Here is a 72089-nt window from a genome sequence, read left to right on the forward strand (position 1 = left end):
TAACTACAGCCCTCCAGAGTCCTTAGTGCTGCTCATAGCCATAGATAAACATCATGTGACAGATGGTTCTTTCATTCAGTAAAATAATGCCTTCATAATTTTACCAAATATCAATCTTCTTTAAGAGCACCTAAGCAATTAGGACATCTTTCAAACAATGTTTGAGCACAAACTCCTTTACTGCAAATAAGTAAATGAGGTTAAAAATAAAGAGATGTGTGTGAATCAGAGTTTAAAGGGATATGGGGGGGGGGGGGGGTCAGTAATTTAAGAAAATCTTTCTAAATGAAATAACTTGAAATAAAGGATGACAGAACAGAAGCCGAGAGATAAGAAGGAAGGAAGAAGGGGAAAAAGCAGGAGATAGCTTCAAACACTTAGGGGCCTGAAGGAAGATGTCTATCATTGTGTATACTTGTGTGACCTGAAAAAAGTTGCATTTTCCTCTTTGTGCATCAGTTTCATTAATTGTAAAGTAGACATAAGAATGATCTCCCTGCCTTGACCGGTTTGGCTCAGTGGATGGAGCGTTGGCCTGCGGACTCGGGGGGTCCCAGGTTCGGTTTCGGTCGGGACATGTGCTTTGGTTGCGGGCACATGCCCAGTGGGGGGGGGGGGGGGGCGGCTGTGTGTGCGGGAGGCGGCTGATCAATGTTTCTCTCTCATCAATGTTTCTAACTCTATCCCTCTTCATTCATCTCTGTAAAAAAAAATCAATAAAATATATATATTTTTAAAAAGAATGATCTGCCTTAGAGGATTATTGAAATGTTAAATGAGATTGTGTCTGGAAATGACTTAGACTGCCTGGCACATAAAAGGTGGTGAAGAAACATTATTTGTTTGCTGCTCTTCAAATAAAGCTTTGCAAAATATGATCAGGTGGGAATGATCAAATTAGGCATCAAGCAAGTTTACCAGATAAGTTCAGAATGCAGAATATGGAAAGGACATGGAGTGAAGGGTATTGATGAAATGATAAGAACAATGTCATGGCTGAGACTCCAGCTCTTGGATCCCTACTCTTGTAAACATTCATACCTTCATACCTTTTCTGCTTTCCCTCAATGGCTAGTGGCTATTTTTTAAAAGTATATTTTACTGATTTTTTTTACAGAGAGGAAGGGAGAGTGATAGAGAGAAACATCAACCAGCCACCTCCTGCACACCCCCCACTGGGAATGTGCCCGCAGCCAAGGTATATGCCCTTGACTGGAATCGAACCCGGGACCCTTCAGTCCGCAGGCTGACACTATCCACAGAGCCAAACCAGTCAGGGCAATTTTTGAACCAACAGTTCATTATAGAACTGTGGGACAAAGTTGAGAATTGATCCATATTGCTTCTTCAGAATCCTTCTGCTTTTCTCACAGAACTCATATTCCTAAAGGTGCCTTCTATTTACAAAAGGCCATTTCCTCCTCCTGTACACATAGGTTCATATCATCCTGCATTCTAATCCACTTACCTATGTACCCTGGAATGCTGTGTTTTATCGCTAATGATCTAAGTACAAAAGATCAGAAGCTGAGAGTGCCAGCCCAGGCTAAACAGAACTCTCGATGAGTGACACGGGAGGTGGAGGAGGAGGAGGAATTGTATTGTCAAACAAGAAAGTGTAGAGTAATGAGTGTCTAAGAGAATAGCTTGATGAAAGAAGTGGTGAATTTGAGCAGAAAGGTGAAGTTATAGGTCAGAACAATGGAAATAGACAAATCAAGGAAATAAAGGTGGATAAAAAAATGGGGAACACAAATAGTTTCACAAACTATTTGTGAAAACTTAGTTTGTGAAAATTAAGTAAGAGCCAAAATACACAGCAGAGAGTCAGGCAGCCATGGAGTTGTGCTATTACTAATGCTGTAGATCAATTTTTTAAAATTTTGTTTTATTGCTTAAAGTATTACAAAGGGTATTACATATGTCTCCTTTTTTTTCCCCCCTTGACATTCCCCCGGCCTCCCCTACCCCCCAGTGTTTTGTGTCCATTGGTTATGCTTATATGCATGCATACAAGTCCTTCGGTTGATCTCTTACCCTCCCTGGCCCCAACCCTCCCCAGCCTTCCCACTGTAGTTTGACAAATTTTATAGATGCAAATTTCGATTATCTTAATACCAGCTTAGTGGACTCCCACGTTACTGGTGGTAGAATCTTTTCAAACCAGGCTTCCTCAGACACAAAGATAATAATTTGATGTGCCTACTTATACTGTGTTAATGAATGAGGCAGATTTACTTTAAGAACATTGTTTTTCTAGTTTTGTTAAAGTAAATTGACAAATAAAATTGTAAGATATTTAAAGTGTACCCTGTGATGACTTATCGACAAATACATGGTGAAAAATTCCCCCCATCAAATCAGCTAACACATGCATGAGGTACATTTTGAGTTTAGGGAAAAATTTATTTGCAGCCCTAGCTAACTAATACAGGGCAGAAGGTTTCAATTTGCCTTCTCCTCTATGATATGCTTTTTGCACTGTGTTCATAAGGGGTGCACATGTATATTTTTTCTATTTTAAACAAGATCAACATACAAAGATTAGTTGTATTTCTATATTTTAACAATGAATATTCCAAAAATGAAATTAAGAAAATAATTCCAGCCCAGCCGGTGTGGCTCAATGGTTGAGCATCAACTTATGAACCAGGAGGTCATGGTTCGATTCCCAGTGAGGGCACATGCCTGGGTTTCACCTTTTTCCCCATTAGGAGGCATTCAGGAGGCAGCTTATCAGTTATTCTCTCTCATCATTGATGTTTCTATCCCACTCTCCCTTCCTCTCTCTGAAATTAATAAAAACATATTAACAAAAAAAAAGGAAAAAAACCATTCCATTCACAGTAGCATTTGTTCAGGTCCCAGATATGTTCAGTTCGGTGGATATTAATGTGTTCTTGAAAAATATGTTTATTCAGTTGTTGAGTGGAGTCTTCTATAAAAGTTAATTGGCTTAAGTTGGTGATAATGCTTACCAAGTTTTAATTGTACTAATATTCTTTCTCTCTGTTCTACCATTTAAACAGTAAAATGTGATATATACAATTATAATGTAACTTTGTATATTTATCTTTTCTATCAGATTTTATTTTTGAAATTTAGTTTTCTCCTTATACTTAGGGTTATTATGTTTTTCTTGATGAATTGATTATCATGGAATTATCTTCTTATATCTGTTATAATTATTTATTTGAAGCATACTTACATTAATAATGATACTGCCTTTTAACATTATTAGTGTTTACATCATAATTTTACATACCATATATACATATATTTGGATCTTTTAAATTCTGTTGTATAATTTGAGTCTTTATACCATTTATATTTAATAATTAGTATGATTTGGTTTAAATCTACTATCTTCCTGTTTATTTCCTATTTGTCTCCTTTGTTTTTTGTTACTTTTTCTATTCATTTTTCTTTTTTATTGTTTGGGTATTTATTTTATAATTTCTTTTTTATCTCCACCATAGTTGATATCTTTAATATTTTTATATTATTTTAGTGTTTTCTTAGTGGTTTACAATATTCATTTAAACTTCTCATGGTTTTTATGGCTAACTTTCAAATAACATTACATCACCTATATTACACATAGGAATTTTATATCACTATATTTTTCTCTTTGTGTGTCCACTTTATTATTGTTGCAAATAACTTACTTCTGTATATATTTATTATAATTATCAAAACAAATTATTACTCTTGTGGCTCCAAACAATTATATTTCAATGAGCTTTTTAAAATTAAGAATATATACTTTTATATTTATTAAAAATTTTTAGCCTTTCTTATGCTCTTCCACCCTTTACCCACTTTTTCTTTAACGTTTCCCCCACAGACTGGTCCTACCTTATTTATATATAAATAAGCTGTAATATGTAATAGTAAATAGTCATATAGCAAATTTAAAATGACTGCATTTTATTCCTTTGGTTGCTCATCAAGAACCAAATAGTCTTCAATGCATAGTCTAATAATGCAAACTCAAGTATTTTTTGATAAATTATTCAGAACTTATTTTATATAAGAAATATTGAATGTAAATTGAGGACAGAAATGTTGTGTTTGGCATTTTTTTCTTTGTGTCAGATACATTATTTACACATAAATGGTGCTCATTTAGTGCTTTCAGAAATAAATTTTGATCTGCAGACAGGGAAATGTAGCCAATATATGAAATTTGGTCTGCATGACAAGAAATCGTAGATGGTTCTATTAAAAACAACAACTCTCAAACAAAATGTCAAAAACAAACAGCTTGAGGTGACTGGAACATTTTATTCTTTACAGTAACATTTTCTAATTTTTATATTTCAAAATTATTTTATATGCATTATTCACACTGTCATCACAATAACCCTCTAGGGTAACAAGGGCAGATCTCAATATCCCACTCCAAGGGAAGCAACAAGCCTTGAGGAGACACACACTTGCTCAGTGTTTAATGATTAGTAAGGTACTGACCATGAATTGGAACCGGTGTTCCCTGGTTGTAAATCCAGAGGTTTTCCTCATGTGCACCTGAGGAAATCCTAAATGCTCTTTCAAGCCACAAAGAGCCGGTCAGGAATTGACATAATGACATATCTCAGTGTTTGCTCTAAAGAGGATGAATGTGAACAAGCTCTTTATCTCATGGACGCAGAGTAAGGACAGTGTTAACACTCTGTGGTGCCTTGGAGATCATTGCTCTCTTCTTCGTTGGTACTTGTTTTCTTATAGTTTTTGTGTCTGAAATGAAAGAAACAGGGATGGCAAAATTCATTGTAAGTTTTGGATATAGTGGCAAATAAGTAACATTACAACTTATTTGTATTTCATTGGGCAGTTATAAATCACCCTCATCTTCTCACAGCAATCTGTTGAAGTGGCTTGCTAAATTATTCTCATCACTGATAAGTGCCGAGAAGCTGAAAAAAATATAAGTAAATTTCACAGATGTACGCCCAAGAATAGTGTCATGATTCCTTGCATTGGGGTCCTATTTTTAAAGAAAAAAATAATGCAATTGCCAGAAGAGACTCTGGAACCAAAACCCTTGTGTTAAATTTCCAGGGATTCTTTTTTTAATTCTCACCCAAAAATATTTTCCCATTGATTTTTAGAGTGGAAGAGAGAGGGAAAGACAGAGAAAAATATCAATGTGAGAGAAGCACATCGATTGGTTGCCTCCTGCACAAGACCCAACCAGGGCCTGGGACAGGGAGGAGCCTGCAACTGAGGTATGGACCCTTGACCGGAATCAAACCCAGGATCCTTCGCTTTATCCACTGAGCCAAACCAGCTAGGGCAAATTTCCAGGAATTCTGACTGAAAATCCAGCTCTCAACTTTTTTAAGGCTCAGACCTAGAGCCAGTACAACTTTACTTCTAGTACATTCAAATGGTTACAATGAGTCACAGGACCAACCAGGTTCAACGTCAAATATTTGACTACTAAAATCAGTATCCACCATATCATCACTTATATTGGAATTTTTCAACCATGTAGAAAAATAAGTTATTCTTTTCAAGTTCATCACATGATTAAAAAAATTGATTTATCAAAGAAAAGCTAACAACAACAACAACAAAAAAACAATGCCCTATTTCTTACCTTCTTTCTAAATCCTGTATAGTGTCTGGAAGTGGAAGGTTTAAAGTCTCTGGTAGGAAGTAGACACAGACAGCAGCCACGATGGGGAAAGTTCCATGCAGGATTGTTGGCAAGTGTTCAAAATACTGCCTTGTAATGAATGCTAGACTGCTCAGAGATGAGGCCAGACCAGTCATGAATATAATTCCACCCTCTGCTCTGGACCTTGAAAATAAGAAAACATTGTTTAAATAATTCTTTGTCTTCTCTTGGAGACTTGTTTGTGAAGCCTTTCGTGACAACCTTAATACAAGGTCATCTTTCTCTCATTGAGTTCTGTTGGTTTAAAATATGTGTATGGTATCTTGTAAATAAAGACAAGATATAATAGTTAAAATTTGCAATTGTTCTTGTTTTCTACTTTATATTGCTTCAGGGATTCTCCTTGGGCTGAAAATGAAATCTAAATGCCTTACTGTGGTCATTACTATGTTGCCAACTTTGGTGCTCATGATAGTGTTTCTCCCCTTAAATGTTAAATTTCAATTACACTGGCCTTTTTAGTTTCTAGACAACATGCGGTAGAAGTTTGTTTGTTTGTTTATTTTAGCTAACTACATGCTGGCTCTTGGATCACAATTTGAATGTTTATCCAGAAAGACTGAGGCCTATTCTTGCTGATTCACCCATCCCTCATTCTTGGTCTAATGAAAAACACTATTAATTTCCTTTAGACAATTTATGTAAAGATGGCATTTCTTTGTTATTTATATTTTCTCATTTATTGTCACTGACTACTAATAAAATAGGTCTATGGAGGAAAGCCCTGTTTTTTGTGTTAATGGACTTATTTTCAAGAGCCCATATTTATGTCTAGTTCATGGAAATTTCTTAAATCTTCTTATTCTCTTCTGTTTATTCCTTTCCCTCCTCTTGCTCTCCAGTTCTCTCCATTTCTTCTTTTCCTTTTTTTTCTTCCTTCTCCTCCTCCTTTTGTGATTTATTTAATGAACGATACGCCTTTTGAGAGTATGTGCACTAAATGTTAATTACAGTGGGGCCTTGACTTACAAGTGTCCCGACTAACAAGTTTTTCGAGATACGAGCTGTCTCTTGGCCGATTTTTTGCTTTGAGTTGCGAGCTAAAATTCGGGTACGAGCCAGCTTCAGATACCCCACTGCTAGTTGGCGTAGCGAACATCACAGTGAACACCACCACATCAGCCCAGCATCACGTGTCTCACTCGTTCACTTTAATGATTTGCCATATGAGTAATTTGAGTTACGAGCTCCGTCACGGAACGAATTAAACTCGTAAGTCAAGGCCCCACTGTATATCACATATATAATTATGTGCCTTTTGTTACTACACATATATAATGATGTGCCTTTTATTACTGCAGATAAATTACTTTGGAACCCTGTTTTTCTCAATGATTTTGAAATGCTTCCACTTTGGAATATTTGTTATCTCAAGAGAATATTATTCCTTTATCTATGAATGTACTCAGTTCTGTTAAGAGATATAAATGGAGTCCACTAAATATTTAGTGTATTCACATTCACTTTTATAAAAGATTAGATAGGTCTCTAACAATAAAAAAATGGGTAGAGTCCTGGCCTGTGAACTGTAGTTAGAGTGTCGGCCCATGTAACAAAGGATCACGGGTTCAATTCCTACTTAAGGGCACATACCTGGGTTGCAGGTTGTGTCTCTCATACATCAATGTTTCTCTCTCTCTCTCTGTCTTCCCTCCTGCCCTCCATTCCACTCTCTCTAAAAATCAGTGGAAAAATTATCCTCCAGTGAGGAGTAACAAACAAAGAATGGGTAGAGGTTTTACATGGTGACATTGAGTCTGAAGTCCCATAAAACTTGCATTGCTTTGGTTTATGATATATTGTGAAACCTTTTGAGTGATTAGGATGTTACAATGACCAGATAGAGTTTTCTAGTAATGATTCAATTTAAATCATGTTGTAGTTTAAATTCTGAGCCAAAATTCAAAAATATTTAATTGTGTCTATGGGATTGAGCACTAAGGGAAAAATTTAGCTGTGTAAGACAAAGGCAGGATGGAATTGTAGCAGTGGTCGGCAAACTCATTAGTCAACAGAGCCAAATATCAACAGTACCACGATTGAAATTTTTTTTGAGAGACAAATTTTTTGAACTTAAACTATATAGGTAGGTACATTGTTATTAATTTAATTAGGGTACTCCTAAGGCTTAGGAAGAGCCACACTCAAGGGGCCAAAGAGCCGCATGTGGCTCGTGAGCTGCAGTTTGCCGACCACAGATCTAGTGAATAAAATCATAGCGTGATTTTAGAAAGAAAGCTTAGTAGGTTTTTGATGAATGTGTTTGTGGAGGTGAGAGGGATTCAATGGAAAATCTCTGGGGACAAGTAGTTATGATTACTTTAAAAAATATCAGAATTTTGAGAAAATATTCTAGACTAACTGTGGATAATCATAATTTTTGCCAAGGATGGTGTTTACTTTTTTTTATCCCTCACCCAAGGAAGTTTTTTTTTCCCCCATTGCTTTTTAGAGAGAATGGAAGGAAGGAGAGAGAGAGAGAGAGAGAGAGAGAGAGAGAGAGAGAGAGAGAGAAAAGACACATCAACTTGCTGCCTCCTGCAGGAGCCCCAACTGGCTGGGGATCAAACCTGCAACTCAAGTACGTGCCCTTGACTAGGAATCAAACCCAAGATCCTTCAGTGCTCAGACTAATGCTCTAACCACTGAACACACTGGCCAGGGCCCAAGGGTGGTTTTTAAATTGCCATGGTAATTAGTTGAAGTTTCTTTCAGTACAGACTTCACTTAGACTTATTTAAGTATCTAGCTAATTCCAGGAAACTCTCAGTTTCAGAGAGTTCAGTGGCTTACCTGAGCCCTGTGGGTATGAGTTCATGACTATAGATCATATTCATGCTGAAGTATATTGCCATCAATCCTTTTCCCAACATAGCAAGTCCAAGGCGTATGTAAGGCATGTCTGTGAGGTTAAGGGAATATCATTAGTGTGCCTAAGTCAATATGATGAAACACATAAATTACCTGGCATTTATAACCTCATTTACCGTCAATTATTTGTAATGGTCCCTTTTTAATGAGTATATATAACATTAAGAATATTTTTATTGATTTTTAGTAAGGGTGTAATATTTTATATCATTGTTAAACCAGTATATATAATTATTTTGTTCTGTCCAGGATGATGATGACAAAGTTAATGACGATGATTAGAAAAACAGCTTTATGTAAGGGTAGGAAATGTGTGATATTTTTCATTCTCTACAGTTATGAGATTATAATTTTCCCCTGTTCTGACATTGTTTAGATTACTTCATTTTCCAATATTATGTTCTTGGAGTCAGAATTTGAAGCCCCTTTAAAATTCTCTCTAGAGCTCCAGATAAACTGCTGCTAATGCATTTGCATGTAATTTGAATGTAATTGAAGGGCTTCTAAGGAATGACAATTCTGTTTGACTTTGGATAGACATAAGAGACACAAGAATTTCTCCCAGTTAAGTGTGATGTTTCTGAAAGTACCATATATCCTTTACTGCCATTGGTATTTGCAAAGAGAAGGAATGAAGAGGTGAATGGTTTCTATACTTATTGATAATATATTTGGGTTCTCAAAACATTGAGAAAATTAGGTTAGATTTCAGAAAAGTCCATTGACTGTAGGTTTTCCTGAATATGACAAAAATGTAATAGGGACTTCTATAAAGTCAAAGATATTAACGTTAAGTAAATCCTTGCATTACATGCAAAGTGTTTAAATAGTTCCTCTCAATAGCCTGAAACCTGAGTTCCCATTTATCTCAGTTAAAATTCAAATACTTACCAGACTCTAAACCCCAAAAGACACACAAATTTCCCTTGCACCAGGTATATAATTCACCATGTTGTTATCAGAAAAAAATTGAGGAAATACTTCCTTCCATTATTAACCTTGATCTTCAATACCAGCTCTTCCATGTGTTCTTGATTGTACCCCTTCTTGAATTATTAAAGATTTTGATATCGTTTATAATGTCTCTATCCCAACTGCTAAATTTCTCATCACTTAGAACACATGTAGGAAATTATATATATAATTATTTATTATATATCATATGCCATATATCATATATTGTGTATATTATATATTGTATATATATATTATATATATCCTATCTAATAATAGACAAACATTGTAATTAACCATACCTTCGCTATTATCGCCATTGGCTGATCAGCACGATATGCAAATTAACCGCCAACAAAGATGGCAGCTAATTTGCATACTGCAGGCAGGGCGGGACACCGAGAGCCACCATCCAGGCCCCTGTGTGCGACCCCAGGACCTCCAGAAAGCCAAGCTGCAGGCAAGGCAGCCCCCGGGACCCAGGAGCCACCTTGCCTGTGGCCCGTGATCGTGATTGGAAAGTCGAGCTGCAGGCAAGGCGGCCCCCGGGACCCAGGAGCCACCTTGCCTGCGGCCTGTGATCATGATCAGAAAACCGAGCCGCAGGCAAGACAGCCCCCTGGGACCCAGGAGCCCATCAGCGAGGTCTGCAGGCGAATCAGCGATCAAGCTATGAGGAGGAGGGTTGGGGGCGGAAGGAGCTACAGGAGCAGCTCTGGCCAAAGACTGAAGACTCCTTCTGGAGAGAGGAGCAAAGACTGAAGGCTCCAGCCGCAGCGAAGACTTTGTCCAGAGCAAAGATGGAAGGTTGTGGCCAGAGTGAAGGTCTGGGTCCTGGGTGCCAGAGGAAAACTGGTGCTGGCAGCCAGGGGAAAGAAGGCCTATTGCACGAATCTTCATGCAACGGGCCTCTAGTATATATATAATTTTCTAGTCTTAAAGACAAAGCTTCTATACATACACATGCACATGCATCTTGAACATGGATTCTGATCTTAATTTTAAAATAATTTTCATTGATATTTTCTAGGAAACTCAAATATATACTCTAAACTCTTTATTAACTTAAATTACCTATTTCACTGCTGCTTATTTTACTAGAATCCTTTCTCATCCTTTACACATTTCAATTTGACCAGGACCATTTCAATTTACTCCTTTTGAACTTGCATAATTAATAATAATGGCATTTCCTTTTCACACTTAAGTGTGCTTCAATTGAAATGATAAATTATATAGCCACCCTAAGCCAAAGGCATCCATTCCCCAAGCCTGCTTCTCTTGTCTTTCCATTTCAGTGAATGGAGTCAAAATTCTACCAACTACCAAGTGGGAAAACTAGGGCTCCTGCTTGACTGGACCTCACATTCTCTCATATGCTGACTATTCCACATGCTGTGCTGATTTTGTCTTCTCTTTTCCACGTGGGATCTCTACTATGTCACTGGTGGGACATAGTAGAGATCCCAGTGTATATATTTCCGAATAACCCAGAAAAAGAACTTCTTTTATCATTGACCAATATATTTAATGATGCTTTTAAACAGTTCCACAAAGTAAGTTTCTCCATAGTAGAAAACATATTTTATTGATTATTTTTTATCAGTAGTCCAGTCCTATAAAAAAATCTGTGATGTTGAGAATAATGTTTCTTGAAGAGAAATAAATGTAAGATTTATGTTTGAATATATAATAGACATATTAATTAAATGTTAATTATGTAATGTATAAATTCAGATAAATAATTCAATTACAGTTTATAATACATCAACTTATATAAAGAAATCAATTTACTCAAGATGATTTGGCTCAGTGAATAGAGCATTGGCCTATGGACTGAAGGATCCCAGGTTTGATTCCAGTCAAGGGCATGTATCTAGGGCAGGCTCCTCCCCAGCCTGGGCCCTGATCAGGGTTCATGCAGGAGGCAAACTACCCATGTGTTTATCTCTCTTCTACTCTAAAACTCAATGAAAAAATATCTCATTCTCAGGTGAGGATTAAAAAAAATCAATTGTACTTTATATCAACTATATTTATAATCTACATCTATATTTATGATCTAATTCTGTATTGTAGTCTATAATACATAATATAGTTTATATAGTGTCAAATAATATTTATATATAGCTATTGCTAAATACAAATATATGTTAAACTCTGATGTTTTATTATTATTAACTTGATGTTAACATACCTTGATCATGCCACCATGCTACAATGAAGTTATGTCCACACATGAATTGGATCAGTACATTAAACATTAACAATTTTTTTAGATAACACTATCAACATCCTCAAACATTTTTCTGAAAACTGCCATTCTCACCTTTGGGCACGAATATATTGATTAAGATACAAAATCCACCTAAGAAAAGGGCAGAAGCGATTGAAGGCCGCCGTTTAAGGAACTTCATTATAAGGAAAGAAAGACATTTTACTGGGAAGTCCACAGCTCCAAGGAGAGCCTGAGACAAGAAAGCATTGCTCCCTAAATTTTGTAAATCAGTCAACACTCCATAAACAAAGAAAATTGCAGAAAATCTGTAAAAGAGAATAGAAAGTGAATGGACACTTTAAAAACACATTTTGAATATTTATTAAATTTTTTTCATTGTAGATACACCATGCTTATGAAAATTATAGATACTATAAAAGTCAAAGATGCAGTGCTATTATACCCCAATTCCACAAAAAGCACAAAGATCAAATGAAGTGAGAAAGACAGAGGTATTTGTGCTAAACCAACTATTTATTATTGAGGGTAAAAGTTATCACTGGGATTTTCACTTCCAAGAGGTGGACTGTTACTCACTAAGGCTGGATAAATGAGGCATAAGACTTATTTTACTTGGTGACTACTGACTTGCTCAACATGATTATCTATCTTTAATTTATACATGTTGTAAATTTTCTCTAAAGATATACAATTTACTTATTAGAAGACTAGAGGCCCAGGGCACAGATTTGTGCACCAGTGGGACCCTCGGCCTGGCCTGCCCGGAACCAGCTCTCTGACATCCTCTGAGGGAGTCCTGGATTGCGAGAGGATGCAGGCCAGGCCGAGGGACCCCACTGGGGCTGGGGAGGGACCGTGGGAGGTTGGCCAGCTGGAGAGGGATGGAGAGAGGGCTCCAGTGCACATCCAGCCCATCTCGCCCAGTCCCTATTGGAAGACCCCATCAACAAGCTAACCTATCAGTCAGAGCATCTACCCCCTGGTGGTCAGTGCGTGTCATAGCGATTGGTCGAATGGTCACATGAACAGTCGGGCACTTAGCATATTAGACTTTTATTATATAGGATTAGTAGCTTGTACTGCATCTCTGTTCATCAGTTTCTGCATTTTTCAAATAACTGTCTTAGTATGTTTTTAGGGCTAAGTGATTTATGTCACAAAACCTGTAAGTAATGTAAGTGCTAAATAAAAATTAGCAAGTTTATAATTAAAACTATTAAACTAAGAAAAAATAGTATCTCTTTATATAGATTGTTTTAAAAATGTTTTTACAGTTGGCAAAGTATTATGTGATGGAAAAATTTTAACAGTATAGATGTACAAATGTTGCTATATTATAAAATATGGAAAACAATAATTATAGGACACATTATTTTAAGGTATCATAGGGGCATCTAAAAATAAGGCCATACAAATGTCTTGTTCATGTTTTCTGATGGCAAAGCAATTAAGACAGGTCAATTTTAAAAGTATAACAAAAAATCTCTATTTTTAAAAATTCAAAGCATAGTTTTCAATAATCTAGTCAGTGAAGAAATCTTAATATAATTTAGTAATTATTTTGAACTAAGAAATACAACACCACATAACATATTTGACATAGATAATGAAGTGTTTAGATCAGTGGTTCCCAGCATGGGGCACATGCCCCACTGGGAGGCAATTTGATTTTTAAGGGGGGCAATTTGAGAATGAATTTTTTATATTTCTTATGGTTCTAGGGGCCTCATATACAGTATATAAATATATATTTTGACAAATAATGCATTTTTTCTCTATTATATTTGAAACTTTATTGCAATTTTTTCATATCCCTTCATATTATTGTCATTATTTTAACAATTTCTTCCTCACTACTTCAACTGTCATTTCATTATGTTTCTTTTACATGGATACCATGTTCTTTGGAAGCTTGGTTAGGGCAAGTTAATTGCCTCTTAGGCTTCCTCCACATGAATAGGAGTTCATTTTTTGAATAATAAGGATTATATGTCACAGGAGGATCCTCAGGATTTTAGCAATGCTTAGGTGGGGCATGGCCAAAAGAAGGTTGGAAGCCACTGATTTAGACACAAGTTTCCAATTAGAATAAAAGGCACAAAACTAATTGATTTCAGTATCTTTTTATGGGAAGTAAGAAGGAACACAAAGGAAGAAGGAAAAAATGCAATGAAGAGTAGTAATAATTAAATCAGAAATATATCAAAATAGAAGAGTGATATTTGTGTATTTTGGTCTTTGCTCAGATACTAAAAGTTCTCTCTCGGAATTAAGGGACTTACTTTAAATAAAATAAATTTTATATTGGAGAACTTGTATCAATTTTAAATTAACATATTAAAATACCTGGTAATATCAATTAAAGTATATTCATTTTGATTGCATAATATAAAAGCCATAATGATAATTAACTGTTCAACATGTTGATATCATGTTAAGACCACAGAGGTCTTTAGACATAATTTATTTGGAAGGACTTTAGACATAATTTGTTTATATTTTTTGTACAGAATATTTTTATTTTTTTCCACATATACATTTATCCAGTCATTTATTTATATCAATATGGACACAGATATTTATTTATGGGGGGGGGTTAATATAATACTCCTTTTTTTATTTTGTTGCTCAAATTATTTTACCTTTGGCTATTAGGCACAGTAAATTGGCTCCTGCTCCATTTGATATGATATATGATAGTCATTGTGTGTCTGCATTTTTTCCCCAGTACTTCCTTTTTCTGATAGTACAAGTTTGTCTAGGCTCATGTATTTTCTGTGCTCCAGCCCTAGTATTAGCCATTTTTCCAAGTGACCCTTATATGTGTGTGTGTGTGTGTGTGTGTGTGTGTGTGTGTGTTTATAAGAGAATGATGTTACAAATTAAGAACTGGGCAGTAGATACTCATGGTTATCGGAATGTCATTGTGGGTAGGTCCTCTTCTGATGGAGCAAGGAAATACATGCGTGTATACAAACCCAAGTCTATACACCTACTTCTAACTATTTCTATATCTGTTTGTATTTATATTAGTGTAAACATGAGTTCATTTGGGTATCTCCAACTCTAATCTAATACGAGGTGGTTCATTCTCGGCATCCTCTCTTGCTTATCTGTAACGTCCTTCTCTAACAATGAGAAACCTGGCTCTCATTCTCCACAAGTCATTGACTTACTTGTTCAATCCTAGTAAGTTCAGAAGTTTCAGACTTGTTAACCTGTCCGCCTATGAGAAACAACTTTACTAACTGGAGTACATATAGTGCTTGTATGCAGTTCCTTTTGTCCTTTGGCTTTCAGTTTCCACTCATTTCTGAAATTACTTAGGTCTACATCTTCCCCGCCCCCCCCCCGCCCCCACCCTTCTGGAGATAGTCATAGAGCTGTGATAACACTTAAATTCTTTAGGAGTCTGCATCTATTCTAAGTTCCCCAACCTCCTAATAGACTTCTTGAAAATGTTCATTTTAATTAAAATTCTGCATGTACTGTAAAGTTACATAGGTTTTAGAAAATGCATGGGGTGGGGGGCATGTACCTAACACCACAGCAAAACACAGTTCAGAACATTTTCACGGTTCTAAAAAGCCAGTGCTTTGCCTAGTTAACCTCCCTCCCCTGCTCTTCACACTCCTGACAACCACTGCTCTATTTTCCTTCTCTATAGCTCTGCCAAGCTTTTTTTTTAAAGTATGATCTTTTTTTAAAAAAATATATTTTATTGATTTTTTACAGAGAGGAAGGGAGAGAGATAGATAGTTAGAAACATCGATGGGAGAGAAACATCGAACAGCTGCCTCCTGCACATCTCCTACTAGGGATGTGCCCGCAACCAAGGTACATGCCCTTGACCGGAATCGAACCTGGGACCTTTCAGTCTGCAGGCCGACGCTCTATCCACTGAGCCAAACTGGTTCAGGCTTTAAGTATGATCTTTGCTATGCCTTGTCATCTATAATAATAAAAGGGTAATATACTAATTAGACTGGGAGACCTTCCAGGAGACTGGCCAGGGAGGACAGTTGGGGGCCATGAAGCCAGCAGGGGAGGGCAGTTGGGGGCGATCAGGCCAGCGGGGGGGGGGGGGGGGGGGGGCAGTTGAGGGCAAGCAGGCAGAGTGGTTAGGGGCGATCGGGCAGGCAGGCAGGCAGTTGAGCGGTTAGAAGCCAGCAGTCCCAGATTGCGAGAGGGATGTCCAACTGCCAGCTTAGGCCTGATCCCAATGGGATCTGACCAATACACTAGGTAGAAGGTGTAGTTCCAGAGGTTGTTATCTGAAAGTCATAAAATGAAGAGAAAAGACAAACCTCAGGAAAAACAGCAGGAAGAGTGTCTTGCACATGATGGGACTTGCCATGACCTTTATTTTCTTGGAACCTTGTTTGAGGAAAGTTAGTTCTTCTCTCATTGCAGATTGTAAAACCTTCAATGTGAAAGGAATTTGAAACATATTGAAAAGCATTAATGGAAAAAGAAAAAAAAGGGGGAATTGCAGCAAGCCTTCATGATATAGTTTATATTCTCCTCCACATTATTTTATAATCCTACTCGAGAACAAAATAAATATAATTTCTTTGCTAAAGAAATGTGTTCTTAACTCTTGAAATTGTGCATTGCTCTCTTATACATTATAAATTATTTTGAACTTTTTATGTCACTTGAAAATGTACAAATCCTGTGTGAAAGTTAAGCAATTATGAATATTACTCCTGCTCTAAGGGGGGAGGAGTAAGACTGAATGAGGTAAAGTAACAAAGCATGTTGAACCTTATACAACCTTAAATGGCTTCTGTTAATATCTTCATTTTATCACTGTGTATTACAGTATTCATGTATTTGTGAGTCTTTGAGCAGAACTAGTCAAGTGTATATTCCAGGGCTATTTCTTTATGAATTAGTAATACTTCTAAGTCTTAGTTCATTGATGCAGTTGTAATATATTTTTCCATAAATATCCAGAAAGTGTCATACATCAATACTACTATGAGGAAAGGGAAGAAAACAGTGGATTTCTTCAATTTTTTTTACTTTTTGTGGTACAATAACTTTATGTGTTGGAATCAAGTCCAATTGTGAAAACAACAATGCATAATCCTTCTCATGAAGATTGCCTATGGCTTACCCATTTGCATTACACTCTGCATTTAATGTGTTCACTATGATATTGAAATATAGGCTATTGCTATTTAGAATCATATTATTCAATCATCATAGACTGCTAGCCTTGTAATCAGTTATTCAGTTATCAATCCATGCTGAAAAATTATTAATGGAGCTTTTCCTTTAGTAAAGAATCTTCTTTTAGTATCTTTGCCATTGGGCTGGGTTTTTCTAATTTGTCTCTTTAAATCAAAACCATGATGCATAAAGACATTTGAGAGGAAAGGTACTCTAAAATCTAACAAGGAATAATGAAAGGTATTGGGGTTAATACCAGTTCCATCATCTAATTTCTAAGGGAGCTTTTCTGAACTCATGAATAACTTCCATACGTTCATTTTTCATAAGTCTATATAGCGTTATCTTCTTGTCAAATACAATATCCTATCAGACAGGCTATCTCCAGCAGTGATTTTTTTCGTTGTTCTTTTCTGATAGGATTAATTGCTTGGTCAAAAAGAGCTCAATATCTTTGTCTATATTTATGTTCATTTTCGGTTACCGTGGTTTGTTTGTTTTTGCTTTCATTGTGGTGGTACAGTTTATTTATATTGAGTTTGCCTCAATAAAGAAGAAACTTCAAGACATTCCTAATATATTTTTCCTTACCTCAATATTCAGAGTCTCTTCAACATCTTTTTTCCCATTTGTATGGGCTACTTTCTTCATTACTTTGAGTGCTTTTTCCAGCTTGCCAGATACAATCAACCAACGAACAGACTCTGATGTCCACCTTTGTGAAGTAAGGCCGACATTGAAATGGGAGAGGCCAATCCAAAATAAGATAAGACTTCAGAAAGACCTAGATTCCATTCAGTTGTGGTGGGATTTATGAGAACATGATGCCTCTCCAATTTGGAAGGAACTCAGGTTATTTTCCTTTCTCAACATTTAACTTATTGTTAATTTACTTTTAAAAATTTTTCTTTGACATTTTACATTTATATTACTTTTAGATTTAAAAACAGCATTTCTGATTTTTGGACTTTTTAATTTTTAAAAGAGAGATAGTGTCCCTGATGCCCCATAAGCTATCGTCCCCATTTTCTTTTTTTTCAAATCACAGGAACTACTTCCAGCTTCAGACAGTAAAGATCTCCCTCCCTCAACCTTAATGGGGTTCCATCATGTTTCTTGCAAGCTTTAGTTTCTCCATATTATTGTCATTAATTACTTCGAGTTTTGTTTTTCTCTAATAAACGTACTCCCTATGAATTATTTCCTTGACAGTGATAGTAATGTGGGTGTGTGAACCCAAGAAAAATTATATTTTTTAAATTGCTTACATTAATTAATTTAATGTATTCCTTGAACTTTTAAGATTTCTCTATTGAGTCCTTTTCTGTATTTTTTCTTATTCCCATAGAGAGATGCAGAGTGACCAGCAGTCCATATTTATTTAAAAGCTTTCATGCCTGATATTCACAAAGGAAACAAAAAAAGTCTACATACCATAGGGACAGGAAAAAGACAAAGTAAGGCGCAGAAATGGACAATTGTAGCATGCGCCAGTCTCGGAAGACATAAGCCAGTCCAGGCAGTACGATCTGTCCAGTGCTTAGAACCAGAGACCTTATTGTTATGATCATGGGTGTGACATTAGATGGCAGCCATTCTATAACTTAAAGAAAATGCATTGACATAAATCTTATAAACAGTGTGCTAAAAATTAGGTAAGAGAAGACAAAAAAGGTCAAACTTACGGAGTACAAGAGTATTGGTGAATATGGTTCCAGTTGACATTGCCAAATGAAATCGAATTATACAGTAAATTGGGAAGGTTGGGGCAAAAATTGAACCAGTGCCCAGTAGTGCAGCCAACAGGGAAGAAGCCAACAACACAGTTTTCCGGCCAAATCTAAGAGGAAACCAATAGAATGAGCAAACAATCTAAAAAAAATAAGTCTATATGCCACTATACAATTGTATGAATTATTCTGAGAATTTCCAACTTGGGACGTAATGGCTCTTCTGTGTTCTTTTTTTCCCTCATGACAGGTATCCCATTGTATGGCAAAATTCTAATAAATAGACCCCTTTCCCGAAAGAATAAGTTCTGTGTGACCAGAATAGTTTTTACACATCATAGAACTATCAGTATTTAGTTATGTATGGAAAATAATAGCTTTTAGTGATGGTTCATTGGACTGACTCTTCTCAAACAAATCTGATTCATAAAGTTTCCCCTATCTTCTGAATAACTTTATCAGGTCATCATAATATTTCCTTCACCATCCTCCATAAATCCTCTATTTATTCCTTTGTAAGGGTTTCTATATATATTCATCATGTTCTGACTAACCAGTTAATATATTTGCACAGTGTTTTTCTAAATATTTTTATTATGTCTAAAAATATCAATAATTCAAGTATGTTTTTCTGTATAAAAGATACTATCTAAATTCCTTAACATGGAGTTAAAATCATTTCAAAATCTTGATTTTTGTATGAAATTTTGCTCTATGCAATCTATCCAATTATTTTTCTATTTTATTTGAAGTGAATCTTCCTCTAAAACTTCTTTGTTATTTTTAGCATTACAATATTAATTTTAATTCTGGATTTATTAGCAAATATATAAGCCTAAACGTAATTGTCATAGTCTTTGTGATATTGTAGCAGATGACACTGGTGCCTTGCCAATCCTTATTTCTCAATGTTCTCATACCTTTAAATGTCTTCTGAGGCCAAGCAGCCGTTTCCAACGCCAAAGAGCTTTCTCTGACCACAGTAATGAAGTTGTTTGGCACAGGGAAGATTCTAAGCGCCACAATATGCTGTCTACCATCTTCTTTACTTTATAGGTGGCACTACTCTGAGGTATGCTAACCGTTTCCCAGAAGACCACAAAGGGATTGATCCTCAGGTTCCCATATGGTAACCTGCTAAGTAATATTATGTCACTTTCCTTCCCCTCTCCACTTACCTCTTCATGCCTCCTTGGATCTCATCCCAAATAAAACCTTGCATACAAATAATCCTAGAAGTTGATTCAAAAGCAACCCAAACTAAATATGAAGCCTTCCCTTTCAAATGATGAAGGTCTCTCCTTCAACACTGTTTGGCATTTAACCTGAATCCAGGCTTCAACTATGTAGGATATCTACTTTCTTAATAAGGCTGCTTCCGTCACTTTCTAGGTCTTCAGCCTTAAATGTTGTAATCTTAGAGAATATATGCATTATGTATTTTGGGGTCACTTATGAATCAAAATATGAGACTTACTTGTCAGAAATATAGCCACCTAGAAGAGATCCCAACATGTATCCTGCCATAAATATGGACTGTGACCATAATTTGAGTGACTTTGATTTACATACTAAATTCCACTGAAAAAAAAGAGAATGAGATAGATCAAATGTCACAAACAATATGAAACTGAACATGCAAGTTATAAAATTATTTAGTATAAGATAACAAATCATTTTGATGATCTGTACTTGAAAAATGGGAGATGTATGCTTAAAATATATTTAAAAGTTTCAAAGTACTTTATAATATAAGTACATTTCATAAATGCTCATTTTGTTCAAAGTACTATGAGAAGCTAATACATGCTTTGTTAAAGATTTGGGAAACTATGGAGGGCAAAGAGATATGGAACACATACTTCTGGGATTAATGGAGATGAGAATAAAAGTGAAATATTAAGGTGATATGTTAATGGAGGAACTAAAATAATCTGAAAGAACAAAATTTTTTCTTTGAAAAAGTGTAATAAACCTATAACTTGATGCCAGTATGAAAGGGATGGAAAGACTGTGAGGAAAGGGTGAGCATCGTAAGTGTTCTTTTGGCTAAAAGGGGTCAACTCTATTTTATGCCATTGAATTTCATTCCATTCACGAGAGTTGCCAGTAATTACAGGGAGAATTTCTGGAGAGCAAATAACTGTAAGATGATATTAAAATGGAGAGCTCTTATATTTCAGATCATTCAAATTATTTACTGGAATACAGATAACGAACTAAGACAATAATTTGATATATTTAAGTACTGTAACATGATTGGATTTTTGTTTAGGAAAAGAAATTTTGTGATAGTGTTTAAAACATATCAGTGAAGAATAAATATGTAGGGGAGTAAAAATAAAAGGCTATTCAAATAATGGGGATACAGTTGTTTGTGATTTGACTGGTTTGATAGCATTTAGAAGTGGAAATATCAATTTAGACACTCATATAAGTTTTATAATAAGACAATTAAAATTTTGATTAAAAAGATGAAGAAAAGAAAAAATTAATTATGGCCCCAGATATGTGATCTGAATAAGTAATCTTTAAAATTTACATTTCTGAGATGTGCAACATTGAGTAGCAAATTCTAGTGGGAAAATACATTAGATCAAGGTGTTTTTGAAGCATTCAAATGGATATTTATAATAGGTTATTTTATATTTCAAGTAGTTTCACTGATTTCTTATAGTAGAAATCTGAAATTTTGAATTAAAATACGAAAGAAATAATGAGTAGATCCAAGGTGGCAGTGGAGTAGGTGGAAATCACACTCACCTCCTCCTAGTACCAAATCAGAATTACAACTAAATTTTAGAACAATTATCTGAAAAGTCAACTGAATGCTAGCTTAATAGAAGGCTTAAAACCAAGGATTTACAGAAGACACATCAAGACTAGTAGGAAAGGTGGAGACACAAAATGGTTGCCAAAATTGTGAGACAAAGAAACACATCCCAAATGAACGAACAGGATAAATCCTCAGAAAAAGAACTAAATGGAAGGGAGGCAAACCATCTACTAGCTACAGAATTCAAAACAATGGTTATAAGAATGCTCAAGGAACTTAGGATAAGAATGGATAAACTCAGTAAGGACATAAACAAAGAGATAGTAAAGATAAAACAGGACATAGGAATCATAAAAAAGAACCAGTCAAAACTGGAGAATACTATAGCTGAAATGAAGACTTCACTAGAAGAAATCAATAGCATATGACATGAAGTAGACAATCAAATCGGTGATTTCGAAGATAAGAGAGCAGAAAATGCCCAGTTAGAGCAGCAAAATAAAGAAGGAAGGGAGGGAGGGAGGAAGGAAGGGAGGAAGGAAGGAAGGAAGGAAGGAAGGAAGGAAGGAAGGAAGGAAGGAAGGAAGGAAGTTAGTTAGTTAGTTCAAAGGACCTCTGGACAGCATCAAGTGTAACAACTTCTGCATCACAGGGGTTCCAGAAAGAGAAGAGAGAGAGAGAGCATGGGATTGAGAACCTATGAGGAGAATAATAATTGAATACCTTCCTAATATGGCGAAGGAAAAAGACACACAAGTACAGGAAGCACAGAGAGTCCAAAACAAGATGAACTCAAAGAGGTCCACTTCAAGACATACCATAATTAAAATGGAAAAGGTTAAAGACAAAGAGAATATGATAATATTTAAAACAGCAAGAGAAAGATAGTTACCTACAAGGAGCTCATAGAAGACTGCCAACTGATTTCTCAATAGAAACATTCAAAGGAATAGGCATAAAATACTCAAAGTAATGAAAAGCAAGGACCTACAACCAAGACTACTCTGCACAGAAAGGCTATCATTTAAAATTGAAAGAGAATTATAGAGCTTCCCAGACAAGAAAAAGCAAAAGGAGTTTATTATGACTAAACCAGTATTACAAAACAAAACAAAAACATAAAGGGACTTCTTTAAGAAGAAGAGGCTATAGGAGGGTAAATGGTGATGAAAGGAGCCTTGAATTTGGGTGGTGAGCACACAATACAATATATAGATGATTTATTATAGAATTGTACACCTAAAACCTATTTAATTTTATTAACCAGTGTCAGCCAAATAAATAGAAAAAAACAAATTCAACTAAAGGCAAAAACAAACAAACATGTAATACTCAACTTTTTATCAGGGGCATTGGCCTCTTTTCCTTTAGATTGTCAAATTAAAAAATGACAACAGCCAACACAACAATAGCTGCCCAGTGGGAATGAGTCAAAATTATACCTAATTTTTTTGTCAGATCCGCAAAAATATATTTCTTGGTGTGATGCAAATTTTGGTAATTAGTTTATGTGTGCTATTAGATGCAAAAAGGTTGAAAAATGCTGTTACATTATCTGACATCTCACAAATGCAGCCACTATGGAGGTTAATACAAAAATTAAAGCCCTAGCCAGCTTGGCTCAGTGGATAGAGCGTCAGCCTGTGGACTCAAGGGTCGTGGGTTTGATTCTGGTCAAGGACATATGCCTGGGTTGCGGGCTTGATCCCCAGTAATGGGTGTGCAGGAGGCAGCCAATCAATGATTCTCTCTCATCATTGATGTTTCTATCTCTCTCTTCCTCTCTCTTCCTCTCTGAAATCAATAAAAATATTTTTAAAAAATTAAAAATGGACCTGCTTTATAACCCAGCAACTCCAGTTCTGGAAATATATCCAAAGAAACCCAAAACATTAATCCAAAAGAACATATGCACCCATGTGTTCCTTTCAGTGTTATTTCCAATAGCCAAGATATGGAATTACCCCACATTCCCATCGATGGACAAGTGGATAAAAAAGTGGAATTATTACTTTATGACTATTAAAAAGAATGAAATCTTACCATTTGTGACAGTATGGATGGAATTGGAAGGTATTATACTAAGTGAAATAAGTCAGAGAAAGACAAATACCATGTTGTTATTTAGATGTAGAATCTAAATAAAATAAACAAACTAGCAAAATTAAAACAGACCCATATATACTGGGAGCAGACTGATGGTTGGCAGAGGGAAGGCAGTTAGTGAGCTGGGAAAAAAGTGAAGGGATTAAGAAGTATAAATTGGAATTACAAAATATTCCTGGCAGTGTAAGGTACAGCATAGGGAAAATAATAATATTGTAATAACTATGTATGGTGCCAAGTGGCTACTAGAAATACTTGGCAGAAAACAGTGTGAAGCCTATGATCGTCTAACCACTATTCTGTACACCTGAATCTAATACAGAATAATATGAATGTAAATTGTCATTGGAAAATAAAATTAAAAATCAAACAAAAAGGAAATAATAAAAAGTAACAGTATTCTAATGAAAAATACTTTGTCAAGTGCAGATGCACTAAATCAACAGAATTTCCCAAGGAATGGAGGTAAATTGTAGGCTCAGTAACAATAAGTTTAAACTTGGCAACATATTTTAACAATGGCATTGACAAACTAGAACTGTGGGAAAAAGTAGAATTCATGATGAACCAATAATCTTTTATATTCTCTGAAAATCTGTTTAGGGAAGTAAAATTTCTTTATGAACTCTTCTTAATTTCCATAAAAAATACTTGTCAGTATTCAGTTATCTTAACAAAAATGATGTGTTTATTTATTTTGAATCTGCATGTCGTAACAAGTTAGATATAATTGATGAAAACCACAAGTCTGCCACTTACCAATTGTTTTCAAAGGGACATTTTATATTGCCTGCCTGAGGTTCAGTTGCCTATTCATAAAATGAGAAGCATAGCTAACCCAAAGGATTAATGTAAAATTTACTAAATATTTCCTTCTATTGAGCTCTTTAATAACATAATGAGCTCTCAAATCTTTTGTGTGGTTTTAAATTTAATAATTTTGACACCCCTAATAGGTGATGTTTTATTTTTTGCTTTGGAAATGTTAATTTATCTGCTTAAGATCACATGCAAGTAATTGCCAAAGTGGGCACTCAAACATTGGTCTGCCTGCCTCTCAAAATGACTCTTCTCTATTATAATAGACTCAAAAACTAATACAGTCCTCGAGCGATAACATTTCAGCACATGTTTCCCTTTTCTTGTCCTTCACATATTTAAGTATTTTTGTTATCTGGGTGACATATCCTAAGCCTAAAAGCATCACAAAAAAATTTAATTTAGTCTTATAAATGGAAAATTACTGATTGGTGATTTTTTTTCATTATTTCATACCTGGGTTACAATAGTGGAGGTAAATATACTTTGGTCATAGATCCAACCATCCAAGCATCCTTCTGTCTCCAGCTCAGTAGTATTTATGGCCAAATCACTGGAATTTAAAAGTTGCCACTGGGTTTGACGGAACCGACGACATTGCTCTAGCTCATTGTTTACTCCCATCGGGATGGAAATTCTCAGAAGGGCCTCCGTGGTTAGGTTCTCAGGATGCTTGCTTTCAGATGTGATGTTGTCAAGGAGATGAACATAGCAACGGTGAGCAGGAATGGCCCCAGAAAAGTTTTCCACTAAGTTGTGAGTGACCAAAAGTACAGTTAATGATGAAGTCGAAAAGACCAGCATAATTTGGTATCTTCCAAAATTTCCCATATGTTGAAGAAGTTCTGAGAAGGCCATGGTGCTGGGATGGAAGCAGCAATGTGAGAAATAAAATTTTTTCTGAAATGTGTTGACATTGCCAAATATTTCTAGTATGACAGAAAAATCCCTCCAAATATTTATTTATAAAAGTATGACTAGAAACATTTAGTTATAATGGACAAAGTGACATTAGCTTTTCTTACTTTCCTATAAAATAATATGTGTTGGCTTTCTATTTTCAGTGATGCTGAGCCAGATTATACATAATATAATACTGTCATTTGGAAAAACTAAAATACTTATACATAAAGAAAGTGATACAGATATACAAATAGATTCGGGTACAGATCTAAAAGCTTTGTAGAAAAACAAACTTTTGAGGAATTACTAGGGCAAAAGTTAAAGAAAAATTTAATGTAAGTAAGGTTCAAAGTTACATTTATTTTGTGGGCATGCTGATATAAGAAAATGATTAAATTTGTTTGAACACATATACAGAAATAAGACTCAGAACTGGAACAGTGCTACGGGACTAACATAAGGCCCTCCCCCCAATAACTATGACTGTAAAAATAACACTTTCTGGATAAGAGGTAACTTGAAGTGTCTCCCCCCCATATATTGTAATTATCACTTGTTTCAATCACCTAGGTCATAGTATGTTAAGTATGAATCTTAAGTTATGGTTTTAGAATAAGGACTTTTCTACAGAAAATAATTAGAAACAAAAATAACTTTTTTGAAGAAGCTGTTTATCATAACTATCACATTATTGTAGGTAGCATTGTATACCAGTAGGGAAATGACCATCATTCTTAAAGAGTAACAAATCAGAAGAAAAATGATATCTACATGGGAAAAATTTATATCATTGCCTTTCATCTTACATAAATCTAAAATTCTAGTAGATTAAATAAGATGTATAGAAAGGGAAAGCCATACAGCTACATATGGTAATAAAAAAGAATTAATTTCTTTAGATTAGAAAATGTGTCCTGAAGAATATTGAAGCATCATCTATGAATTTAAAACTGATAAAATGTACTATATTATATTTAGAGCATTTGTCTAGACATCCTAAAGAGGTAGAAAATACAAGCCACAGAGCAGGGAAAATTATTTGTTTCTCATATCACTGATAAAAGCTAGTATCCAGAAAATGTAAACTACACAGCTCAATCATGAGAACACTATCTAGTAGAAAATTAGTAAAAGATTCAATCAGATGCTTCACAGGTTATAAAATTTAACCATATGAAATTATACTCCACTATGTTTCTAATCAGAGAAATATTCACCTAGAACAATGTGGATGAACCTTGGAAAAATCTTGAGTAAAACAATTAGGATAATTAATGACATTGCTACAATTTCTTATAACATATAACTCAAAAAAAGAGGTAGAAATTGACTATATTATTTTTGATAAAAACAAGAAAAAGAAAGAACTTTTGTATTAAAAGTACATTATATTTAACTTAATGAAGAGTCACTTGATCAGCAGTGCGACTTAAAGTTTGCTTCAGGTGTGACATTTTCTATTTTTTGAACTGAGTAGTATTTACGTGTATGTTTGCTATATAATTTTTTGTCAAACTGTCCAAGTACATTCTATGCTGTTTTCAATAAATTTATTTACAAAAGTGAATGCTTTAAAAAATGTACACATCAAGAGTTTTTAAAAACTGTGCAATTTTAATGAAAAAATATTACAGTTTTATATATAGATAACTTTTAACAACTCAAAAATACTAAGTTGTCTATAATTATAAATATATATGTATTATTCTTTAATTACAATCTAACATCACTATTAATCACATCAGTGTTGGAAAATACTAAAGTTACTTTCAATTTCAAAAAGAATTACCATATTTATGGTGAAGGCAAGTCTGCAAGTATTAGATCTATTTTGAAAATCAGTAATAAAAAGTAGCACATTAACCATATTAAACCACATGCAAAATACAGTTATATTCATTTTTATAGGTAAATAAAAATTGGATCAATAAACAAGAAAATAAGGGTTAAAAATAATTTTTACATATGTTTTTAAAAGACTATCTGATTTACAATTAAGGTAGAGCCAAATATGTGTTGATAGAGCTGAGAAAATTGCTCATTGTCCTATAATAACTTTATTCTTATTATTACTATCCATTCACTCTTCACAAATGATAAAACAGCAGTTTAAAAAGTTGAAATTTTATAAGGTCATACCATTAGTCAGGAACAAGAGCTATTTGAACCCAGGCAGCCTTATTCTATCATCAAAGTTTTGAAACATATTAGCTATGAGAGATCAATCAGAAGAACCTTCACATCATGTTAGATAAGTTAATTCAGGCCCAGATATTCTTAGCATATGGTTCCACCTGACACCAAGAAGAACAGATTTTCATACCTTTATTGGATTATCAGTACAACTCACATGCAGAGGCTGTTGCTCAAACAGAAGTAAATGCAGCATATAGTTGCAATATCCTCATATTCCAGGGTGTGATGCCATGCTCTGTAGCTTCCAATTCCTCTGTCAGCTTTGGATGATTTATCTGTTATTATGTGTATTTAACTTCTCTCATACTATAAACATTAATTCAGCGTTGTGCAAATACTTAAATTCAAAGGCCAAGTAACACAGTGCAGTAAATACACATGATATTGCATTTTCTACAACTCCAAAGCTTCTATATTTTAATGGTGGAGCTGTGAGAATCTAGGTTGCAACATCCTAATATATAAAAAGCCAGGGCCATCACAACTGAAACAACTGGATGGATGACCAAACAGCAGGCTGTGTGGGTCGACAAGGCAGGCAGGGGGTTTAGTGAGGGACAACCAAACGACTGAACAGCAGGCTGTGTGGGGTGACTAAGCCAGCATTGGGTGCAGTTGGGGGTGATCAGGCCGGCAGGGGGGCAGTTGGGGGTGACCAGGCTGGCATGGGGGGCAGTGTGGTGGGATCAGGCCAGTAGGCAGGTGAGCGGTTAGGTGCCAGCAGTCCAGGATTGTGAGAGGGATGTCCTACTGCCACTTTAGGCCCGATTCCTAAATTGGCAGTTGGACATCCTGCTAGGGGTCCTGGATTGTGCACGAATTTTGTGCACCAGGCCTCTAGTTTAATTATAAAAAATAAACATGACTAGGAAAACACACACCATGTTTACCCCAAATCTATGTTCGTTTGGCATAGCTTTAAGAATGTGTGGGTAATGCAAATGATGCTGCCACTGAGTACACAGAGAAAGAGATAATATCAAATGGACTAAGGAGAAAAAGGAAAGTATGAGGATGATATATCATCAAGCAAAGAAAATAATAAAGAGAAATTATTATAAAGAAATAAAATTGAAGCTAGGAGATGAAAGGTACAAGCTAAAATGAAATAGCCACTAGGTTGGTCAAAAAGTAAATTTAAACTGCAGAACAAGGAATTAACAGATTTGAAGATAGATATTGAATATAGACTTTATATTAGACACTAGAGGCCCGATGCACGAAAATTCGTGCAAAGTTGGCCTTCCTTTCCCCTGGTTGCCGACACTGGCTTCTCTCCGGCACCCGGGACCCAGGCTGCTTCCCTCCTCTGCCTGCCAGCAGGCACCTGGGACCTGGGCTGGCTTCTCTTCTGCTCCAGCTTCATCAGGAAGGACGTCCAAAATGACATCCAGAAGATGTCTGGTCTAATTAGCATATTACCCTTTTATTATAGACTAGAGGCCTGTTGCATGAAGAGATTTGTGCAATAGGCCTTCCTTTCTCCTTGCTGCCGGCACAAGTTTCCTCCGGCACAGGTTTCCCCAGGTCTTCCCTCCAGCCAGAGCCGTCTTCCGTCTTCCGTCTTCGCTGCTCCAGCCGGAGCCACCTTCTGTCTTCCGTCTTCGTTGCTCTGGCTCACCTTCAGTCTTCCCTCTGTCGCTTGGAGCCTACATATGCAAATTAACCTACATATGCAAATTAACAAAGATGGCTGTTAATTTGCATATCATGCCAATTAGCCAATGGGAGGCGTAGCGAAGGTATGGTCAATTACCATGTTTGTCTATTATTAGATAGGATTACCTAATACACATAACAGAAAAAGGACTGAAGAAAAATGCACACGACCTAACAAATGGGAGACATTATTAAATATACCAATGTAACAGAGGTGCTGAAAGGAGAGAAGAAAGAGAAAGAAACAGAATATTCAGAATCTTAGACTCCTGGCTCTGGAAGTGCAAGGGGGTTGTGCCTCTGGGCCACATGGAACATCTTCCACATAAGACTACTCCTTCATCAGTTTATGTTGTTCATTATATGCCACAGATGAGTGAGATCATGTGATATTTATCTCCAACTGGCTTATTTCACTTAGCATAATGCTCTCCATGTCCATCCATGCTGTTGCAAATGGTAAGAGTTCTTTCCTTTTTTACAGCAGCAGAGTATTCCATTGTGTAGATGTACCACAGTTTTTTAATCCACTCATCTGCTGATGGGCACTTAGGCTGTTCCCAAATTTTAGCTATTGTAAATTGTGCTGCTATGAACATAAGGGTGCATATATTCTTTCTAATTTCTTGGGATATATTCCTAGAAGTGGGGTTACTGGGTCAAATGGAAGTTCCATTTTTAATCTTCTGAGGCATCTCCATACTGTTTTCCACAGTGGCTGCACCAGTCTGCATTTCCACATCCTCGCCAGAACTTGTTGTTTGTTGATTTGTTGATGATGGCCATTCTGACAGGTGTGAGATGGTATCTCATTATTTTGATTTGCATCTTTTGGATGATTAGTGACTTTGAGCATGTTTTCATATGTCTCTTGGCCTTCCTTTTGTCTTCTTTCAAAAAGTGCCTATTTAATTTCTTTGCCCATTTTTTGATTGGATTGTTTATCTTCCTTTTGTTAAGTTGTATGAGTTCCCTGTAAATGTTGGAGATTAAACCCTTATTAGTGATAACATTGGCAAATATGTTCTCCCATGTGGTGGGCTCTTGTTGTTTTGTTGATGGTTTCTTTTGCTGTGCGGAAGCTTTTTATTTTGATGTAATCCCATTTGCTTATTTTCTCCTTAGTTTCCATTGCCCTAGGACAGTGATAGCGAACCTATGACATGCGTGTCAGAGGTGACATGCAAACTAATTTTTTTGGTTGATTTTTCTTTATTAAAAGGCATTTAAATATATGATATAAATATCAAAAATATAAATCTTTGTTTTACTATGGTTGCAAATATCAAAAAATTTCTATATGTAACATGGCACCAGAGTTAAGTTAGGGTTTTTCAAAATGCTGACACGCTGAGCTCAAAAGGTTCGCCATCACTGCCCTAGGAGCTGTATCGATAAAGATATTGCTATACATATGTCTGCTATTTTGCTGCCTATGGAGTCTTGTAGGATTTTTATGGTTTCCTGTCTTACATTTAAGTCCTTTAGCCATTTTGAGTTTGTTTTTGTGTATGTTGTAAGTTGGTGATCTAGTTTCATTTTTTTTGCATGTATCTGACCAAATTTCCCAGCACCATTTATTGAAGAGACTGTCTTGACTCCATTGTATGCTCTTGCCTCCGTTGTCAAATATAAATTGAGCATAATGGCTTGGGTTGCTTTCTGTGTTCTCTGCTCTGTTCCATAAGCATGGAACAGACTGTCAAACTTCAGTGGGAATGCAGGGGAGGGAAGCGGGGGTAGGAGATCAACTGGAGGACTTGTATTCATGCATATAAGTATAACCAATGGACACAGACACTAGAGGGGTGAGGGCATGTGCTGGGGGTTGAGGGTGGCCAGGGAGGGGTTAATGGGGGAAAAGGAGACATATGTAGTACTATATGTAATACTTTAAACAGTAAAGCATTTATTTTTAAAAAAAGAACTCTCAAGATCCCAAGGTGGGAGTAAAATGACCAAAGAGGAAATGAGATGTACAGAATAAAAGTCTTCATTTTCTAACTAAAACAAAACAAAACAAAAAACAAAACCACTCCTTCACGACTGGTGGAGGTCCCAGTTTTGCCAAATACATATAGAAAAACAGAGACAGGCAACATGAGGAGACAAAGGAATGTGTTCCAAAACAAACAGCAAGGCTTGTGGAGAAAAGCAAAGCCTTGTGCACCATGTTTGAGAATGTAAATTGGTGCAGCTACTGTGGACAACAGTATGGATGTTTCTCAAAAAGATTAAAAATAGAATGACCATACAGTCCAGCAACTTCACTAGATTTAGATTTGATAACAATAATTCCAAGACATATTTACCCCTATGTTTATTGCAGTATTATTACAATAGCCATGGTATGAAAGCAACTTGCATGTCAATTAATAGATAAATAAATATATATGTACACACACACACACACACACACACACAATATTACTCATCAGTAAAACAGAATGAAATCTATTTGCAACAACATGGATTGACTAAGAGCATTTGATGCTGAGTAAAATATATCAGACAAAGAAAAACTAACACCATATCATTTCACTTATATATGGAATCTAAAACACAAAACAAATTTCCCTAGCTGGTTTGGCTCAGTGGATAGAGTGTCAGCCTGTGGACTGAAGGGTCCTGGGTTTGATTTTGGTCAAGGGCATATGCCCAGGTTGCAGGCTGGATCCCCAATAGGGGGCATGCAAGAGGCAGCCGATCAATGATTCTCTCATTATGTTTCTATCTCTCTCTCCCTCTCCCTTCCTCTCTGAAATCAATAAAAATATATTTTTTTAAAAATAAAAAATATAAAACAAATTAACAAACAAAACAGGAATAGACTCAGATATAGAGAACAAACTGGTGGGTCCCAAGAGTGGAGGGTGTTTGGGGGATGGGCAAAATAAGTGAAGGGATTAAGAGTTATATACTTCCAATTACAAAATATGTAAGTCAAGGGAATGCAATGTACAGCATAGGGAATATAGTCAATATTTTAATAACTTTGGTGACAGAAGGTAAGAAGACTTATTGTGATCATTTTGTAATGAACATTAAGTATTGAATCACTATGTTGTACATTGGAAACAAATATAATACAATGTCAATTATACTTCAACTAAAAAAAATAACAAAAGGAAATATGCACAAGAAAGTACTCATGTACTTCCTTAAGGACACAGTATTAATTCAGCTCTGCACAGGTCTCTATGAGTCAAGACATTACATTCCCAATGTGTCCCTGCTTCCTTTTTTGGTAAATTTGCCAAGTTAATTTTTGGTGATTAAGTGCTAACACTTGGCTTCTGCTAGGCTGCAGTACTATCACCCTATTGAAAATCAGAAACTCCCACTCAATGGTGTCATCTCCTATAGTCATAAATGCCCTGCAAAGCAGAGCAGACAGAAGTTTTGAAGGAAGTGTGTTGTGCATTCCCAAACATTTTAAATTTTATTTTTCAATTTTAATTGACATACAATGTTATAGTAGTTGCAGGGGTACAGCATTGTGATTAGACATTTATATACCTAAGACTTTTACATCTCTAAGTTTCGGTTAATCAACAATTAAAATTGAGAGCCACCTCCAGCTGATGAGCCAATTCATAAAATCTGAAATCTCTATTAACGTGAGGAATTAAATGGAATTTGATCCAATTGTGTGTTATATTTTGCCTTCACTGGTCTTCCAGCCTTAGAATCCACCCCACACATATTCTTGTGGTTTCTGCAGCTATTTATTAGCAAAGTGTTGCAATTTTTCTGCTGGGGAAGTGATTTTCTACGGGTTGTACTGGAAGCATACTGAATTTTGATTCTGGTTATGGGTCTAGTGGGAAAAAGAAATGGCTCTAGTTGTTTGAGGAGAATGTTCATTCCTATTTTATGGCATGTACTTTAGTAATGATTTTACAGTATTTTCAAACAATGTAAGACTAGTTCCCTCAGATGCCCAGTGCAAGCTTCCGCTGGCAGAAGTGGCTAAGAGTGACTTGAATGTTTTATAATAATTTATTTGCCAAAGGACATCAGGATTTTTCTTCTAACTCTCTTTGTAAACACGGAAAAGACAGCTAAACTCTCTGGACCTCAGTGTATTCATCAGAGAAATGAGTAGTTTCCAATTGTAATTAGTACCTAAGCCCCTTTTTAAATTAAATATATATGATTTTTATGACAAAAAAAAAAAAGTGACCTGAAGGTTAAGAAATTATCAGTTTCATATGTGTCCACCAGATGTCCCCATTCCAAATTTCAGGATCCCATTCTGACCCAACCAGTGAATTTGGGTGAGACCATCAGTTTCATTGAGATGTATTCAACTACCTACATGATTAAGTTTTATGTCTATCCCCCCGCCCCACAATATCAATTCTGTGGCTATATGCAACCAAATATTATTTTAGGGTTGTCGTGGTCAATTCCTGATTTAAAGGCTGTGACTCGTATTCAGAGTTAATGGGCTTGAGATTACATTTTCTATGAAAGTACTACAGTGTATTCATCAGAATCCAACTTACACTGGAGTCTTTGTACTCAGCCTTATTGCCCTAACAATGACATTAAGCAGCCACTAAGATAGTTAGGACACCTGTTTTGGTTGACACTTTATTACAATCAACAATAGGGGGTAGCCTAATTAATTGATACTGCTGCATGCCATAGATGACCAGCTTTTTATTTTCCGTTGGCAAAAAACCCAGCCAAAGAGATGACTGAACCATCTCCAACACAATTATTTTCAGCAATTTATTGTAGGACCGTTGATTCTACCTATTGTCAGGTTCCAGTCAAGATATACAAAGGACACAATAATTTGAACAGGGGAGCTAAGATATAAATAATCATTAATTATCTACAGAGATTTATAAACTAAGAGTGAATAAATGAAACTCTAAGGCATATCATAGGGCTCAGGAGAGTTGTAAAAGGAGGAGGAACAAGTTAAAATAGGGATATTCCGCTAAATTGGGATTCAGACCTTATTGGAGAGGATGTGTTTTCAGCTCAATGGATGGCAGAGAAGTTCGCTGGAAGTTTCCTAGGCTACTGCTCATCCAAAGTTGGTGGATCAAAGCTGGTGGATAGAGAATCTTGAGCCAGATTGGCAGGCTAAAGGTTTTCTCAAAGCCTGGCAGGAGACCACTTGCTGGTGTACTGACAAAATTTGACAGAAAACCACCCTTGCCTTGTGTGGTTACAGTTTATAGGAAGGCGCCTGAGCCACCTCCAGATTCACCAGGAAGCCAACTGTAGTTTGTGCTGCTCAACTTTCCAGGAAGATAACTGAACATGCAGAACTCAAAATATTGCCTGGGACAGGGTGCCAGTGAATTCCCCCGGAAACTGGCAGTGTTTACCAGGGAACTTACTGAAAACCCACTCATGGAGTGTCACTGAATTCATTTTCAAGAATCCCTCTGGGTTGGCAGTGACTTCCTGGAAAAACACCCACAGGGGATGCAGAGGATCATCTTGGATAAATATTTGAACCTCCGGCCAAGCGACCTGAGTGAATGCTGCTGAAACTCATCGAGGGTGAACTCCACTGGATGTCGCACAAGCCAGAGGTAGATGAAGAAAGAAAAGTACGCCAGACACAGAGGAAGACACGCGTTCTTCCTCTTGTGTCCCTCTAGCCCTCTTTACTAACAGAACTTACCCTGTAGGCTAGAAAGGAAGAGAGGTACCAAGCACCAGAGTACAATGCTGGGTACATTGGTAGCTCAGGAGCAATCACGGGATCACTGGCACAGACTAGCTTCATCATTCCAGGTTGTCTTTTGTTCTCTCTCTCTCAACTTTAAAAACTGCTCGGTCACTCTGTTTTGTTTTCCCTTATGTCCTATGGCAAGCCGATTGCTAATTACCGTGTGCTTTGATTTTTTGAGGTATTGCTCCCCCCCCCCCCTAACAAATTGAAGGTTTGTGGCAACTCTATGAAGCAGGTTCACTAGTATCATTGTCTCAAGAGCATTTGCTCACTTCATGTCTCTATGTCATATTTTGGTAATTCTCACTCTATTTCAGACATTTTAAGACATTTTAATTATCATTATCTTTGTTATGATAATCTGTGATCAGTGACCTTTGATGTCACTGTTGTAATTGTTTTGGGGTATGATGAAGCATGCCCATATAAATGTTAGTATAAAATATTTTTCATCTAGACTTGGGAAAAAGCATTTTAAACAAAATAACAAAGGCATAGCCAAAAAAAGAAAAAAACATACACAATAAACAAAATTTCATTACAATAAAAAACTCTTGCTCTGTAAATGTTTCTATGAAGAGGATTAAAATGCAAGCCCAGCTAGAAGAAACTATTTTCCAATTGTATATCTCTCAAGAGATTTGCATCCAGAGTATCTGATGAAAACTCTAAACCCATGAGCAAAACAGCTGATTATTCAAACAAAGATGACACTTTACCAAAGAAGATAAATTAATGGCACAAAGCCCATATAACAATGATTAACATCATTAGTCATTATGAAAATGTAGATAAAGCCATCAGGAGATACCTCCCCAAACCTAATGGAAAACATGAAAAATATATAGACAATACTAAGTTGTGAAAAAGATTCAGGGCAACTGGGTCTCTCGTATATTACTGGTGGGAATGCAAAACAGTTACAACCAATCTGGAAATAGTTTGGCACTTTTTATAAAGTTAAACACTTGCTTAACTATTGGCTCAGAAATTCTCCTGGATATTTATTTTAGAGAAATGAAAACTCCTTCACACCAATACTCATATAAGAGTACTTAATAGCACCTTTGTTTTTTATAGTCAAAACCTGAAAACAATATAAATGTCCTTCAAATGGTGAATGGATAAAAAGACTCTGTACAGTAATCAACAGGAAAATGCAAGTCAAAACCTCAGTGAGATATCACCTTATACTTCTTACTCTACTAGAGGCCTGGTGCATGAAATCCGTGCATGGGTAGGGTCCCTAGGCCTGGCTGCCACCTGCTCACCAGCCCCGCCCCTGCCGCTGGTTGCCATCTGTGGAGGACTGGTGGGGTGATTGGGACCCCTGCTTGCACCCACCTTGGCCTGGTGCCGCCCACTCACCTGCTCCACCATCCCACCGTGGTCCCACTCTCGTCGGGGCCCATTGGGGCCGGAAGTGCCTCCACTGCTGCCTACTGCCAGCGCTACATTGCCAATGCCCACCATGTTCCACGCCACCCCCTGGTGGTCAGTGCACATCTAACTCCCAGTTGGCCCAACTCCCACCCATTGGAACAATTTGCATATTAGCCTTTTATTATATAGGATTATCAAAAAGATAAATTTGGTGAAGATGTGAGGAAAGGCAACCCTTGTGTACTGTTGGTGCAGCTACTATGGAAAACAGTATGGTGGTTACTCAAAAACAAACAAACCAACAAAAAAACCAAACAACTTCTATATGATCCAGGAATCCTGTTTCTGGATATATATCCAGAGGAAATGAAGTCAGTGGTTCACAGAGGTATCTGGACTCCAGTGTTCATTGCAACATTATTCACAATAGTCAAAATATCAAGATAATCCAAGTGTCTGTTGACAGATGAATGGATAAAGAAGATATTTTATATAACATATATTATGTATATATTAGATACACACACAAAATGGAATGTATTCTGCCTTTAAAAGAAAGGAAATTCTGTCATTTGTGACAACATGGATAAATCTGGAGGACATTATGCTAAGTGAAATAAGCCAGACACTAAAAGACACATACTGCATGATCTCATTTATATGTGGAATCTAAAAATGTCATACTCACAGAACTGAAGAGTCTACTGGTGGTTACCAGCGGCTGGAGGCTGAAGGAAATGGTAAATGTTGGTGAAAATGTTCAAAGATTCAGTTATGAGGGATGAGTCAATTCTGGAAATCTCATGTAGAGCATGGTAACTAGAGCTGATCATACTGGTTTTTTTTTTTTACTTGAAACTTGCTGAGAGAATATCTCCAATGTTTACACACAGAAACTATCTGAGGTAATGGATACATGAATTAGTTTGATTATGGTAATCATTTCACAATTTTTATAAAGATCATGTCATATACCTCAAATTTGTACAATATTTATTTGTCAAGTATACCTCAAAAAAGCTAGAAAAAAAATTGTGTACATACATAAAATGAAATACTACCCTGCCTTGAAAGGGACAAAGTACTGATATATTTGACAACTTGAGTTGGTCTCACGAACACTATGCTGAATAGAAAAGAGGCAACTACAAAAGGTTACATATGGCATGATTTCATTTATATAACATCCTTTGTGAGCTATTACTCTATGATAGATCTTTTCTGAGTGATCTTCTCATAATCAAACATTTAATCCTCAGAACAAGATAAGAAGAGAGATAAAATTATTATCTATATTTCTTAGACAGGAAATGAAAACACGAAGAAGTTAGAATCTCCCTCAGTCTGCATAGCCATTAAGTGGTAGAACCAATGTTCACCTGCAGGGAATGTCTTTCCAGGGCATGAAATTCAAGGCACTAATACCAGTTGTCACTCATATCACAATGGCCTGTCCTCAATCTTTCTGTCTTTACAGAGAGGCATTTCCTGACCATCTTGTCTATTGTCACTCCAGACTTCTTTCTCTTTACTTCCTTAGCAGTCTTTATTTTTTATCATGACATTTCCCCCTGAAATGTTATGGAAATATTATCTTCCTTCTCTTTCTAGAAGGCATGCTCCTGGGAAGAGGGACTTTATCTATGTTGTTCACTTCTGAATTTATATTGCCTAGAAGAGTAGTGGACAGAAGTGTTAAAAATTTATTGGAGGCTGAAAGCAACATTTTTTAGGTATATATTATTTTCATATTTTCTATAATTGAAGAGGCTAAGCAACTCACCCCATGTCACAGCATTAGGGAATAACTTAGCTGAAATTCTAATATAGTCTTACGCTTTGAAACATGGTACTCTGAGCCACAATAAAATATTACTTCTTAATGTAATTAGAGTAAACTTCCTGTCTGAAATGTGCTACCATCAGCTCTCACTTTATTAAAACATTGCTCCCAAATCTTCCATTAAACTCCGTGGTCTCTGCTAATAATTTTTGAGCTCTACCTTCCTCAAATGTCTACAAAACAGATATCCTCTCAAATACTAACTCTTGATTTTATTATTATTTTAATTGCACATCTGCTTCATCTTAGAACAAAAGTCTGGGTTCCTAGTGTTGGTAAAGTTCTCTGAAAGTTAAAGAATTAAGAGAGATAACAAACCTCAGAAAACAAAGGCAGCGGATTATCTTGCACATGTTAGCTTTGGCAATGATCTCCATTTCCTTGGAACCGTAAGATAAGTAAATTCTTCTTCATTATGGATTGCATCATCTTCAAAGAGAAAAGAAATAGAAGCACACTTATGATACTACATTTAGGTTTGGGCCAAGAATGATTTTAAAAAAGGGGGAAAAAAGACTATGCTGAGTTAATTAACTATGATCATTTTTTAATCTCTCTACATCATTTCGCATCTCTATTTAAGGACCAACTCTACTATGATTTTCTCTCTAAATGCATATTGACATTACTCTTGGGCCTTCTGTGACTCTTTACACGTTAGAGCTGTAGAGACCATAATAGTAGCCACTAATAACATATGCCCATGGAGAGCTTGAACTATGCAGTGATGGCGAACCTTTTGAGCTTGGCGTGTCAGCATTTTGAAAAACCCTAACTTAACTCTGGTGTCGTGTCACATATAGAATTTTTTTGATATTTTCAACCATAGTAAAACAAAGACATATATTTCTGATATTTATTTTATATATTTAAATGCCATTTAACAAAGAAAAATCAACCAAAAAAATGAGTTCGCGTTGCACCTCTGACACGTGTGTCATAGGTTCGCCATCACTGAACTATAGCTTAATCTCTTTACCGTTTTCATTCACCGGCCCTTTTTTATTTCAATCAGTTAGATTGCAGTCAGGAGAACAGAGCACACATAGAGTAGTTCAGAAAGAGTTTTATATAGGGAAGTCAAATGGGTTGAAAAAGCTAAAAAATAAATGGGTTGTTGAGACAACCCAGAGATTCACAATGAGAAAAGCTACTACTGGCCATACTAGCAGTCGGAAAACACATATATAAACAGTGGTTCTCAACCTTCCTAATGCCGCGACCCTTTAATACAGTTCCTCATGTTGTGGTGACCCCCAACCATAAAATTATTTTCGTTGCTACTTCATAACTGTAATTTTGCTACTGTTACGAATCATAATGTAAATATCTGATATGCAGGATATATTTTCATTGTTACAAATTGAACATAATTAAAGCATAGTGATTAATCACAAAAACAATATGTAATTATATATGTGTTTTCCAATGGTCTTAGGTGACCCCTGTGAAAGGGTCTTTCGATCCCCAAAGGGGTCACGACCCACAGGTTGAGAACCGCTGAGCCATAAGGTTAGAAGGACAGAGGAAGGGTTGATGTTATCAGAAAACAACAGCTCAGCCTATTTTATTTTCTCCACAAAGGGGAAGAGAGTCCTACTGGAAAATCGCAAAACAAACAGAAAGATTGAAAAACAAAGAATCTTCTCTTTACTTTGATGCTAGAACCTCCCATGGGTACTTTATTCACACTGGGGGGATCTATTCAGAAGCCAGCTGTGAAGGCATCTGGGGAACTATCCTTTGAACAAGAGTGGAGAACGGGTCTGAGAGCAAATGAGCAAGTGATTGGTGCCAGACCTCCTGCACACCACGGCGGCTTTTAAGGATTTCATCATGCTTTATGACATCTTGGAGGTCTATGTCTTGGCTAGTTCTCTACCCAGGACTCTCAAAATAAATTGTTTTATTTGAGTTTTAAAGATGGACATACAAAACATACGTTTGTCCCTGGCAGCTGCTCAAGTTCTACATATGAGTTTCATGAATAATTTCTTTTATTTTCATTATGAGGACACTGAATTAATGTCTCTAGACCAGCACTGAGGTAAAATTTGATCTTACCCATCAAATATTAACTTTATATCCTGCTACTTAAAAAGACTTTTTTTGTGTGTGTCACTGACTTTTAAGGCCCATGCAAATCAACATGTTCAAGAAGATAAGAAAACATTATGAACAGCTCTATGTCAATAAATTTTAAAACTTAGATGAAATAGTCTTCTAAAGACAAAACTATTAAAACTGATGAGGAAAAATAATATTAGAATATGTATTTATATATTTAAAAATTTAATTTCCAAATTTCAAACAAAACTACCACCTAAAGTAGCATCAAAAATAATATACATATATGTGCATGTGTGTGCCTGTGTATATGTATATACACACAAAACTATGCTGAGAGAAATTAAAGAGGTCTAGGTGTAAGGATATGCTCATATTCTATTCATTTACTAAAGGACAATATTCTTCAGATGTTAATTCACAAATTTCTGTGTAGATGCAACGTAACTCAATCAGTATGACAGGATTTTTATAGAAATTTACAAGCTCATTCTAACTTTTAATGGAAATATATAGTTTTCAGAATACAAAAAATTTGTAAAAGAAAATATTTAGAAGATGTATAGGGCTATACTGATAGAGTATGATAGTATTAATGATAGACATGAATCAATGTAGCAGGATAGAATTCAAAACATAATTGTACATACATGAAAACTGATTTTAGAAAAAATTAGAAAATAGAAAAATAGAGATATAATAGCCTTTTTACATAAAACATCAAACGTAAAAATATTCATTTTAACCACTCGTTCTCTAAGAAATGAATATCCTGGAGGGGAAAAAAAAGGAACTTCTTATCTCAAGCCATACACAGTATTAGTAAGAAAGGAATAAAAGACCATTTCAATAATGGGGGAAAATTGAAGAGCTTATAGGAGAAAATGTTTCCAAACTTATGGTAGATTAATTTTACTTGATTGGTCACAACATGAGTTATGAGTTAAAAAGACAAAAAAGTTGACAAATTAGCTTTGTGATTTCTAAGGTATACAGTAAACTTATTTGTCAGTGTGATACTAATGTCTTCCTTTCTGATCTTTATACCTTTTTCTTTTGATTTAAAAAAATTTTTTTCATGTTGGTCATAGTATTTTAGCATCTTTTCCCTATTCAACAGTTAGTTTACTGTTGGGTAAGATATTTACTGTAGGTTTATTTTAAAATACATTTAGATCTCTGGCTGGCTTGCCCCAGTGGATAGAGCATTGGCCTGTGGACTGAAGGGTTGTGGGTTTAATTCTGGTCAAGGGCATATGCCTTGGTTGCAGGCTTGATCCCCAGGAGGAGGCATGCAGGAGGCAGCTGATCAATGATTCTCTCTCATCATTGATGTTTCTATCTCTCTCTCTCCCTCTCCCTTCCTCTCTGAAATCAATAAAAAATATATTTTATAAAAAAAAATTAAAAAGATATTTAGATATTTTAGCAAACGAGGGGATTCCCTTCTATTAAGATTTTTTTTTATTGTGAAAGGATTTTTATTTTATCATTTTCTATACCTATCATTATCATCAAATGATTTTTCTCTTTTACCCTTTAATGTGATTTGTATTGACTGATTTTCTAAATAAGACACTTGTATTTTTGAAATCCCCTACATTGTTCAAAATATATATCACTTTTAACACCATCGCCTGTTTACTCAACGGTTAGAGCATCAGCCCATGGACTGAAGGGTCACCAGTTTGCTTCCTGGTCAAGGGCAAGTACCTTGGTTGCAGGCTGCAGGCTTGATCCCTGACCCAGGTCAGGGCAGGTGCAGGAGGCAATTGATGTGTCTCTCTCACATTGATGTTTTTCTGTGTGTCTCTCCTCCTCCCTTCTCTCTCTAAAAAATAATAAAAATAATAATGATAAAAAATAAAATATAAATAAAAAAGTAAAATAACACTTTGTTTCTTAATGTTTGATTATTTTTATATATTCTTTTTTTTTTTTGAATCTTTTTTTTTTTTCGCTTAAAGTATTACAAAGGGTATTACATAAGTGTCCTTTCCCCCCCCCCGCCCTATTTTTATATATTCTTATTATTTAGTGAATTCTCCAACCTTTCATTTATTTATCCCCCCTTTTTTCTGTTTATTATGTATCATATTATCATAGTGATTTTCTAGTCCCAATGAGCTAATTCCAATATCTAAATTAAACCTGATTTAGTGTTTAATGTTTAGATTTATCCTTATTTTCAGTCATGTTTGCCTATTTTTTCTACATGCCTAGTTCATTTTAAAAATCAAAATTTGGACATTGTGCATAAAAAATTGAACAGGCTCTGTATAACTTCATCAACCTCTTAAAGGGTCTACTCCCCCCTCTGCAGGGCAGGTAGAGTGGTGACTGACTGTTCAGTCTAATCCAAATAGGACGCGGTGAGTTCAGTCTGTATTGCAACCATGGTGTCTCAGCTGCCCTATGCCATTTTCCTGAGGTTTATGCCTGGTGCTTTATTGTTATTAACTAGGACCTTATGTAATCTGCATCACATCTCTCCCTGTTGTGTCCTTAACTTCTAATTTGGTTTCTGGAGATAACGATGCTTTTCTCTTCAAATGTTTTATGCTTTCGTTTTAACTTCTCCTGTCATGTGCCAAATATACTGAGGGTGAAAAACTGTTGGATGCTTAAATATTCCCTAGCCTGGTAAATGCTCTGGTACTTTTACTCAATTGGAAACTAAAGAGCTTATAAGTGTGGAACAGGGGGCCCCTCTGGGGTAAGGACGACGGAGCCCAACTCGCTAGGGCGCTTGCATGCACGACTCCGGAGACCAGGTTCAGAGACACAGATCTAAGTTTATTGAGGAAGTACAGCCGTATATAAAGGGGTAAGCTGCCAATAGAACAGGGACACGCTGGCTATGTTATCCAATGGGCGTGAGGGTCGGGGCTAAGAGTAGGTGGCTCTTGGAGATTTGTCAGGCGGGCGTTGCCACTTCCTGGTGTGCCAAGGAAACCTGTTCGCTGGAGTGTGCTCACAGCGTTGCTTCGGCCGCAGCACTGAGATAAATCTCTTGAGCTCTGCCAACATAAGTGAAATAATTTTCTAGGGTCTCTAATTTCTTTAGACGATGTAGAAGTTAACTCTCCTATCTGATGTCCTTTGGTCTCTTTAGTCCCTTTCTCTTCAGCAATTCTGTGCTTTCTCTAAGCATATTGCTGTAGTATTTTTATGCAACTTTTCTATTTCTTTATATGGGCTTAATCATCTATTATCAGCTACCCCGCACCTCAAGTAATAAGTCTCCACTTTGCTTTAAAAGATAAACATGCAGTTTAACATTTTGAACCAGACTAGTTAGCACAGTCCTTCAATTTTAGTAGGGAATTCATTGGAAGTACGGAGATGCTTTCCTCAACCCTTGATTTATTATGGGAAAAAAATAAGCAGTGGTGGGCTGAGGTCCCTCTTTTGGGTCACAGACTTTCCTGTAGCTTCTTCACAAGGCTGTGCTCTCTCAGGAGCTTTTTATTTTATTTATTTTTTAATAATGGCACTCATCCCATTCATAAGGACTTCATCCTTATGATCTAATAAGCTCCCAAAACCCTTATCTCCTAATACCATCACCTTGAGGGCTTGGGGCCACAAACATCCAGACCAGAGTAGTTTATATTGCCTTATATAAAAAGAAAATATCCTAATAAGTGTCCATTTGCTTCACTAAAGTGATCTGCGTATAGTCAGGAAACTTTATCTTTGTATTTTTAGTACCTAGCCTACTGTCGTGTATATCAAAGATATTGAAAAATATTTGTTGTACCATTTTATTGAAGAAAAAATCTTTAGTCTTATGTTGTTGAAGACGTTATTTTTGGCTTCACTCTGTGTTTGAATTCATCAGTGTGCAACTGTTCAATGCCTTCTCACTTTCAAAATGTTACCAATATCACCCTGCATCACACCCAGATTGCAAATATAATCTACTTCCTCCTCAGACTCAAACTTCTCCTACCTCTGCTCTATTTTCTCTACCCTCACCATAGTCATCCTGAAGCTCAGTATAGTCCACAAAGATTTCTAACTCTCTACTTTATATGTCACATGTTCTATTTGAGCTCTATTATTTCATGCACCCCCCATTTTCCTTGGTGGCCTGAACCTAGCATTATTATTCAACCTCAATTTGTTTTCTGCCACACAGAAAGAGTCCTTTTCTATTGTGCATTTTTGCTATAGAATTAAAATCAAACACCTTACCTTAAAATTCAAAACTTGTTAATATCTTGCCTATTAAAATTAAGCTTCGGTCATAAACTCATAAACACCTCTGGTTCTGAGCTTACATTACTTTTTCTTTTTTTCTATCTGGAGCACACTGGTTTATACACCTTTATGGAGATTTTCCTGCTGCCTGAGATTAAGTAGACTCTACCAGGGGTGGGCAAACTTTTTGACTCGAGGGCCACAATGGGTTCTTAAACTGGACCGGAGGGCCGGAACAAAAGCATGGATGGAGTGTTTGTGTGAACTAATATAAATTCAAAGTAAACATCATTACATAAAAGGATACGGTCTTTTTTTTTTTTTTTTTTTTTTTTAGTTTTATTCATTTCAAACAGGCCGGATCCGGCCCACAAGGCCGTAGTTTGCCCACTGCTGCTCTAGACTTTTCTTCCCCTCATGTTCTTTGGAAAACCTTCTCCACAGCAGTCTACACCCTTTTTCCTGGGGCGGGGTGGGGGGATGGGGGGGGTGGGGGGGGAGTTTCTTTTTCTACACCTCCACTATTAATTTAATACTTTCTCACTTGTTGACAGATATAGAAACATTCTATTTTCTCAATAAATCTCTTTTGTACTTTCTATGTTTCAACATAGTTATTTTTACTTAAATATATATTTGTGTATGTTTAATTTCCAAATGTGACACTCACCTGTCAGAAAAATAGCCCATTATAGTCCATAATGGACCATACATAATTGTTGCCTGAGGCAATAATTTGAACAACTGAGAATTACAGGCTAAGTCACACTATAAAGAAATAATAGAGAACAACAGGATTACAAAAGACCTAAAATATTAAAAATAGATTTTAAAACTCAGCCAATTAGAAAAGGAAGGGCAAAAACATATTTGGATAATAGTTTGTTTTATTATTTTAAACATTATAACATTTTAAAATTTTGATCACCTTCCCCATACCAGATTGGAGTAATTTAAGATTTGGCAGTACCGGAGCTAGACACCTAGATACCGTCTCTGCACTCACTTTGCTTAGAATCTAGTAAGGATGACAAATACTCACTAGTATGAAGAGCCCTAGGAATGATTGTGTAGTACTCTGGGAGTAATTTTTAGAGAGAAAGGGAGAGGGAGAGAGATAGAAACATCACTGATGAGAGAGAATCATTGATTGGATGCCTCCTGCACATCCCCTACTGGAAATGGAGCCCACAGCCCTAGCGTGTGCCCTGACTGGGAATTGAACCATGACCTCCCGATTCATAGGTGAATGCTCAACCACTGAGCTATGCCAGTTGGGGTTGGGCAGAACATGTTATTTAGAAGAGAAAGATGATTAGGGGGAAACTGGGGAAAGTATTGATTGTTGGCTGGGAGAAAGCATTATTACTAGAAAGTGCAGCTTTCACATAAATCTGAAGGCAGGAAGACGAACATCACTTTAAAACCATATATAAATAAAATTAAAAAGTGTCAGTGTATGGGAAGAATAAGGATAAATGTGTAATGTAAAAACCAGATCATTATGGACTACTTCTAGACTTTGGACTTTATGTTAATTACTATGCAAAACTTTGAAGTTTGCATTTCCTTTATAGAATTACTAGAGACCTAGTGCATGAATTCATGCACCAGTGGGGTCCCTCGGCCTGGCCTGTGGGGATTGGACCAAAACTGCCAGTCCAACATCCCCCAGGGGTCCCAGATTGTGAGAGGGCACAGGCCAGGCCGAGGGACCCCACTGGTGCATGAATCCATGCACTGGGCCTCTAGAATGCATGTAAGATCTTTGGTTAATCTCTTCCCGCCTTCCCCCCTCTCCCCTTCCCTCTGAGATTCATCAATTTGATCCATGTTTTCATGCCTGTGGTTTCCGCTCCTGCGTTGAGTGTCTGCCCCCTGGTGGTCAGTGCATGTCATAGCTACCGGCTGATCACTTAGGCTTTTTATATATAGACTAAAGGCCCAGTCCATGAAATTCGTGCACTGGTAGGTTCCCGAGCTGCTGCCGTCTGGGTACTCCTTCCCTTCCCCTGGACTCCTGCCACTGCTGGCTGGGGCCTCCCTCCTTTCCCCTGGCCGTCCCCGCCCCCTGGCCGAACTCCCTGTCTGCCTCCAGGTCGAGGGGACAATTTGCATACTACGCTTTTATTATATAGGATCAGATAGAACACAATGGAAGAAATTGGGTAGAGAGCTAACAATGGATGATGGGGACCAGTTAAATGACATTATTTAAGGTGAGGGATGTTGGAAGATCTGACTGTATTTAACACAATGGAGATCAAACATTTATGGTTATCCATTTATTACAATGGTAAATTGTAGAATAATTTGAACCATATTGGATTACAAAAAAAGGGAAAAGCAAGGTTTATTACATTTTTAAAGTACAAACTGCTTGCCAAGTGTTTGATGAATAGAGAATATAAAGAACCCAGCACTGAGCAGAAGATAACTTGAGAACCAAGACAAAAGAGAAAGATCATATGAAAAAATATATTTTAAGGGTCTTCAGGCTTCTAAGTTGTGACATGGAATAGGTACTTTTATATGCTTTTTTCATGTTTTTATTTATTCTTATTTGTCCAATATTTAATATTGTTATTATGCAGTATAAGGCACATGGATGTATAAATAATCAAATATATAAACAAAGTCATTAATAATAAATAAATGAAACAAAAATTAAATACAATGTTATGATATAGATGCTTGATTATCCTGAAGGGAAATTTAAATAAGAGCTTCATGGTTCTGGCTTAGTCAAACCTGTTGGTATTAAACATGAACCTAGTGCATTAAACTTAAAAGAGTACATCTTAATGGTGATATTAGATAACTAGTCCATGCTCAGATGAAGCAAATCATGGTGATCCAAAAAAACTTCCAGTTTGGGGGAGTAAGAAATGGTTTAGTGTTTTTTAGTTTTTTGTTTGTTTTAAGCATTATCTGTGCTAATTCTTTCTGTTGTCTTCAAACATACAGGGTGGTGCAAAAATAGGTTTGCAGTTGTTCATATGGAAAATAATACAATAATTAATAAATAATGCAAGAATAAACTCTGTGTTTTGTGTACTCACAACTATAAACCTTTTGCCTAAGTCTGTACATTTATGGGAAGGTTTTTCTACTTCCCCTTACAATGTAAAAAACAAGAAAGAGCATGGCTTCTAACTTAACTTATACCAGAAAATTGTAACATCACAATTTCTCTTGAATTTATCAGAGAGCTGAGGTCAAAGTGAAACCATCTATAATCCCAAATCAAAGGGCAGCTAGGTGCCAAAGATGGAGTTGGACAAGAGCACTTGTGCACCTAGAACAATTGTTATTTTCTGGGTGACATTCCAGACAGTAGGAAGAATTGAGCTAAAATTGTCAAGAGAATATTAATGACTGACTGGTGTGAGAATATGGGAAGCCTGAGCTGAACAGACTCAGGGGTGATCCCCACCCATTCACAGACTATTGTGCATGTATCTCACTGAGTGTCTGCAAGAAAAATTGGAGGCAAGGCCAGAGAGCTGAGAAAGCCTCCCGTTGAGACAGGCCTGTTGGACAGGAAGATGGCTGCTGTAGGAAGCACAAAACCCTCTATCATCCTGAAGCAGTTGGAAGATGAGCAGCCACTCCCCTCTAACCCTCAGGATAAAGATGAAGACCCACTACAGCTAACAGAAGGGATGAGAAAACCTATGCCTAGAGCAGAGTGAGGGCCTAGGTCATTATTGGAAAAAATCACTGAGGGGACCTCACACAGGCCTCCAACGTTCCAGTCATTGATCCGTGGCTTCCCAACTCCATATTCATGCTTCCCCATCCTGAGTGATATGAAAACACTTTTTTCCCTTAAAAGAACACGGGTGCCTGGTTTGGATATGCATTACTTCTTCTTGCTCTAGTGGAGGGGCTGGTGCAAGGACACCTGATGGCATTCTCCACAGTGAGTGTCAGTGGCATTCTGCAGGTATCTTCACTGAGAGGTGGCCCCACGGGCACCTTTTTTGATCCTTCTGTGGGACCCCAGGCAGCTTCCCAGTTTCACAGTCCATTCCCCTCTGCTTCTTCCCAATGATTTTTTGGTGAGTCCAGCTGGTGTCCAGCCAGGATCCCTGAAAGTTCGACAACACACCCACCTGATAGCCTGCCAACTTCCTGGTGATTCTTGTTCACTCACCTCAGCCTGCTATTATGCTTTTGGAGGGAAAAATTACTGGCTGCCTCTCCTGATCCATGATTCTCTGTCCACCATTCTCAGATCACTAGTGCCCCAGGGGGAGGTGTTTAACTTGCTAGCCCCAGCTTCTAATTTCAACCCACCTGTTTCAGCCCCGTGACTGTAGATCAGCTCTGACCAAATACAATTCAGCAAACATGTGCTAGAATCCCATACACTCTAATGAAATCTTTTTTCCCTCGTAGGAGTCAATTATTTGGGCATAGTTCATAATCCTTTCAGATTATGGTGTGTTTTCCATCTCCTGACTGGACCTTAAATGATATTAAATTGACTCTGTAAGTGTCCCAGGAGATAGATATACATGATGGGTCGATTGGATCCCGCTCTTAGGGTTGAGCCAATGCATACACGAAGCATTTATGAATTCCTTACCTTTCAGCTCCAAATTCACCAACTTACTCTGTGATACTGAAAAAAAAAAAAAAAGGTTGACAGTAGAGGGCACTGGAGGGACACTCTAGAATGGCGTTTTTCATCCTGGTTCTGAAGTGCTTTATATCCTCCTGTTGCTGTGAAGGTGGGCAGGTATGCATGACACCAGGAGAGCTCAATGAATTTCACCAGCACTCTCTGTTGGTGTTATAGCCCAGTTGGTCTTCTGGGCAGTTCAGCACCACGTACAGTTTCTCAACAACATCTGCAGCCCTGCCTGGCTTCCTTGTTGTTTAGCATTTTCTCACAGATACAAAGGAGAGTTCCACAGGTGCCTCACTGACTCCCCTCAGGCAAGTCCAATGGTTCTCCCCAAGAGCAATGACTGAGGAAGTTGTACAAGTTCCTCATCCAATTTCCTGGCACATGGAGCAGCCACCCATGTGGACAGATTCCCATGGAATTCCATGGGTGGCCCAGCTGGCCCCTCCATGCATAGTAGTGTCTCTCATGGTCAGTTTTCTGGTTCTGCAAGTTTCCCAGGCAGCTTCCCAGATAAATTAATATATCCCTCTCCTCCTCAGCTCACTGCTTCCCAGGGACTTTCTGTTGAATCCAACTTGTGCCCTATCTAGCTCTCCAGCAAGTTCTAAACCACCCCCAAGGGCAGATTCATAACACATTTCTTCAGTACCCTAGAAAGTGGTTTCCTGCCCTTTAAATGTGGCTTTCTGGCATTCTAGTAGGAATTTCCTACATTCCATTCCCAGTTCATACTTTTTAGCCCACCCACCTCATCCTACAAGCACTCTGGTACCAATTGTGGGAAATCTCTTGCCTGGGAATAATCCGGGATATTTCTCCACTATCCAGTGAGCTGCAATCACACCCACTCCAATGATGAATCAATTTCAGCCTTGGGAAGAGCCTATGCTTCAATATTTATTTCACTCTTTTATAGTCCCCCTCAACATGAGGATATTCTTTTGAGTTCTCTTTCATCTCCTAGTAATATTTAATTCCCTATTCATAGTTAATCATTCTTTATATTAAAAATTCCTATTTCATATTACTCTGAGGTCTCCATCTACTGACTGCACCTGACTAATACAGGCAAAAAGAGAGTGCCTAATCAAGATAGTGGCCCCCTGCCCCACTATCTCAGCTAGCATGTATCAAGTAGCAAAAACAGCAGTCTATGCATGGGGAAGCATGAAAAATGTGAATGGAGACCTTGTGTAAGACAGTCTCAAAGATAAGAACTAAAACTGAAGTTAAAGCCAACATTGAGAAAAACCATGTCTCATTCTAAACACAAAATAATATTAGAATAATAATAGAAGAATCCAAAAATGTTGATGCATTGAGAACAGCCATAGTAACAACAGAACTATAATTCTCAAACTGAGACTAACTACAGTCTTGACTGACTCACAGTCTACACACTAAAGTTTGTACAACAGATGAGATACAACCAGGCCCAGCTATCTGTGTGTGTGTGTGTGTGTGTGTGTGTGTGTGTGTGTGTCTTTATAAAAATAGGCAATCAGTATACTTGAGACTACTGAAGATAGAGTCAGGGAATTTAAAGACTGGTGAATAGAAATTACCCAAACTGAACTATAAATAGAACTAAGATGGCAACAAAATATAATATTGAATCTAAATGTACCTGAAAATATCAAACTGTTTAACCTACATGTAATTAATATCCAGAAGAAGAAGTGAGAGAGAATAATCAAAGGAAATATAATGGAAAAGAGAAGTGGAATTTTCCAAAAGTAATGAAAGACCACGAACACAGACCTAAGAAGCTCAAGGAACATCAAACAGGAGAAATGCCATGATTCAAACAAAATACTATCTGGATAAATTATGTGATAACTGCTAAAAACAAAAGACAAAGGGAAAAACCTAGAAAACAGAAGAAAAAGGTAGACACTTGTACAGAGATATGAACTAAGATAAGAATGGGCAGACTTTCCATTACTTGACCATAAAAAGGAATGAAATCTGTCTGTTCCATACTTCTATGTCTCTGGATCTATTTTGTTCATTAGATTCCACATGTGAGTGAGATCATGTGATACTTGTCTTTCTTTGGATCTCATAGGAAAGGTGGTAGTGGGTGGGTGGGGAGGGATTAATCAAAGAATTTATATGCATATATGCACAGCCCATCGACACAGACAACAGTGTGGTGAAGGAATGGGGGAATGGGGTGGGTGGAGGAAGTCAATGGGGAACAAAAGGGGGACATCTGTAATACTTTCAACAATAAAGATAAATTAAAAAAAGAAAAAAATGAAATTGTACCATCTGTAACAAAATGGATAGAAATAGAGGGTATTAAATTGCACCATCTGAAAAAAAAATTGTACCATCTGTAACAAAATGGATAGAACTAGAGGGTATTATGCTAAGTGAAATAAGTCAGAGAAAGACAAATATGTTGAATGATTTTACTTGTTTGTGGAATCTAAAGAACAAAATAAACAAAATTGAAACAGACTTATAGATGCAGAGAGTTGCCAGAGAGGACAGTTGGGGGACTTGGTAGAGAAGGTGAAGGGATTATGAAGTACAAATAGGTAGTGACAAAAGTTTACCCACCTATGTTCTAAAACATAACAATAACATTGTAATAACTATGTATGGTGCCAGGCGGGTACTAGAAATATTGGGGGGAAATATTTTGTAAAGTATATGATTGCCTAACCACTATACTGTACACCTGAAACCAATGCAAAATAATATTGAATGTAAACTGCAATTGAAATGTAAAATTAATAAAAATAATGGGCAAACTTTTCATTAGAAGCTATGCATGTCAGAAGAAAATTGATTCTTAATATTCTGGAGATGAACACATCTGCTGAACCAAACTTTTATAAAAAGCAAACTATTTTTCAAATGTGAAATTTCAATAAATAATTTTCAAGATTTAAAAAGGAAGTTGATGGAAATCATTACCAGCAGGTCCATACTATAATAAATGTTAAAACAAGTTATTCTTACAAAAAAAAATGATACCTGACAGTAACAAATCTGCACAAAGAAATAAAATTTGTTGGAAATGGCACAAATAAAAAGTTGATAAAATAATTTCCCTCTAATTAATTGCTCTTAAATATGGCTTTCTAGAAAATAACAACATTTGTCTATATGTAGCATATGGAAAATAAAATGTAATACAAAATTAGTTAAATGGATAAGACAGATGCTTTGGACGTATATTGCTCGAGGTCCTTAGAATACAACTAACGTGGTATAATATTATTTGGCACAATTAATTAAGTACACTTATTGTAAATCCCCAAACCTCTACTGGGAGGCATATTAATTATAAAAGTTCTGATGAATAAGCTAATTTTAAATATAAAATGAAACAATAAAAGAATACTCATTCCAAAAAAAGCAAAAAGAAATCAAAGAAACTTAGAACAGATGAAATGAATAGAAAACAGCTGGGAAGATTTGAATCCAACCCCATAATAATCACATTAAATCTTGATGATCTAAACCAGGGTCACACACTGCATCCAAGGCCTCTATCAGCCATGCCCATTTATTTGGGTATTGATTATGGCTGCTTGTACACTATCCTGACAGAGTTGATTAGTTATGACAGAGACCTAAAAGCCTGAAGACATGAAAATATTTATGATCTGGCCTTTTGGAGAAGAGCTTACCCACATCTGTTCTAAGCACATTAATGAGAAAAACAAGAGATTATTAATTTGGATAAAAATGCAAGAACTAACTAGAAGCTGCCTATAGGAAAGCCACTATAAATACAAAATTATAAAGATGTTAAAAGTAAAATAATTATCAGCGATAAAGAGGCATAAATAAGGACATAATATGATGATAAAAGGGTCAGTTCATAGCTATGTACCTAATAAAAGAATTTCAAAGTATACTAGGTAAATACTGTTAGTACTTTTATAAAAGAAATAAATCCACAATTATACATGAAGATTACAACACTAATTTTGTAAAATACTACAAATATAAAATCAGTGTCTAAAAGACACAAATATCGCAATCAATCAATTTGACCTAATGTATATAAAATATATACATTTATATATATACACACATTGTTTTTGACTGTTTATGGTAGAATCAACAAAGTATATCATGTCCTAGGCCATAAAAAGTCTGGATAAAGTAAAGATGATTGAAGTATGTCCTGTGACCAGAGTGAAAGTGAACTAGATTATAAACAAAAAAATGTATGGAAATGGCCAAATACCTGAGATTTACACTTGACACTTAAAAATAAACCATGGACCAAAGAGCTAATCACAGAAAGATATAAAAATATTTTGAAATAAAGGAATATTGATATGTAACATTTATAATTTATAGAATAACACTAAATGAAATAAATCTATAGGTAAATGATAAATAAATGCTAGCTGGGGATTGGTAGATAGATCATATATATGTGTATCATTTCAGATCGCTGCAAGTGATATGGGGAAAATAATTATATATTTACCTCTTATCTAATATATTTAATTCTATAAATATTTCTTTGGGAAAGCACCTTTTAATGTGTTGCTTATATAAGAATAGTGGCAGGCTCTAAATTCAAATAAGGCAGGATGCTCTGTTCTCCATTGTAAAACCTCTTATTCATTGGTATATTAAGTTCTTATCATTGAGAAACTATAAATTCAATATGTTACCTAGAATAGAATTAGTAAATGCAACTCTTAAATTGAGGGGATAGTTCCATAGATTTCTAAAAGAGTAAATAGAAATTTTTTATAGTTGAAAGGAAGTGAGATATGCATGAAAGATATATATTTTTTAACTATAAACCAACAGTATGGTGTGTGTGTGTGTGTGTGTGTGTGTGTGTGTGTGTGTGTTTTCACGGGTTTGTGGTACACAGATCAGAAAGAATGGAGGCATGATGAGCCATCTATCCTGCTCTTGTCTTCTGGTCAGGTTTTGTTCATAAAGAAAAAGGAGGGTTTATGGGATCAAAGCATATGCCAAAGTGAGTGAGTCACAGGATTGCTAAGAAAGCCATTCTCCATTTCACTCCAACCCTAGACACATGGTTGGAGCACAGGAGATGGGGCTAGGAAAGGGAGGTGACAATAGTGGAGAGTCATGGTTCCAGGGAAGCAGCAGAAACACCTATGACTCCCAGGTGAACAGTAGTATTCTAATAAAGGACATTGGCAGCCACCAATTAAAGTGAGTTTCAATCCGTAAATATGAAAACAGTTTTGAACAGCTTATTCTTTTTTTTTAGCTTTTACATCATTTTATTTTTTTCCTATATAATAGTATCCACACTGTTCTGTACTCTTTCATTTAACAATGTATATTGGAGATCTTTCTGTACCAGCACTTTAAAATTTTCCTAGATGCTCATATCACTATGTGTATTTCCAGATGATCTTTTTAGAAAAGCAAATATTGCCCAGCCATGTGGCTGAGTTGGTTGAGCATCATCCCATGCACCAAGAGGTCACCAGTTTGATTCCTGGTCAGGACATATGGCCGGGTTGCAGGCTCAATCCCCAGTTGGGGGTGTGCAGGAGGCAGTCGATCGATGTTTTTCTCTTATCAATGTTTCTCTCTCATCAATGTTTCTGTCTCTCTCTCCCTCTCCCTTCCTCTATAATATTGTGGCAGGCCCTATCTTTAATCAATCATGCAATGGCTTTTCATTGATTATAAAATAAAAAGTAATAGTGAGCTTGATAATATAGGCTCATAGTATCCCTACATTAAATAATGATCATTAAGTATTTATGTAATTAGTTGTTTAATATTAGTCTCTTTTGCTAGAATGCAGTGACTCAAAAGGATAGACACCATGACTGTCTTTTTCATTGTTACCCCTAGAAACCATCACAGAGCCTACCCCACTGGTTGAATGGATGAATGAGTGAATGCTCTTTCTGAATTTAAATTCAGAGTTTCCAAGGAAGTAGTAGATGTGTATTTTCTATATAAAGATATTGACCCCACGATGGTGAAAAGATTGACTTTGTGTAGAGAAATTTGAGATATGAAAAGGGAGAAAATCTGAGTATAAGCACGGCTGAGCTTCAAGCTTCTCATGCCAAACTTGGAGGTTTGGGAATGACTAGTGTTGGGCTGCAACTTGAGAGCCCGTGTTCTGACTTACATTTAGTTCATCTGTCCAAGGGGATTCCTAAGATGGATTTCTTCAACTTCTGTTACTATACGGGGTTTCCCAGACTTCCTCACATACTTCCTTTGGCTACTTCAGTTCCGGAAGCTTCTTTATAGGAACACTGTGGCTGTCTTTCAGCAACTCTAATGATAAGATAACATTGGATTTTACCTTTCATTTCTAAGCTTATTGACATTTATCTTCTCTCTGTTGGTGCTGTCAGCCCTGGCTATCTTCCTGAGATGCCCACTAATCTCTTCTGATAGTTACCACCCTGACAGACATCACAGCTCTCTACACAAACTCTTATCTGCCCCAGCTCCTCCTGTCCTATCTTTTGCTACTGAATGTTTTCAAAAACCATATGTTCCAGAGTGTCAGGAAGTTCTGTCAAATGTTATGAAATATTGTGAGTAACATAATTGAATCCTCCTTGCTCACATCCTTTTCCTCTTCAGACTTCCATATATCTCTATCCCAGGTGTTCCTGTGGTTCATGGCCACTTAGAAGAATAATTTAGACAATTTAAAGACTAGTTTGTACAAGTAATGATTTATAATTTATTAGACCCACTATAAAAGTGGCATTATTCTGTGTCCTTTGAATGAATTTTTTTATACTTTTTATAATGGTCTCACAAAGTATAAATTATTGTCCCATTTTTCCAGGCAAGGAACAGCCAGACACTATGAATCTCTATTGATAGAGTTCACATTCTGTACACCTTGGGAGGCAAAGTGTCCTTCTGAAAGTTCTAGAATAACTGATAATGTTTCCTTATTACCTTCACCTCTCAGAAAAATGGGAGTAACTAAATTCTCCAACCCTGTCACACATGGAGTGGATAAATGACTCTCTAATATTATTTTTAGACATGCTGGAAACTACAGAAAGGGAATTTTCAGGGTTTTCTCTATAAAAACACACAACTGGTGGAAAAGTCCAAATCTTTCTCCAGCTTAACTGCAAAGAGTTTGGTCGTGACTAGGAACACAATTGCTCTCAGGGCCATTGCCTGCAGGAAGCAAGGGTGGCATTAAATTTATATGGGTGTCATGCGTTTGCAATTATAGTTAGCTTTGTTCATGTCCCAGCTGCAGCTTCCCTTCTTAAAAATATTCTCTATACCTCTCCCCAGTAGAAATTTCTAAATAATATCATCTTACTTTCATGTAAAATCCTTCTGTGTTTCTCCTTTACTTTTGTTAAGCACAGACTTTACTGTGGCATACAAGGTGCTTCAGAATTTGTGTCCGACTGGGTCTTCTCCACACAGTTAACACCCCTTCTTCATGTCCTATCTTCTGTGTTCCAGCCACATGAGTGAGACTTAGTTGTTCCTGTATATCTTGCTGTGTTTGTGGACATTGGTCTCTTTACTTCTGTCTCTTCTCATTTTGTCCTCAGGATCAACTGTTATTGATGAAATTGTATCTTATTCTTCAGGTGTGTTAGAGACAGAGAAGAGTTGAGAACCTCTATATATGGATTTCTACAAGATAATGGTACTGTGAACGTACAATAGCAATCATGTATTTACCTGACCATCTGTCTTTGCTATGTTGAATCTTCCTCTATTAAGCGTGTTTATATCTCAGCTGGCACATAGTTGATTATAAGCTGTAAGTCATTAAATGTATTTAGGATGTTTCCCAGAAAGATGGCTTGCACAATATCTTTCCCTTTTAAGATATTCATGTTCAGTATGAATGAAGGCCTCAGTATTTGAATTTCTGTTTCCTTAAAGAGATGACACTGTAGAAATACAAATTAATTTTTATCAGTACAGTGCTGCCAACTTGATCTTGTTACTGTTAACTTTGTTGTTAAGTGTCCCAAATACCAAAAAATAGGAGAAGAACCAACCTGGCATGACTATGTTCAGATATGACAAACCTAGGGCATCTTGGGAGATGAGTGGATTTGATGGCGTTAAGAACTGGATTTATGCAATTAGGGGAAAAAGTTCTTGAGATCACCACAAGTATTATTCAGGGTTCTGTTTTCAGCAGGTCGTAAAGTACAGCTCACAAAGAATCTCAAAGGGCACATTCTCGACCAAGATTTGCAAATTGCACAGTCTACTTTGAAAGCTCCTTTTCCCTGGAGTGGGGAACACTTCACCACAGTGCTTCCTAGTTTCCAGTAATGCTCCCCCTGACTCCACTGTTTGATCTTTATGTTAATGCCAAGTTCGCTTGATGGTGACTGACATACCAACTCTTTAAATAGCAGGCAGGTCACAGTGAAGGCCAATTCTTAAAACAACAGTCATTCTAAAGCCACAGTTGGGTCTGTGGCATCCACAATCCTACCCCTGTCTCACAAACAATACTTGGCATTTGCATCAGCAGCCTGCATGAGTTGAGGATTGCGTAGTGTCGGGGAATCTTGGAGCGTCTCTATGGGCACCAGTGAAGACAGCCAACATTGTCATCTGGTTGTTCCTATGAGGGGGGAGGAAAAAAACAAAAGTTTTGAATTCAATATTTGAATGAATTGAGGAATGAATAGAAATGTTCCAGGGAGACCAACTCCCATCCCCAATTTGCCCATAAGAGCCTCTCATTTCCTAGTAGCACAGTGTGTGTGATTTTCTTGAATTTTAGCCTTCGTTGGAATAGTAATTAAATGGAATAGAGTTTGTATTCTATTTAAAAAGGCAGTAGGTGAATTATTTATTCATAAAAATTTGGAATATACTACCTTTTATAGGAAATGAATAATGCAGCCAATATTTACATATCCAGTAAAATAAAATAAGGAATAGAAATATGGGTTTCTTTTTCACTTCCCCAAAGCGATTCAGAATTAAGTAAAGACAAGGAGAGGCACATTTATGAACCAGCTATTGTAATTTGAAAAGTATATGCTGTGTGGTACCATTTATATACAAGTCTAGGAAATGCAAACTCACATATATAGAGAGATTAGACTTGTATAAAAAGTGTATTGCACAGTGTATACCCCTTTAGTATGGAATCTTTCATGTAGGATAATTATTTTGAGATTAATCCATTAGTTCCATGTATCAATAGTTCCTTTCATTTTTGGTTGCTGAGTGTATTCCATTATATAATCTTTACCACAATTCGCTTATTCATTTACCTGTTGAAGGACATTTAGGTTGTTTCTAATTTTTGGATTGTACAGATTAAGCTACTATAAATATTCATGCACAAGTCTTTGGATCCACATTCTCTCCTTTCTCTTGAGTAAATATCAAGAATGGAATGGCTGGTTCATATGGTAGCTGCACATTGTCATTGAGGAAACTACCAAATTGTTTTACAAAGTGTATGATATATATATAACATATATATTGTACAAATACTTTGTAAAACTAACAATAGTTTTATATAGACAGTATAGACAGGTTGAGAGAGAAATATTTTAAGCAGGTGGCTCTTGTGGGGGCTGGCAAGCCTGAGATCTGAGATCTGTAGGACAGGCCAGAACTCTGAAAACTGAGACAGGGTTTTTATGTTGAAATTATGAGGTAGAATTCCATCTTCAGGAAACCTTGTTCTTTGCTCTTAAGTCCTTCAATGGATTGGATAAGGCACCAACATATTATAGAAGTCAATCCCCTTTATTTAAAGTCAACTGATTGTAAATGTTAATCATATCTACTGGTTGTAAATGTTAATCACATCCAAAAATATCTTTATAGCAATATCTGGGCTAGTTTTTGACCAAACTGGACATTGTAGCCAACCAAAGTTGGCACATAAAATTAACAATCATATATACAATCATTTACACACAGAGACATATTACTGTTCTCCCCTCTCCTAAAAAGACAATCTAGAATCACATTTAATATCTGCCTTCAGCTCTACGTAAAGAATTTTGAGGTGATTTTTATAACTCTCAGGTAGATCAAATGTAGCTCCTGATTATCCTGCAGCCTACGGTTAAATAAAACATAGAGTCTCCTAAAAACACTTCCAAAACAGAGCCCAGGGAGAACACCATTAAAACTCCAAGGGCAGGCAAAGAAAATATAGTGAACGTGTTTGTATAGAAAATTCCACATGCTACTTGCCTTCCCCTGATAATAGTGTGAGTTCCTCGGTTGGATGAGCTGCCAGCATAGAGTTAAGCTCCCTAGTCCATCTGGGGCTCTTCTCTGGCGTAAAGGATAGCAGGTGCTGTACTGACGTGTTGCCAGGAGTGCTGAGAAATGGTAGAAGAGATTGTGTATTTTTCTGGATCATTTATTGACGTTCTTATATGAGCCTCCTTCAGGTACAAATTGCATGTTGTAGAAGTCATGCCTAGATTACCCAAGAATAACAGTCCAACTGATTGCACATGAAGCCAAACCCAATCCTTGGCTGAGAGATGAAAGTCAAGCATTATAAAGATGTTAGATGCTGATGGAAAGCAGTTATACATTTTATCCTGGTGACACATTAGTGTCTTTAAATGGTGTATCAATCCTGGCTACTGGGGTATATTTTGTGGTCAATACTCTTCTCAATTGAGAAGAATATCGGTGGTTTTCTCCTTATTCATTGAGAAAAATTTAAGAGACCTCTGCTGTCTTCATGACACTCAAGCTTTTATGAGCAGTGTTCTGGACAAGCAGAGTCTGGGTTGAACCCAATAGCTCCCATATGCTGCTGCCTGCTATTTCCCAAGATGTCCCTCAGGGCAGAGTAAATGGTGTATCAGATGTTGGGGAATGGGGAACAACAGAGAACTGATGAGCAAGCCTGTAAAAAAACTGAGTCACTGGAATGGAGCTTCATAAAATGGGCTTGAATTTCCTTTTTGGAAAAAGGAAAAAATAACCTTTCATGGTACTTAAAAGTAAAATTTGATTTGACCATGCAGAGAACATTATTTTATTTGTTTCCACTATTATAATTAGAATGATAATACACGTATTTAGCTTAGGTGCTGCTGTATATAGGCAACACACAGAGCTTCATAGCCTTGGCAGTGTCCAAACACTATTGTTTGATAATAGGAAGAGAGTTAGAGGTTTAGGGATAGTTCTTATCTGATTTACAAATTTAGTAGGTTATGAGAGAACATCATTAATAAAGAAAAAAAAGTGACCAAGAATATGTTAAAAGGAGCATTTTCCCTCAGTCCCCTAGCATTTTATGAATTAGTTCAATTAGAAACTCATAACTGACTCAAGACACAAATATTTAAGTAGGGCAGGGAAGACCTGAATAGAACTTGACAAAAAATGACCAAATGATTAAAAACATACAAATCACTAAAAAATGCCTAAAAGGGTCTCTCTCAGATGTTGACTGGTTGCTCCATCTATCTGAGTATCAGCTTTCTCACCTGGGAAGGAAGGAGCTGAGGTGAATGGTGGGATATTCTTGAGTGGAAAATCCATATAATTATATAGAGAGAACATTTTCTTCCCTTTTTTAAAACTGTTAAGTCTTTCCACTTTACTAGAATTTTCAGCTCAACACTCCAAGAATTCCCTTCAGGACATTGATTCTTTCCTTGTTCTCTCTCCCTTTTCCTCTTTCACTTTATTTCAATCTCTCTTGTACTGATTATTTTCCCATAGGGAGTAAACATGCTGTCATTCTAAAGCAATAATAATTAAAAACAATCTCCCATAACACTTTATGTTTCTTGTTTTATTATATTATATCTTTCCTTGACTTTTAAGCAAGACCCATGAAGTTTACCCTCAATTAACTGTGTTAACTCAGTCTTCACAGGATAGCCAGGATTCAGAAAGGCAGAATGAATGGGCTATTTTTTAAGTTTACAGGGGTAACATTGGTTAATAACATTATACAAGTTTCAAGTATTCAATTTATATTATATCATCTGTATATTGCAAAATCATTTCTAACTCAATTAGGTGTGACAAAAGGTCCAAGTTCACCAGAAAACTTCTCCAAATCTTTTCTCAAATATGAAATTAAAATTCATCAGAATAACTTGATGCCAGAATGTAGTAAAACCTAGCAAGATAAATCAGTCATGGTTCTATGCACTACAAATCAAATATACGGCCTCCACATCTTGGTATATTTAATTGAGCTTTATCCCTTTGATTTTATTCAATCCCCAGCTCTCCTTACACAGGCTTGGTCCAATGTAAGCATCTTATATTCACTCTTTAAAATTTTAAATAACAGTTCCACATCCCACTGACTCAAACTTTACCAAGTTAGCTAATAATTACATAACTGGTCAATATGGCAGATCCCTTGCAGTCATTTTATTTGGCTTCATCATGGCATCCAGAACTTCTTATGACTTCTTTTTTCTATTTCCATGAACCAAAATTTGTTTTCCATTTGTTTTTTTCTCACCTTCTTCTAGATTCACTCTTCTGAGAGCTAAACTCTTTTAAATCTGTACTAGACATTCTTCACTTTTCACTCTATACCATCTCCATAGAAAAGTTTATTACCGTAATTAGTCATACAGTTTCACTTATGATTTTATATATATAGGGTGTCCCCCATAATGTATACACACCTTGAATCATTATAAAGTCAGTGTTTAATAACATGCAGTTCAATTTCAAAATTTAAAACAATCTACAGAAATGAATAATTTTTTTGTCAATGCCTGTTTTCAAACTGATGACTGCCATTCTGGTCCAGGCACTACTAATAACTCAAAGCAATGAAATTGCAAACATCAAGAATCATTTTGTTCCATATTTTTACGCTTTCAGTTCATCAACTGTTGACAATTTTGTACCATAAACTATCTTTTATGTATCCCCTTAAAAAGTTTAGTGGATCAATTTTCTTTGTTCGAAGTTTAGTCTGGCTTCACCCATTATTTCTAATCAGTTAAACCTGAAAAAAAGTGAAAATTGAGTTATCAGTTGTTAAGGTTTGTCCCCCAAAAATGTGTACTAGATATATACTTTGAATAATTATAAAGTCAGTATTTATACTTAAACTGTGTTTTCAAACTTCTAGTAGCATTTTAGGATGGATTTTCTTTTATTAAAGCTTAGTCTAGCTGAAAGAAAAAAACATCAATTGAGCTATCAGCTGTTAAAGTGTATATACATTTTTGGGGACACTGTGTGTGTGTGTGTTTCTATTTATATTATATGTATGGTTATATAGACATATTTGTGCATATATAAACACATAAATACATGCATACTTGTATGTATATATGTATATGTGTATATATATATAACATATTATATATTTCTGGACCAGATCTCTTTTCTGGTACTGTGTGTAGCCTGTAAACATATCATAATTTGTTAATAATGTTTAGATCAATTCAGGGCAGAAATATATCACAATCTCACAGTAGGGTAGTCATTTGAAAACAAGGCAAATGTTTTCCTATTTTTTTGGCATTATCTGGTTATAATAATTTGTTTTTTTGAAACAAGTAATATTACATGAAGAGATCAGATATAATTTTTAAAAACTGTTGTGAGATACTGGCCACTAGCTATTTCTACTTATACAATCTCATAAATATTATCCTTTTTCACTTCCTCCCATGTCTCTCTTCCTCTCTTTTTATTTTATATTTTCTTCCTCTCTTTTTATTTTATATTTATTTGTTTCTTAAATATATTTTTATTGATTTTAGTGAGGAAGGGAGAGAGAGAGAGAGAGAGAGAGAGAGAGACATATCAATGATGAGAGAGAATCATTGATCTGCTGCCTCCTGCATGCCCCACACTGAGGACTGAGCCTGAACCTGGGCATACTAGTATGCCCTGACCAGAAATGGAACCATGACCACCTGGTTCATAGGTCAATGCTTAACCACTGAGCCATGGCGGCCAGGCATTCCTCTCTTATTTTTAATAATATAATTTCTCTGATTTTAGCAGGATATATAACAGGTCAGATGAAAACATATTCCAGGATCCATTGCAGCTAGGTGGGGCATACGACTAAGTTTGAATCATAGGATGTGAGCAAAAGTGATGTGTACAACTTCCTGGTCACCTCCTTACGTTACTGGCTTTGGGCTTTCTTTTAGTTTCATAGCACTGGACATTTAACATTCTACTGATAACTGTGCAGATGAGACAAAAACCATAATAAGTGAGGGAGCAACATAGAATGAACTCAGAACCCTGGATAACTTTGTTGGGCAGAGTTGCCTCCCCACTGTGGATCTCTGTCAACATGAGTGATAAATAAAACCTCCATTTTATTTGAGTAATTATTTCAGTGTCTTTTTTATTTAAAGCACCATACCCTGTACACTAACTGGTATTCTTCTCTCTCACTACTTTAATGAGTCTCCCTGTAAAAGGTCACCAGACTCCTGACTAAATTGGTAGAACTCTCAAATAGTGAAATGACTGGTGATGACATAGATATGTGTGTGGAGTGAGTGTTTGGAATGGGATGGAGAGAGACCCAGTTAAGTACCCTTTGTGGTGACTGACAAAAACCGTGACTACAAAGAGTTTGAGAAAAAGGTGAGAGCTCTGCTCAAAGCAATGGTTTGATCTGTTGTAATATCTCGGGATCTGCTGGAAGTAAAGATTCTCTTTAGACGAGAAATAAAACATCTGATAAACCTAGGGGGTTCACACCACCGAGTTTCGCTACCAATCTTCTTCCCAACTGTTAGCATAATTCAAGAAACATCCTCCAAATTTCTTTTTTTTTTCTTTTAAAATATATATATATTTTTATTGTTTTTTTTTTTTATTTTTTTCGCTAAAAGTATTACAAAGTGTATTACATAAGTGTCCTTTTTTCCCCCCCGCCCTTGACAGACCCCTGCCCTCCCTTACCCCCCAGTGTCTTATGTCCATTAGTTATGGTTATATGGATGCATACCAGTCCTTCGGTTGATCTCTTAATCCCCTTCCTCCTCCCCCCCAACCCTCCCTGGCCTTCCCACTGCAGTTTGACAATCAGTTTGAGGCAGCTCTGCCTCTGTATCTATTATTGTTCAAAAGTTTGTAATGGTCTTTATTATCCATGAATGAGTGAGATCATGTGGTATTTTTCCTTCATTGACTGGCTTATTTCACTTAGCATAATGCTCTCCAGTTCCATCCATGCTGTTGCAAATGGTAAGAATTCCTTCTTTTTTACAGCAGCATAGTATTCCATCGTGTAGATGTACCACAGCTTTCTAATCCATTCATCTACTGATGGGCACTTAGGCTGTTTCCAGATCTTAGCTATGGTGAATTGTGCTGCTATGAACATCGGGGTGCATATATCCTTTCTGATTGGTGTTTCTGGTTTCTTGGGATATATTCCTAGAAGTGGGATCACAGGGTCAAATGGGAGTTCCATTTCCAATTTTTTGAGGAACCTCCATACTGCCTTCCATAGTGGCTGCACCAGTCTGCATTCCCACCAGCAGTGCACAAGTGTTCCTTTTTCTCCACATCCTCTCCAGCACTTGTCGTTTGTTGATTTGTTGATGATGGCCATTCTGACAGGTGTGAGATGGTACCTCGTTGTTTTGATTTGCATCTCTCGGATGATTAGTGACTTTGAGCATGTTTTCATATGTCTCTTGGTTTTCTGAATGTCCTCTTTTGAAAGGTGTCTATTTAGATCCTTGGCCCATTTTTTGATTGGATTGTTTATCTTCTTTTTGTTAAGTTGTATGAGTTCCCTATAAATTTTGGAGATTAAGCCCTTATCAGATATGACGTTGGCAAATATGTTTTCCCACGAGGTGGGTTTTCTTGTTGTTTTGTTGATGGTTTCTTTTGCTGTGCAGAAGCTTTTTATTTTGATGTAGTCCCATTTGTTCAGTTTCTCTTTAGTTTCAACTGCCCTAGGAGCTGTATCAGTGAAGAAATTGTTTTGGCATATGTCTGAGATTTTGCTGCCTTTGTATTCTTCTAGAATTTTTATGGTTTCCTGTCGTACATTTAAGTCCTTTATCCATTTTGAGTTTATTCTTGTGTATGGTGTAAGTTGGTGGTCTAGTTTCATTTTCTTGCATATATCTGTCCAATTTTCCCAACACCATTTATTGAAGAGACTATCTTGGCTCCATTGTATGTTCATGCCTCCTTTGTCAAAAATTAATTGAGCATATTGGTTCGGGCTAATTTCTGGACTCTCTATTCTATTCCACTGATCTATATGTCTGTTCTTGTGCCAGTACCAGGCAGTTTTGAGAACAGTGGCTTTGTAATACAGCTTGATATCTGGCATTGAGATCCCACCTACTTTGTTTTTTCTCAGGATCGCTGCAGCTATTCGGGGTCTTTTTTTATTCCAGATGAATTTTTGGAGAGTTCGTTCTAGATCCTTGAAGAAGGCCATTGGTATTTTAATGGGAAGTGCGTTGAATGTATAGATTGCTTTGGGTAATATGGACATTTTAATGATGTTGATTCTACCAATCCAAGAACATGGTATGTTCTTCCATCTGTTTATGTCTTCCTCTATCTCTTTTTTCAACGTCCTATAGTTTTCTGAGTAGAAGTCTTTTACCTCTTTAGTTAAGTTTATTCCTAGGTATCTTAATTTTTGGGGTGCGATGGTAAATGGGATTGTTTTTATAATCTCTCTTTCTGAAAGTTCACTATTGGTATATAGAAATGCCTCGGATTTCTTGGGGTTAATTTTGTATCCTGCTACATTGCCAAATTCATGTATTAAGTCTAGTAGTTTTTTGATGGAGTCTCTAGGGTTCTGTATGTATAATATCATGTCATCTGCAAATAAGGACAGTTTTACTTCCTCTTTTCCAATTTGGATGCCTTTTATTTCTTCTTCTTGTCTAATTGCAATGGCTAATACTTCCAGGACTATGTTGAACAGGAGTGGAGAGAGTGGACATCCCTGTCTTGTTCCTGTTCTTAGGGGAAATGGTGTTAGTTTTTGTCCATTGAGTATGATGTTGGCTGTGGGCCTGTCATATATGGCTTTTATTATGTTGAGGTATGATCCTTCTATTCCCACCTTGCTGAGAGTTTTTATCAAAAATGGGTGTTGGATTTTGTCGAATGCTTTTTCTGCATCAATTGATATGACCATGTGGTTTTTTTCTTTCAATTTGTTTATGTGATGTATCACGTTTATTGATTTACGGATGTTGTACCATCCTTGCATCCCTGGGATAAATCCTACTTGGTCATGGTGTATGATCCTTCTGATGTACTGCTGGATCCGATTTGCTAAGATTTTGTTGAGGATTTTGGCGTCTATGTTCATGAGGGATATTGGCCTGTAATTCTCTTTCATTGTGTTGTCTTTACCTGGTTTTGGTATTAGGGTGATGCTAGCTTCATAAAATGTGTTTGGAAGTGTTCCATCCTCTTGGACTTTTTGTAGTAATCTGAGGAGGATAGGTTTCAGTTCTTCCTTAAAAGTTTGGTAAAACTCCCCTGAGAAGCCGTCTGGTCCTGGGCTTTTGTTTGCTGGAAGCTTTTTGATGACTGCTTCAATTTCTTCCATCGTTATTGGCCTATTGAGATTTTTAGATTCTTCCTGATTGAGTTTTGGAATGTTGTATTTTTCTAGGAATTTGTCCATTTCCTCCAGGTTGTCTAGTTTGTTGGAGTAGAGTTGTCCGTAGTATTGTTTAACAATCATTTGTATTTCTTTGGGGTCTGTTGTTATTTCGCCTCTATCATTTCTGATTTGGTTTATTTGGGACCTCTCTCTTTGCTTCTTGGTGAGCCTGGCTAGGGGTTTGTCAATCTTGTTTATCCTTTCAAAGAACCAGCTCTTGGTTTCATTGATTTTCTGTATTGTTTTTTTGGTCTCTATTTCATTGATTTCTGCTCTAATCTTTATTATCTCCTTCCTTCTGCTCACTCTGGGCTTTTCTTGTTGCTCTCTTTCTAATTCTTTGAGTTGTAGAGTTAGATGATTAACTACCATTTTTTCTTGTTTTTTGAGGTAGGCCTGTAGAGCTATAAACTTCCCTCTCAGGACTGCTTTCATTGTGTCCCAGAGGTTTTGGATTGTTGTGTTTTCATTGTCATTAGTGTCCAGGATGTTTTTAATTTCTTCTTTGATGTCATCGGTAACCCAATCAATATTTAATAACATGCTATTCAGCTTCCAAGTGTTTGAGTATTTTGGGTTGTTTTTATTGTAGTTTATTTCTAACATTATGCCATCGTGGTCTGAGAAGATGCTTTTTATGATTTCAATCTTCTTGAATTTGTGGAGACTTTGCTTGTGACCCAATATGTGGTCTATTTTTGAATATGTCCCATGAGCACCTGAGAGGAATGTATATTCCGCAGCTGTGGGGTGAAGTGTTCTGAAGATGTCAATTAAGTCCATCTGATCTAGTGAGTCATTTAGGATTGCTGTTTCTTTGCTGAGTTTTTGTCTAGCGGATTTATCCAGTGATGTTAGTGGTGTATTAAAGTCCCCTACTATGATTGTATTGTTGTCGATCTCTCCCCTGATACCTTCCAGGAGTTTTCTTATGTATGTGGGTGCTCCTGCATTGGGTGCATATATGTTTATCAGGGTTATATCCTCTTGTTGTATTGATCCCTTTAGTATTATGAAGTGGCCTTCCTTATCTCTGGTTATGGCCTTCACTTTGAGGTCTATTTTGTCGGATATAAGTATTGCTACCCCAGCTTTTTTTTCATTTCCATTTGCCTGAAAGATATTTTTCCATCCCTTCACTTTCAGTCTGTGTGAGTCCCTTCTAATGAGGTGGGTCTCTTGTAGACAGCAAATGTATGGGTCATGTTTTTTTATCCATTCAGCCACTCGATATCTTTTGATTGGACCATTTAGTCCATTTACATTTAAAGTTATTATTGAAAGGTACTTGTTTGTAGCCATTTCTATTTTTTTGTGGCTGCTTTCTTTCTGGGCTTTTTATTTCTTCTTTTTACACCAGTCCCTTTAGCATTTCTTGCATTGCTGGCTTGGTGGTGATGAACTCCCTTAGCCTTTTTTTGTCTGTGAAGCTTCTTATTTCCCCTTCAATTTTGAATGATAGCCTTGCTGGATAGAGTATTCTTGGATTCAGTCCTTTGCTTTGCATCACTTTGTAGATTTCCGTCCATTCTTTTCTGGCCTGATGTGTTTCTGTTGAGAAATCGTTTGATAATCTGATGGGGGACCCTTTGTAGGTAACTCTCTGTTTCTCTCTTGCAGCCTTTAAGATTCTCTCTTTGTCTTGTACATTTGCCATCGTTATTATGACGTGTCTTGGTGTCGGTCTTTTGGGGTTCATCTTGCCTGGGACTCTCTGTATTTGTGTAACTTTTTTCTTCCCCATATCTGGGAAGTTTTCTGTCATTATTTCTTCAAATAGATTTTCTAATCCTTGCTGCTCTTCTTGTCCTTCTTGCAGCCCTATTATGCGTATGTTACTTCGTTTCATGTTGTCCTGAAGCTCCCTTAGGCTCTCCTCATGTTTTTTAATTCTTTTCTCCAGTTGCTGTTCAGATTGAGCTTGTTTCTCTGCCTTATCTTCTAACTCACTAATTCGGTCTTCTGCTTCTTCTAGTCTGCTGTTGAAACTTTCCATGGTGTTTTTGATTGTAGCTATATCACTTTTCATTTCTTCCTGATTCTTGCATAGGTTGTTGATTTTCTCATCCATCCGGTGAATGAATTGTACAACCATCATTCTGAATTCTTTTTCTGTCATGTTGCACGCTTCAGCTTCATTAATTTCCTTTCTTGGTGATTCTTCATTGTCTTTCCTCTGGGTATTGTGTCGTCTCTTCATTCTGATTATCTCCTGATGGTTCAAAGGTTGAGTTGCGTGGGCCTGGGCCGTGCGCAGTGGGAGGCTCCCACCACCCTAGTGTCACTGAAGAGCTCTGACACTAAGATGTGTGGTTGTTGTTGGTTGGTGGGAACCAGGCTCGCTCTGTGTCAGTGTTGCCAACACTCAATGTGGCCTCGCGCGTGCCCTTAGAATTAGGGACCCTGCCTGCACTGTGCTGAAATAGAGGCCCCCCTGACGCGTGTTTAGCACCAGAGCAGAGCCCCCTAGCTTGCGCCAGGAGTCAGAGTTCCCCAAGAGTTCAGTATCAGAGTCTCTGTTGCTTCGCGCAACCTCACCTTGAGAATCAGGGTCCCTGTGTGCCCTTGCACCAGGAATTGGATTCACTGGCTCTTAGTATTAATGCACAGGAAATCAGGATCTCAGGCGCAGGTGATAAGAAACACAGTCAAGTCACTGGTGCTTGGTGCTGCCTCCTGCCCTGAGAAACGGGGTTTCTGGGCCTGTGCTAGGCGGACAAACTCCCGTTCGCGCGATTGCTCCCAGCCCAGGGCTCTGATGCCAGCAGTGCGCGCAGGATTAGTTCCTGGTGCTGTGCGCGTTTTTGCTCCCAGCCCAGGGCTCTGAAGCCAGCAGTGCGCACAGGATTAGTTCCTGGTGCTGTGCGCGTTTTTGCTCCCAGCCCAGGGCTCTGATGCCAGCAGTGCGCACAGGATTAGTTCCTGGTGCTGTGCGCGTTTTTGCTCCCAGCCCAGGGCTCTGAAGCCCGAAGTGCGCATAGGATCAGTTCTAAGGTGCTCACGCACTTTCAGGCCAAAGTTTCTGCAGCGCTGAGGCCCCGGCAAGGGGTAGGTCTATCAGTTAGTTACTCTGGCACTGCCCGCGATCCTGGGGGAAGGGGGGATGGGCTCTGCTACTCACGGATCTGCAGCAGGGATCTCCTAACTTTCCGTGTCTGCAGGTCTGTAGCTGTGGTCACAGGTCTCTGTCCCCAGTGGCTGCAGGGTCCTGGTATGCGTCTGAGATCAGACTGGGTGGTGCTGAGGCCAGGATCCTAGTCTCAAGCAGCTCTGTTTCCCAAGATGGCGTGGTCGCTGTGCCTCTGCTGGCCGCCCAGGAGTGTCCGCCCCTCCGTGGAGGGGCGCAGGCCTCCTCTGGGCTCCCGCAGTCGCGCCGCCCGCAAGTCGCCGCCTCCGGGTTAGTAGCTGCTGGGTTAGTAGCCGATCTCTGGATGCCGATAGGTAACCGCTTCCCAAGATGGCGTGGTCTCGCCGCTGCGCTGGCGCCCAGGGGGAAGTTTCAGCCTCAATCTCTAACCATCCGCATTTTTCAGGAGTTCTCTGTCTTTCCTGGCTGCAGACTGTCTCTCAGCTGAACCTCCCCAGCTTGATCGGGCTGGTTGTTACCCGTTTCAGCTGCTCGCCCCTATCTGCTCCGGGACGAAGGACCAACACGTCCGTCTAAGCCTCCGCCATTTTTTTCTCAGTGTCACCCAAATTTCTAATATTAGAAGGATTTATCTTCCAAGGAGGCTCTTCCTTCTCCCGCCCCCTTATCTTATCAAGGGCAGATGAGAGGCAGGAATAAAAATAAGCAATACAAGTCAGTAAGTATGTAATGCACATACTTACCTGAATGTCTGAGACAGTCCTTTAGTGAGGTCACTAACCATGAACTTTGTCACTGTATCATATCAGTATATCCAAATTAGAAAGACTTTCTTCCCCATGAAACTCACTCCTGTTGTTATATTCCTTTCTTGGTGGTGTCATAAACCATCTTATAAACCATCTTTGAATACGTTCTAAATGTATTTCTCACCAAATGGCAACATTAAAACTATTTTTATGCCCGCATGAAAACTATCACATTAATGCATCCCTGATGAACTATTGCAGTAGTATTTCTACTGGTCTTTGCCTAGAATCTTACTCCGGCCCAATCCAAGCATCTACCACAGTTCTAAAAAATATTGCATTCCTATTATCAGGGTCGCTTATTAGTTCTCTCCCACCTAGGCTCTTGCATTCTTGCTCATGATTTTTCCTAATTGGGCTACTGACTTCACTCAGCCCATTTTCTCAGGACATGTACCCTGCACTCTGCCCTTTAATCACACCGATTACATGTTGGGCTCTTCCTTTATCCTTGATGCTCTTTCCTCTTGAACCCACTTTTCTAGGTTCAACTGGCAAGAATCATTTCAAAAGGGTGCCTTTTCCTTAACACCATTCCACCTTCTTTAATTTCCACTTCTACTGGTACAGTGGAATCAACTAATACCATCTTTTCTCCTCTTTCTGTACTTTATGCAGATTTGTCATTACCTGTAATATTGAAATGCCTTTGTCAGTATCTTAACAAAATTCATTTCATCACCCCAAATAATACTTGGTACACGATGGGTACTCAAGAAGAATTTTCTCACTGCATAAATGAGTGAATTAGGACAGATGATGAAATTACTATTTTATCAAATATGAAATGGGTTTTTAGAAGAATGCTGATTTGAGTCATAAAGTGCAAAAAAAAATATTAGACCCCTAACCGGTTTGGCTCAGTGGATAGAGCGTTGGCCTGCGGACTGAAGGGTCCCTGGTTCAATTCCGGTCGGGGGCATGTACCTTGGTTGCGGGCACATCCCCAGTAGGAGGTGTGCAGGAGGCAGCTGATCGATGTTTCTCTCTCATCGATGTTTCTAACTGTCTATCCTTCACCCTTCTTCTCTGTAAAAAAAATCAAATTTTATATATATATACATATGAGAGCTTTTCATTTTGTGACTAATATTAATGCTGACACCCAGAGGGTCATTTAGCCAAACAAAGTTCATTTAATTCACTAAGTTTACCCCAACTTATACTTTGATCTACTTCTAAAGTCTACAGCCATTCAGGTGGGATGGATTGGCAAAGCTAAGGTGAGGGGTATAATAGAGCTTTGATCTGAGGACATGAACACCTTCAAATCATCCTCCTGTCACTAGCCTCCCTTCCTTCTCCCCAGCCAGATCTGCACCAAAGCACTGCTGGTATTGACAAGAGAGGCAGTGTTTTGCATCCAGTCTCGTCTGTCTTTCTGCCAGCAGAGGGGCCCCTCGCTCTGCACCAGCTTCCCAGATCCAGTATCAGGGAGCAGGCAGAGTCTAGTGAATGTTTCTTAATTAGCTGTGATGATAGCAAAATAAAAACTGGCCTAACGACCCTCTGCAGAAATCTCCAGACGCAGCTAAACCCATCTAGGTTAACACTAAGCATTATAAATGCCTAAACAGTTAAAACAAACAAGTTTATATTTGCAAGTAAATATAAAAATACAAAAAAAATTTCAATCAACAGAATTTAAAAAGAATTTTGAAAAGTACTAA

The 72089-nt window shown here is 37.0% G+C and overlaps 1 protein-coding gene across 1 annotated transcript; it reads right to left on the reverse strand.

Annotated features, from left to right (window-relative positions):
- Positions 1–4667: 4667 nt before the first annotated feature.
- LOC138993499 (solute carrier family 22 member 10-like) lies at positions 4668–25217 on the reverse strand. The gene is made up of 10 exons (XM_070392728.1): positions 24816–25217; positions 20136–20239; positions 18614–18768; positions 18363–18531; positions 17520–17643; positions 16058–16173; positions 11841–12055; positions 8480–8588; positions 5606–5809; positions 4668–4740 (listed from the first exon to the last, which is right to left on the reverse strand). Exons 1-10 carry the CDS (start codon positions 25215–25217, stop codon positions 4668–4670), a joined length of 1671 nt encoding a protein of 556 aa, XP_070248829.1.
- Positions 25218–72089: the final 46872 nt, after the last annotated feature.

Source organism: Myotis yumanensis, unplaced genomic scaffold, assembly GCF_028538775.1.
Source record: "Myotis yumanensis isolate MYYU_CA2020_CCGP unplaced genomic scaffold, mMyoYum1.0.hap1 SCAF_15, whole genome shotgun sequence".
NCBI lineage: Eukaryota > Metazoa > Chordata > Mammalia > Chiroptera > Vespertilionidae > Myotis > Myotis yumanensis.

Coding starts and splice junctions, on each gene's coding strand:
- LOC138993499 (XM_070392728.1), bottom strand. CDS start 25,217: ATGGCCTTCTCAGAACTTCTTCAACATATGGGAAATTTTGGAAGATAC. Junction 18,532..18,613: donor CACCAATACTCTTGTACTCC/GTAAGTTTGACC, acceptor ATTTTCTTTAAG/TTATAGAATGGCTGCCATCT. Junction 17,644..18,362: donor GTCTTTTTCCTGTCCCTATG/GTATGTAGACTT, acceptor TACTTCACAAAG/GTGGACATCAGAGTCTGTTC.